The 72,089-nt window shown below is 45.9% G+C and overlaps 2 protein-coding genes across 2 annotated transcripts; one reads left to right on the top strand and one right to left on the bottom strand.

The window, feature by feature from the left end:
- Window positions 1-20,486: 20,486 nt before the first annotated feature.
- On the bottom strand, window positions 20,487-40,545 carry MED29 (mediator complex subunit 29). Its single transcript, XM_088477019.1, has 4 exons — window positions 40,273-40,545; window positions 31,745-31,803; window positions 24,379-24,463; window positions 20,487-23,698 (listed from the first exon to the last, which is right to left on the bottom strand). The coding sequence occupies exons 1-4, from the start codon at window positions 40,453-40,455 to the stop codon at window positions 23,468-23,470; spliced, it is 558 nt and encodes a 185-aa protein (XP_088333145.1). The 5' UTR covers window positions 40,456-40,545; the 3' UTR covers window positions 20,487-23,467.
- A 95-nt stretch (window positions 40,546-40,640) lies between these two features.
- PAF1 (PAF1 component of Paf1/RNA polymerase II complex) lies at window positions 40,641-52,447 on the top strand. Its single transcript, XM_088477018.1, has 14 exons — window positions 40,641-40,809; window positions 42,997-43,026; window positions 43,109-43,201; window positions 43,287-43,408; window positions 43,881-43,947; window positions 44,085-44,186; window positions 47,036-47,141; window positions 47,226-47,294; window positions 47,449-47,552; window positions 47,686-47,802; window positions 47,931-48,059; window positions 49,401-49,506; window positions 49,758-49,842; window positions 51,963-52,447. Exons 1-14 carry the CDS (start codon window positions 40,763-40,765, stop codon window positions 52,358-52,360), a joined length of 1,575 nt encoding a protein of 524 aa, XP_088333144.1. The 5' UTR covers window positions 40,641-40,762; the 3' UTR covers window positions 52,361-52,447.
- Window positions 52,448-72,089: the final 19,642 nt, after the last annotated feature.

Below are 72,089 nucleotides of genomic sequence, written 5' to 3' on the forward strand. Positions count from 1 at the left end.
GGGAGTGTTAGATTAGGGGCTCCCAGGGGGGACTTCGGGTTAGGTACCCCCCTGGGAGGTTAGGGTTAGGCTAGGGGAAGGGGGGTTAGGGTTAGGCAGCCCCCAGGAGACTTTAGGGTTAGGCTGCGGGGAAGGGGGGGGGGGTGTAAATCATACTGATTCCGCACAGGGATAATCCACAAAACGAATCACTGATCATTCTACTAGAGCTCACTGTCGCATGCTTAGAAGTTGAGCAGTTTTGAATGTATTATTAATTGAAGCCCATTTGTTGGGTGCCCATTATATACATGTTTCTAGCACGGTAATGGGCAGTAATATTGTTCTAGCATATGCTAGAAACAAATTGGGTGCCTATGGCTGTAAATACAAAGATTTTATTGCCATATAGCAGTGTTTTTCAAACTCTGTCCTCAGGACCCCACACAGTTAATGTTTTCCATGTCACTTAGCAGATGTACAGGTGTATTTATTACTTACTGACACATTTTAAAAGATCTACAGGTGGAGTTAATTATTTGTTTTGCAATTTTGTGAGATCTGGAAACATGAACTATTTGTGTTCCTGAGGACAGAGTTTGAGAACCACTGCCCTATAGTATGTTATAAGAGATATATTGATGATATTTTCTTGATATAGACAAGCACAAGGGAAGCTTTTTATTATTTGGTAAATATTCATGTAGCACTAACCTCTCTAAATAGTGTCAGCATGGAACCTATTAAATCGGTGACTAATTTCCTTGAAGTAATAACTCTAACCCACTGGCTGCATGGATTATTCCAAGCCTCGTTTGTCTAGAGCACGCCAAATAAATGACAGCCAATCCACATGGCCCATGCAATGTTCACGTGATCCACAGTTGCCACTGATCCCATGTGATTCTTTACCAGTGAAGCTCCAAATTGATTCAGGCGCTTGGGTAAACAAATTCCTGTTGAATACATTATTAGCTTCACCATTATTTTTGTGATTTATATAGAAATTTTTATTACAGGATGGCTGATTATCCACTGTTCGACCCGTGTTCACTACGGAGTAAACAGTTTCCTATTAGAATGTTGGACACAAGCAGTCTCCCTAATGTGTTAATTATAAGACCACAGACCATGTATAATTTACTTGTGCCAGCAGTTAATGGGATGAACCTTGAATTATTATCTATATGGATATATACACCCAGTGTCAGATTAAGGCATGTAGATTGCATAATGGGTGTGGCCAGCCACCAGAGGGTTTTTTTGCCAGCTGCTAGAGGGTGGGCCATTGCAGAGGACAAAGCCTGCAGACAACATGGCTACTACTGTGCATGGTCTGGACCTCTTTATAAATATATATAGTAAATACTGATAGTTCATACAGTATTATCTACCAGATTATGCACTCTAGTGAACACACCATAGTTGTGGGAATGCCGTATAATGTAACATATGTATGATAATTAAGCACATGATGGCGATCCAGTTTATATATACACACACCACATTAAAGCACTGTAACATATTATTGGGGAACCCTGTACACAACACTGTCTAAAACTCAATGGTGCCAATTCAATTAAAGGCAAAATCAATAGCGCCGGAAGCGAACTCCCGGAGATATTCAATTCAGTGCGCTGTTTGGGCGACCAAAGTGCCGTGAGGAGAAACCCGACCAAAGTGCCGCACGCCTATCACTTTGGTCAGAGAATGCTGGTTAATGCACCTTAACACCCTTGTTAAGGCGCGATAACCCTCATTCTCCGACCATACAGCACACAGAATTGAATAGCTCCGGGAGTTCGCTCCTGGTGCTATTCAATTCGTGTTGAATGGAATCGCCCCCAATGAGAAATGCATGAGGTCTAGTAAAAGGCCAAATACATGCCCATTGTAAAAAACAAAAAGGTTCAGTTATCCAAGTTATTACTACTGTGAAAATTTAAATGCCAGCTACTTTTTTAAAAACTTTCTTTTACAAGTCCTGTACATTCTTAGTTTGCACTGCACTATATTTTAAACATTACTTTCGCACAAGAAAGCATTAGATCTGTTTACCCAACCGCTAATTTTGATTGGCAGGAGGGCAAATCTTGGCGTAATTTCTATAGAAACAAATCACGTTCCTGCTCTACCAGGTAACGGTCCCTGTGATAGAGTAGCAATGTATCATTTGAGTGTACGATCTGAAACCTGAAAAATCGAGAATGTAATCACAAAAGGATGATTTAGAGAACAATTGATTTATAATTTTGATGGATAATAACAAGTTATAAATAGAATTATGCCTTCAAAATGATCGAAGTCACTTTAGTTAATAGACAGTAACTGTACATGTCAGCATCACACGAGATTTGCAGTACAATAAGTTGGAAAAGCCAACTATAAGAATCAATAGATTTCCATGAACAGTATTTAACCAGAACACAAAAACGAGAACACTGTTACTGTAACAGAGCTGTGTCACTCGAGATTTCTCCTCTGCGAATGCTACATACGCCAATCGCTGACCCTACTGCCACAGATTTAGTGTGCAGACACTTTTCTGTTCCCTTAAATGAAGTCACAGAAATGTGCGGAGTCACTGTACAGTTACAGTAACAAATGCTACTAATTCCGCACACTCATCTATGGGGGAACGGTACATCTTTATCGTCAAGTCAGTGTTTCTGCTGAGAACTGTCATTTCCACTGCAGAAAGGTAGGTGTTCAACAGCAGTGTCATCCCGGCCTCCCGTGCATGAGAAGTGACTCACAGGCCAAAGCGAAAATAGGCTCATGGCAGCTGGTTATCGAAAGAGAGAGATGGACAGAAGCTGGTTACAGGAAAGGCAAGAAGGAAAAAAGCTGAAGGAAAGAGGAAATGGCTCCAATGCAAAAAAAAAAAAAAGGGAGGAGAGATGGAGACCGTCGCTGATAAAGGGTTCAAAGCCCATTAATAGGAAAGAAAAAGAGAAGCTCTTTACTAGGGGAAAAAAGCAGAAGAAAGCGTCACATCCTTCATTAGAAGAGTCGAAAAGAAAAACTTTGTTGACTAGAAGGAAGAGGTAGAATGTTCTGTAGAAGGAGGAAAAGAATATTACTAGAAAGAAGACGGAACATAAAAAAAAAAAAAAACACTTACTAGAAGAGGGAAAAGGTTATCCGCCAGAAGAAAGAAAAGGAATAACATTATGTTTTTTTATTATTATTATCATTATTAATAGAATGGTACAATGAGCCGAATTCAGAGTTGTACGTTATTGTGCAAACAGACGCCTCCTGCCGGCTTCCGTGATCTGCTGATGCACCTGAGGACGCAGCCATCGGATCACTTGCATGAACATTGCCCATTTGAGAAACCGACAAATCTCAGGTGCACAACTCCAAATTACTGCTAATATATAAATGCAATACAATTTTGCAATCAATAGAGGTTTTTAGCATAATCATGGCCAAAGTTATGGGCCTGCCCACCATATCCAGGTAACCTCTTTAGGGTAGGTCCCTAACATACTAGGGTTCAAATCCGCAGCGCAAGACAACCCCAACTTTGGCCATGATTATGCTAAAAACCTCTATTGATTGCAAATTTTTATTGCATTTATATATTATCAGTAATTTGGAGTTGTGCATCTGAGATTTGTCTGTTTCTGTGCCTGCAATTAGTCTCATCAGGTAGCACCTCCCATTATATATATATTCAGGGTGTGCAGTCCAGGAATCTTTCCTATATACTCCATTTGAGAAACCCTCGGGTTACTCAGGGTGAAATTCACCGGGGCTGCCGGGGCCAGAGTAGCTGCAGCGGAAGATGCAGACACTGGCTTCAGCGCGCTTCGAAACACACCCCCTCGCCGCCCCCAAACGGCCGCAGGGTGTCATTTATGCTGCAGCTTAGGGGAGGCGCTGCAACCATCGTCGCAGATACCAATCGGCACATGTGCCAGTCAGAAACCATGGGAGGATAGTACATAAACCTTTGGGGATTGCACGCAGCTCTGAATCAGTCCTAGTGTTCTTTACTGGAAGACGGAAAATGGAAAAAACATTCTTTTCTGGTAGATGGAAAAAAAAATTTTACTCTGAAAAAGGAGGAAACAGTAGAACATTCCTTACTAGAAAGGTAGAACGTTCTTTACTGGAAGCCGGGATAAAAAGAACATTGTCCATTGGAGAAAGTAAAAGGATAGAACCCGTTTTACTTAAAGAGGGAAAAGCTAGAATGTTTTATACGAATAGATGGGGAAAAAACAACAGTTGTTTACTAGACGATATAACGGATAGAACACTCTCAACTAGAAGAAAGAGGCTAAAAAGAGGTTTAATACATGAATGAAATGGGTAGGAAGTTAGGAGAATTGCGGCTTGGACACACACTGCACGGATATTTTTGGTGTCACAAAAACTCCCAGGGCATTCAAGGCCATTTTATATCTATTGATGGTTTGGAAACACACTATGTATGTATTATGTATATTATTCATAGAGAATGACAAAATAATGAAAAAAAATGTAAAAATAAATAAATAAAAAAGAGGGACTTAAGATAAGAATTATTAACTACAAGCATCTTCTGCCCTCTTTTTATTTAATCAGCTATGAGAAACTCTTTGACCTTGGTCTCATTTATTTTTTCAGACAGGTTACAGCAGTACAACAAATTGTTTTGCAAGTCATTATTATGTCACCAATCCTGAACCACAAACAGATAAGTCTTCTGCTGGCTGGGAAAGCTTCCTCAAACCTCTGCCTGTATATGACAGCTCATACAGTGGTGGCCTGATCTGGGGAATTACAAGGATTGTGTCTGTTGTCCTGGCATCGTATTGACAGGAACAGAAGAGCTCTTTTGGGAACTTGCCAACTAGCAATGCCACACATGCTTATTCATCATTTATTACAAGAGGATTCTCGAATGACACTACTGTGACTAAGGCTTAGTTGCAGGTAGGGCGGGGTGCTTGTGAATAAATCTAGAATCTGTTATCAGGCAGTTTCCCCTCCAAAAAAACAAACAAAACAATTGCAATAACTCCTTGTCCTATTTTCCTAGAAACTGCTCTATAACTTCACACAAAAGACTAAATCAATCGCTGACTGTCTTCTACAGCCATGGCCAAAAGTTTTGAGAATGACACAAGGATTGGTTTTCCCAAAGTTTGCGGCTTCAGTGTTTTTAGACCTTTTTGGCAGATGTTACTAAGGTATACTGAAGTGATATTACAAGTATTTCATAAGCGACAAATGCTTTTATTGACCATTACATTAAGTTTATGCAAAGAGTCAATATCTGCTGTGTTGACCCTTCTTTTTCAAGACCTCTGCAATTCGCCCTGGCATGCTGTCAATCAACTTCTGGGCCACATACTGACTGATGGCCGCCCAGCCTTGCCTAATCAATGCTTGGAGTTTGTCAGAATATGTGGGTTTTTGTTTGTCCACCTGCCCCCTGAGGATTGACCACAAGTTCTCAATGGGATTAAGGTCTGGGGAGTTTCCTGGCCATGGACCCAAATTTTCGATGTTTTGTTCCCCGAGCCACTTAGTTATCACTTTTGCCTTATGACAAGGCGCTCCATCATGCTGGAAAAGGCATTGTTCATCAGCAAACTGTTCTTCGATGGTTGGGAGAAGTTGCTCTTGGAGGATGTTTTGCAATTCAAAATGCCTGGTAGAAAGCAGAGTCTTTCACAAGTGCTGATCACCACCTTCTCTTTTTTACTGCTCATGCAGTTTGATAACTACATACCCTCTCCCGAAATTATCTTTGTGAAGGAGTGTCCATGCACAGGAGTTGTTTTGGGTTTACCTATGGCTGGATAGAGTGCGGAGAAGACATCAACAATCAATCACAGACACAGATTTGGGGAGCGCTTTTGGTTCACACTACGAAATCAAAATCACTGGAAATATAATTAAGAATGCGTTCACCACTGTTTAGTTCCATTTGCATCCTGTATGATTGCAAATATTGCCCTCCGATAGGACTCCAAAATGTCCCAATATTCCCCAAATAGTTTTGGTGTATTTGCATGAGAAAAGGTCCTTGCAGTTTCTATAATTAAGGTTTCTATAATTAAGGTGTCTATGTACTAAGCCTTGGAGTGAGATAACGTGGACGGAGATAAAGTACCAGCCAATCAGCTCCTATCATTTTTTCAAACACAGCCTATAAAGTGACAGGAGCCGATTGGTTGGTACTTTATCTCCCATCCACTTTCTCTCTCCCCAAGGCTTAGTACATAGACCTGTAAAGTATCCTATTGTCCCTAAATTAAGATATCAAATAAGGAGAAGATCTCATAACCACTTCAATTATTTTTGGCAATCATAAGGGATTAGGATTTTATGACAAACTAAATGAACAGTAGGTCAGTCAGGCTCCCCGCTTTCATTTCAAAATTATGAGAGCCCAAACCTACGCCAGTATTTACTGCTCAGTAAAACCAACAATTCCGATCAGCAAAAACTTCTTCACGCCAACACCCTTTGCTTGTTTCAGATTTGCGCAATAGAGGGAGTGATATGTCCCACAGTTGGTTGCATTCGGTGGAAGGCCAATCTCTAACAGCGATGTGGTCACTAAACCCTTCTCCCTGGACGCTCTCTTTCACTGGGTCACCACTTAAGATTTTACTGCAGATCCAGTGGTTTAAAAGGCGACTTGTCAAACCCCTCAAATTGAAAAGGTTTTACATTTATTGCACAAAACTTACAGGGGTTGATTCCTGATTGCTGTTTTTGGACGCAAATGGCGATTTTGTGGTTACTGCGCGCGCAAATTTACGCATGTTTGCGTATGTCTTTCCGTAAAATCGGGTGTTTTAGGGCGGTGACAGAGCGATCACACGTAATAATCTTGACATAGGGCCATATCCAATTAGCCCCGAACACTGTTCGGGCACTAATTGATCCCCGCGATCGTCGAAAAACGGGGATTTGTCGCCGATAATCCCTGTTTTTCGCCGATATTTTTTTTCTCCCTATCCTATTAATTTGGGCAAATTAATAGGATAGTTCGCCCGTTAACAAATAGGAGCCGCGATAAGCTTGCGGCCCTATGTGTTCTTGCCTTTTTTGGGGGGCGAAAAAACTGCATTTATCGTGGATTATTTTTCGGGAGACATCAGGTCCCGCAAAAAAAAAAACCCAATAAGTGCAGTCGTCAGGCCAACTACGTGGCTATTTAGATCGAGCGAGCCCCGGGCGAGCTAATTAGCTGCGGTAATTTACCGCTGATAATTGGATATGGCCCTTGGTGTGTATTAATAGCTCAGCTAGATTCCGAGCCATGTGTACTGAGGGGAAGGAGAGCCTGTTTCTCACGAATCACTTGCACCTAGTATGGGGCTGGTGCAAGTGATGATACTGATAACAGTTATGTTAACAGTGGCGGAAAAGAACTGTCCGGCACGGGTTTCTGTTTGCAGACGCAGAAACACATAAGGCTCACGTTGAGGCTACGAGACTACAGTCACTTTACGCTCCACTTACAATCAGTTTCTAAAAGTGGGAGATGTATGAAGCCTTGGAAAGAGCTAAAGTACCAACCAATCAGCACCTGTTAGTCTACAGGCAGCGTTTGAAAAATTAGGAGCTGATTGGTTGGTACTTTCTCTCTCTCTCCAAGGTTTAGTACATCTACCCCAATGTGTATGTGTGTGTTTCACAGCAGTGATTAAAAAAATATGAGATATGGTAAGAACTTACCTTAGTTATCTCTATTTCTACGAAGTCCATAGGGTTCCACAGGATACCTTGGGGTATAGGTGATGACGTCAGGCATCGGGCACCATAGAGTTAAAGTTTTCAGCCTCCCAGGATGCACTAGGGTCCCCCTCCTATACCCCGCCCCCGAGCCAAGGCATCTCAGTTACATACCAAGCCATAGGCCTGAGGAGGAGAAGGAAGAGAGAGAAAGAAGATCTGGACACACACAAGAATCACATTCTCACCAGAGGGAGACGGAAAAACCGTGACCAGAGCAAAGCCCATCTGCAGCACAGGTGCGACAGGGCGGGAGTCCTGTGGAACCCTATGGACTTCGAAGAAATAGAGATAACAAAGGTAATTTCTTACCATATCTCATATTTTCTACATCAGGGTCCATAGGGTATCCACAGGATACCTTGGGGATGTCCCAAAGCAGTATCCTTTAAGGGTGGGGACGCTCCTGTGCTGAAAGGAGAATCTGCCGCCCGAAGGAAGCATCCTGAGAGGCAAAGGTGTCAAACGCGTAATACCTCACAAAGATATGGACCGAGGACCAAGTGGCAGCCTTGCAGATCTGGACTGCAGAGGCACCACGTCGAGCAGCCCACGAAGGACCCACAGACCTAGTGGAATGAGCCCTGACAGAGGAAGGAACCGGAAGGCCTTCATGAAGATAAGCTTCTGAAATGGCCATACGAATCCAGCCTGCCAAAGCCTGCTTTGAAGCAGGCCAACCCTTTTTACGAAAGCCATAGAGGACAAACAAGGCGTCCGACTTCCTAAACGAAGAAGTGCGGTCAACATAAATCCTTAAGGCCCGCACAACATCCAAAGTGGCCTCACCCACTGAAAGATCAGGTGAGTTAAAAGCCGGCACAACGATTTCCTCGTTGATGTGAAAACTGGAAACAACTTTAGGAAGGAAACCAGGAGGAGTGCGCAGCACCGCCCTGTTCCTATGAAAAATCAGAAAAGGGGGTCTACAGGAGAGAGCCCCTAAGCCAGAAACACGTCTGGCCGAAGCAATGGCCAAAAGGAAAATAGTTTTAGCTGTCAGCCATTTGAGGTCCACTGAGCCCAGTGGTTCAAACGGCGGTCCCTGGAGAGCCCTCAGGACCACAACTAAATCCCAAGGCGCCACCGGTGGAACAAAAGGTGGCTGAATTCTGAGAACACCTTGCATAAAGGTGCGCACATCAGGGATTGCAGCAATCCTACGATGGAACCAGACGGACAGGGCAGACACCTGCACCTTCAGAGACGCAAGGCGAAGCCCATGGTCCAGTCCCGCCTGTAGGAAAGCTAATACTCTAGACAGAAGGAAATCCCGAGGAGCATAACCTCTCGGCCGACACCACTGGAAGAACGTATGCCACACACGATGGTATATCCTTGCAGAGGATGGTTTCCGAGCCCTTAGCATGGTTTGCACTACAGACCTTAACATGGCCGTCTCAACAGCCACGCCGTCAAGGACAGCAGAGTCAGGTCCGGGTGAAGACAAGGACCCTGTGACAGGAGGTCCGGACGTAACGGCAACCGCTTAGGGGCCGGACGTCTGGTACTCCAGGCCTGCTTCCTGGGCTTGGCCGATTTTTGGGGGCCAGCCTGTCGGGGAAAGGACTGTGCTTTAGGCCTACCCTGGGCCCTATAAGGAAGGAACTGCAGCAGACGAGGAGACATGCAGATTTGGCTGCCGCCAGCGTGGCTACAATTTTGTCCAGGTCCAGACCAAATAGAACCTCTCCATTAAAAGGCAAAGCTTCCAAACCCTTTTTGGAATCAGCGTTCGCCTTCCAAGATCGCAACCATAAGGTGCGACGAGCAGCTACAGCTGCCGAAGAAATCCGAGACGCCAGGGTACTGATATCCAAGGCCGCTTCATTGATATAAGTGGCCGAGTCCCGGAGATTGCCTATCAACTCGGTCTGCTCAGCCGAACAGTCAGAATCGAAAGACGCCTCCAAAGTATCAGCCCAGCGCTCATAGCTCTGGCTACCCAACAAATGGCCATAGCCGGCCTTTGCTGCCCCCCCCCCCCCCGCAAGAGAATAAACAGACTTTAGGCAGATCTCCACCTTACGGTCTGTAGCATCCTTCAGGGAAGACATGGAAGGCATGGGCAACTTGGCACTACGGACTAGGAGTGTCACATGAGAATCCACCTGTGGAGGGGATTGCCACTTAGAAAAATAATTATCCGCAAACGGATAAGCCACCGCCAAACGTCTCTGCGGCTGATACTGTTTGCCAGGCTGTTTCCACGCTTCCTCTAAATGGTCCACTAACTGACCCGAAAGAGGAAACACTGTGGCGTCACCCTTAATATCCTTAAAAAAGGCATATTTAGATTTGGACACCGGAGGATCTTCGTCCTCAATCACTAAAGATGTGCGGACTGCCCGAAAAAGTCCAGGAATATATACCTTGGACCTAGCGTCCGACTCTTTAGTACGGAGAGGTTCCTGGTCCGAAAGATCCAGAATCTCCCTATCATCAGACGTCACGTCGTCATCCTCATAAGGAGCAGACAGACGCCACCGGCCGCTTATGTGGCCGCAACACAGGCTCCCCTTGTAACACGTCCGACAAGTGCTGTACAGAACTTGTCAGTGAATTAACCCACGCAGGCTCCTGAGAGACCTGAGGAGGGGAAATAGGGAGACTGTGGGGTACCATCAATTGCCTCGGGAAACCCTGCATGGGTTGCGACACCACTGACTGCTGGGACAATCCCAACTGTGAGAACGCAGGCTGCGGAGCTAACTGGCCCACCAGGGTTGTAAGCGCTTTGGCGACAGAAGGCCGGGGCGGCTCCTGTACCGGTGCCGTGACAGTAATTGGCCGCGTCAATAAATAACACTGCCGACATAGCCCCTCCGCGCTACCCTCCCTCTCCGCTATTGGTACCTTACACGTAGTACACAGAAGCTGGAGAGGAAAGTCACTCTCAGACATGAAGGTAAGTATGTGACCCCTCTCACAGATACTTGTTAGTATAGTGTGAGACCACCCTGCAAGCACTGCACCGCAAGGGATTTAGCAGAAAGATCAGGGACAGTGAAATAGCTGACAGAAGAAATTGAAAGTACAGGCAGCAGCGTTAGCAGAAGTCACATAGAATGCAAAGAAAATCAATTCCTGCACTATCAGCGCTGATACTCAACTACTCAGACACGGAGCCTGGTAGGACACAGCGCTGCATACACTGACCTGACCAAGCGGAGGAGAGGTGTGCAGGGGGACCCAGACCGCGATGCCACCGCTCCCAAGCTTCCAGCAGTGTTCACCATGCGTCTTGTAAAGATGGCCACCGAGGAGCAGAGAGGAGGCCGGCCTGGGGGAGGAGCGCTGCCACAGGGCCAGTCAGCACAGTGCAGAGAGGGCTGTGTGCAGCGGGGGAGGCGCCGGCTGTGTACAGGGAAGGTGCGCTCCCCTGGCATGAAATTAACCCCTGGGGCGACGCAGCACTACCGCTCAGCCGCGGTCCGCTGTCCCAAGGGGGTAGTGGAAGCGCAGGTTAGGTACCTGGCTCCACGCTGCAGCCAGCCCCCAGGGAGCCCCCTGCCAGGGGGCTCTGGACCATGTTCAGCAGGGTCCCACCGCGGGACCCCGCTGCTTACCTTGTTGTCCCCCTTAGATCCGGCCATGGTCCTTAACATCTGGGGTCACTGCTAGCTGTGACCCCAGATGCTTACCAGCATCCCTGGATCGGTACCGGCGTTCTGGTACCGGTGGGGTTGTAGGGAAAACAGCATGGACGTCAGTACTGACTGTCCATGCTGTACTTCCAGATGTGCAGCCACAGCTGCATTGTAGAAAACTTCAGGGGCTCTTCTTAGCCCCTCTCTAACAGGTGCATCCGACTCCAGCCGGGCACCAAACGAAACTGAGATGCCTTGGCTCGGGGGCAGGGTATAGGAGGGGGGTGCATCCTGGGAGGCTGAAAACTTTAACTCTATGGTGCCCGATGCCTGACGTCATCACCTATACCCCAAGGTATCCTGTGGATACCCTATGGACCCTGATGTAGAAACCAAACTTGAAGGAATTATTAGCATTGAAAGGTATACAGTGCTCGTTAAACGAACACACGCATTAGTGAGTGCACAGACAATAACAATCATAACGGGGATGGGATACAAAGGGATTTAAAACATCAATAAGAATAAAAACTGCAAAACACACATGGCTTTGCATTTCGAACTACTGCTGGTTTAAATCCACTCAGGCATTAGTCATGATTGTCCCAATTTCAACCAAAGACACAATTTTTTCTATTTTAAGCAAAGCAAGAAGCCTCCAGACCCCTACCAAGAAATCCGTAGAGCAGGCTATGAGGCTTCCCTCACACTGCCAGTCTCATCAATCACTTTACTCCAGGTTACCTTCATTAACCTGTTATCATGACGACGGTTCGTTACTAGATGACAATTCCGAAAAAAAAAAAACCCACAAGCTGAGGCCCTGATCATACTCGTTTGAGAAAACACACAGATCTTTTAGTAGATTACCTAAATATACCCAGTCACGCGATACTGAAGATACGTGCGATTTGTGGGATAGCCCCATAATTAGGTGGGAAAATCCCTTTATACATCCACAGCCTGTGCACCCGTCCCTTCCTGCTCACACAGGCAGCTAATAAACTAGCAATGTGAGTGTCCTCTGTGCCTACAGCTAGCACTCCGCCCTCTCCCCACATCCATCCGGGAAATCTCCTTATAGCAGGAAGTGCCTGGGACTTCCCTCTGGCACTCCACCCTCCCACCTTCCACAAATTATAGGCATTAACACAATTATACAAGCTGCTGCAATGTGGGAACATTACAAGACTGCTCTACATACATAAATCATATGGTCTCCAGTTCATTTCAGTGTATGGGTACATAGTTTGGAAGTGAACAGATAAAAGCCGATTGATGAAACTTGTAGCATTTTTTGGGTGACGGGTTCTCTACTGACCAACATAGCGACAGAAACCTGCAACAGGTCTTGGGGGGTTTATTGCACGTTGATCTGCAGACCACTGGTAACGGAAGGGTTAAAGGATTGCAGTAGAGAAACCAAAAAGACCTCATACACTCCTGTTAAGAGTCATTATAAAGGTCCTTTGTGTTAACTTTTCTATTTCCAGACTGCAGCGTATATTGATGCAAGTGTTGTCTAACGAGTTTTGAGGTGAAAGTGTTATTCGGGTGTTTTCGTGGTTTTGGAACCAAATGTGGCGACAGCCCAGTGACATTTTGTTTCCTTTCTACCGCCCACTGAAGCAAGTGTTCAACTTCTGACGACATAGGCGTGCAAGAACGCAGCTGCGACATTTTTACCTCGTGTAGAGAAAGATCACCGCTCAAAAAAAAAAAAAAAAGTTGCACATTATTTTATAGAGAACCTGTGCGCACAGGGTCTGCACTGGCATTAATTCAGGTCATTCACAGAATGGTGGGTGCTCAATCAATTTAGATTTGCTGGCCCATTTTCTTGTCATTAGATTATGTCAGGAAGATTGCTCTGACCTGTGGCTGGCTGCTGCTCATTTTCCAGTCATGCCCGTTACTTCACTAGGATGACAAAGAGATAGGAATCGCAAGTACACTAGACTGAGCACCTGCTTCTGACAAGTAGGACTTACCCACGCTGTGCTCCGCCGTCTCAGAGGGGAATGCGCATTCGCAATGTGACTTTGGTCCCTATTTCCATGGGATGTAAAAGATGTCTAGACCTAGCACTCAGAGCTAGGTGATTGTCTAATCGGAGTTTAGTCTAACTACTAATCACTATACTGTTTGCCTGCACTGTTTATCAGACCCTTGTAACTGTTTCAGACTAAACTCCTACCTAAACCTTATTTTATTCTCAGTTACTTCTATATTATGTTGTGCTTTACAATTGGAAATAAAAAATGATAGCATAAAGCTGGCCACACATCTACAGATTATCTGTCCAACCAGCCAACTTGTTGATTGGTTGGAATGAAAATCTGGTAAGGAATAAAAGCAAATTACAATCAGCAATTTGCTTCCAAACGCCGGAAAATGGACAAAAACTGTCTGAACAAATTGTTTAGATCAAACATTTAACAAACTTGTCTGACGACCATTTTCATCTGTTTTCTGGCATTTAGGAGCAAATTGCTGATCATCAGTTACTCCCCATACGTTACCAGATTTTCATTCCAACCAATCAACTAGTTGGCTGGTTGGATGCAAGTTGGTCTAGTGTGTGGCCAGCTTTAGACTGGGTAATAACAGACAGACAGAGGTAAGAGGACCCTGCTCGCAAGCTAACATTCTATGGCAAGATAGGCATTGATACACGCCGCTTTGTCAAATCCCAGAAACACCTACATGATCTTCATAAGCTATACTACCCAATTACATCCCCTATATACAGTCCACACATAATTTTACATGCGTTCTCTCCCTTCACTTTCTCATCCTCCTAATCCTAGGCCAACATTCCTGTGTGTGCCACAGCGCTCGTCATACTCCCTCTGCAGCGGCACACAATAGGCCCTTCAAAAATTTCAGCTCCAGGCCCACATGGACCTTAATCTCCCAATTTACGTCTGGTAGATTAAAGTGTCCCATGATTAATAGCTCTCCTTTTAAAGTCAATTTAGTGATGTCTTGCAAAAGGTTCCTGTCCAGTTCCTCCCCCTGGCCTGGTGGTCTGTAAATCACCCCAGTGCAAATAATGTCCTTCTCCCTTGTTTCTATGGTCATCCAAAGGGCCTCAGGCCCCGATTCAGAGCGCTCGCTCTGAATCAGGGCCGTCCCTGCTCCTTTTTGGAGCGGCCTCCTGGCCGCTCGCATAGCTGTAGGTGACCACCCACAGCTATAGCGAGCGGCCAAAATGATGGACGCGATGTCAAGACCATCCCGACCATCGGGCTTGCGACGAGACCCTGCGGTAGGGTCTCGCTGCCTCAAGCCCTGGAGTGCTTTGGCTCCATCAGAGCCAAAAGCACTCCCACTGACATCACTAGTGATGTCAGTGGGGCCGGACCCAGACGGTAGGCGTTCCCATGGGAACGCCTCCGTCTGGGCAGCCACGCCCCTGCACGCCCACCAAAGGGGGCGTGCTGTCAATCACCATCGACAGCACGCCCCCTTTGGTGCGAGACCCTTAACGACGGCTTGGCCGTCGGTATTCGGGTCTCGCGCATGCGCACGACGGAGGCGCCTCCGTCGTGCGCATGCGCACTTGGGCACCATCGACCCGCTTGCGAGCAGGTCGGAATCAGGCCCTCAGTTTTTTCTCCAATATTTTGTATTGAAGTAGTCTTTATGTTGTTTTTCACAAACATTGCTACCCCTCCTCCAATTTTTCCCATTCTGTCTTTTCTAAATAAAATATATCCCGGTATAGCTATGTCCCAGTCATGTTTTTCATTGCACCATGACTCTGTAATAGCTACAATATCCAGATCATCCCTAGTCACTATTGCTATTAGCTCTGAGATTTTACCTCTCAAGCTCCTAGCATTTGCACACATAGCTCTAAGGTGCATACACACGTAAAGATTTTCTGTGCAACCATCCAACTAGTTGATTGGTTGGAATGAAAATCTGGTAAGGGATGAAAGCAAATGACAATCAGCAATTTGCTCCCAAACGCCGGAAAATGGACAAAAACTGTTGTTTGAACAAATTGTTTAGATCAAACATTTAACAAACTTGTCCGACGACCATTTTCATCTGTTGTCTGGCATTTAGGAGCAAATTGCTGATCATCAGTTACTCCCATACGTTGCCAGATTTTCATTCCAACCAATCAACTAGTAGGATGGTTGGACAGATAATCTTTACGTGTGTATGCAGCCTGAAGCTGGCCACACACTAGACCAACTTACATCCAACCAGCCAACTTGTTGATCGGTTGGAATGAAAATCTGGTAAGGAATGGGAGTAAATGATGATCAGCAATTTGCTCCTAAATGCCAGAAAACAGATGAAAATGGTCGTCGGACAAGTTTGTTAAATGTTTGATCTAAACAATTTGTTCAGTTTTTGGTCATTTTCCGGCATTTGGGAGCAAATTGCTGATTGTCATTTGCTTTCATACCTTACCAGATTTTCATTCCAACCAATCAACAAGTTGGCTGGTTGGATGTAAGTTGGTCTAGTGTGTGGCCAGCTTAAGGGTTTTGTTTGTGCCTCTTAGTTCTAGGCATATTAAGACAGTACATCTGTAATATTATGGCCGTTTTCATTTTACCTGGTTGTAGATGTTTTTTAATGGTTTCATAAAATACACTTCGTGTTATAACACATTTAAGGTAAGTCTGATTAAGACATTTTAGCACAAATACTCCACTAATCAAAAGAGAAATTTACCACTAGTAAACACATGCAGTATTCTACAATAAACTAGGCTTCACTAAACAACATCCACCACCCAGGTAATAACAATTACAATGAAGTCATTACATCACAATCTTTGCGAACGTAGATAAATTCCATGAGGCAGAAATGTAGGTAACAATTTGTAGCTTGTAGATGGAAATGGAGAACATACTTTTAAAAATACACAGCTGATCTGAGTGAGACTGAATTGCAAAGCAATAGTGAAAATGTGCAGCTTGAGAATGGATCACATACTTTTAAAAAACACAGCTAACCAACTAAAAAGGGATAAAAATACATATAGAAGCCAGCTAATACTCACTAAAATGGCTATTATGGATAACTAAATACTCAAAAGGTTGAACAAATGTGCCCTATACCAATAAATCTAGGACCACACAAATGCTGAGGATATTATAATGGAGCCACTAACCTGGGGGAAGGTCGTTTGGTGATGCATGCCGCTTTCTCCTCAGGGCTGGTGACAGCTGCCAGCTCCCTCCAATGCAAGCCAGCTCAGCCTCCGCCCTCCACCCAAAGGGCTGACTACTCATAGTTTCTGTGCCCAGGCCCAGCTATCAACTCAGTTGCCAAAAAGGCCCGAGGGCGGAGCTTAGAACGTCCTGTGTGTGAGTGGGGAGTGAATGGTCCGGCTCTGGGTCCTTTGTTGTCGGATTCAATACAGTACAGACTGTGTTCGCAGGGATTTTTTATTTTTTTTCCCCTGTCAACACCGTGGATGTTGTGGGACGATTTTCATGGTGGGCTTGGAGCAGCAGCTCCACCGGCCCCATTATTAATCCGACCCTGGGAAGACCAGTAAGGAGACTATTGCAATATTCAATGTGGGACATGGGTGCATGAATGAGAGTTTTTGCAGTGTTTTGTGTAACATAGGGTCGTATTTTTTTTTAGAGGTATGTTACATGATTTGGAAACAGATTGGGTGTGGGGAACAAAGGACTGTTCAGAGTCAAGGATGACACCAAGGCAGCGAGATTGTAGGGTTGAGTAATCAACAGTGAGCGATATCAGGTTGGTAAATACTGTTGGCTGGTGGAAATATTATTAATTCTGTTTTCGAACCACTAAGTTTGAAGTGGCGAGATGACATCCAACATGAGATGGCAGAAATACAATCAGTAACCCTGGACCAACACAGGTTGAGACAACCCTGGGGAGGAGGCTGGGTAGATTTCAGTATTGAGTGAGGAGAGAGGTCCCTCAAGCAGCTTGGAGGGGGCAAGAGAGCAGAGAGATGGAGCAGTAATTTGAGAGTGCGTGTTAGGGTGCATACACACCAGGACGATAGCAACACGATTTGGTGTATATCGCCTAGTGTGCATGCACAATCGCGCGCTCCCGCTGGTGGCATGCGTTATCGCGTGATTAGCTGTGCTGCACAGTTAATCACACGATAATGCATGCGGCGCCATACATTTTAATGAAGGACGGAACAAGTAATCGTTCCGTCGTTCATTAAATTGTGTAGTGTGTACTGGCAATCATGCGATGTACAGGGTGAAGGCATTGCCGGTCGTTTAGCTGTGTACCCAGCCTTAGGATCAGGATTTTTTTTTTTTTTTGCAGAATAGGAGTAATCACTGCATGCTTGAATACTGATGGAAAAATACCAGCGGAGAGAGAGAGATTACAGATTTTAGTTAAAGTTGGGATGAGCACAGGAGACAACGCCCTACTGATCTGTGATGGTATAGGATCAATGTAGGTAGAGTAAGAGGATGAGAAGAGCGTAGATACTTCATCTTCATTTGTGAGAACAAACCAAGAGAAGGTGCCAGAGGGTTCAGAGAAGGAATTGAGCAGGTCACTGGCTGAGGATGACCATACCATTTAATTTCAGATCTTATCATGTGGAGTGTGATGGGCAGCTGGAGATAATTCATTGAAGGCTTTTTATGGAGTTTGGTTTAGGTGTGATACATCAGTCTCCGAGGAATGAATGCAGAAACTGATGAGCGTAGTTGTTGCAGAGAGGTGGACAGTTGTTGAAAAATTAATAGCTTTAATATTTCTGTGGGTTAGAGGAGGCTTGGAAGACTTCATTAATCCCGGAGCTTGAAGTAATGGAGGTGAGCCTGCAGGTGAGAAGGTTGTGATCTGAGAGAGGGGGAGGAGTGTCAGCAGACTCAGCAGTTTGGTGAATACAAGATCCAGGCAGTGGCCACCCTGATGAGTAGAAGAGTTTGTCCCTGCTACGGAATCTACTAACGGCATCAAGAACCCGCAGTAGAATTAAACTACACAGATTGTTTAATCGGCAACTTCACCCTGCTTGCCCGAACACTTCTACGTTAATCATTTGTATTTACAGTAAATGCATTAAATTATTGATTTGTCACATCTATCTGGACAGCTTCTGTCACTGGGGCTCTCCATATCTACCATACCCACGTGACACGTCATCACATAGCAACTGGCACTCTACGATTGTGTGCGCGCCACTGGGGCCCCTTTCTGCCACAATGGCTCAAATTGGGTAAAAAAAAAATTAAAAAAAATTAGGAGCTGCATTTTTCTTTATGCACTTCCCCCGGTCTGGGATTCTGTATACATCTCATCATGGGAGCGGTGCCATATGAAAAAGCCTTGCTAGAAAAGAACACAATGCAAAACATAGCTGTGCTTGTAACACAAGTGAGCCGTTTTACAGCCGCAAAGGGGGCCACAGTAGAACATAATTTTGTATACATACATACATGGGTGTCCTTATTCGTCTTTCCTGCAGTCGCGTCAGTCAGCCACTATTGGCGTGCAGGGTCCCGTGAGACTCTGATAGCACCGGGGATCATTTGCGCCTTTTTGTCAAAAATGCGTCCAAGTCGCAATCCGATGTGACTAGGACGCATCAGGAGACGCAGCCGAGTAATTTTATATGTGACACTTGTATATCTGTGTGTGACTTAGTCTTCCAGCATGTCAAAGCTCTTTTTCCACACCAAGTTCCGTTTACAGTCCCAGACGCACGCACAGATATACAAGTGTCTCATATCAAATGAATCAGCACTGTCTCCCGATGTATCGTAGTCTCATCGCATCGCAACTTTAGACTCCGTTTCGGCAAAATAAGAATCCCAATGCTAGCAGAATTGCACATGAACCAGTGACGAGCACAACAAGTATAGTGGGCTGATATCTGCATTTGTGCAATTCATTAATATGGTCACAAAGAAAAATAATGGAAATATATCACAAAAACTACTCAAAAACAAAGTACATGTTTGTAATGTTCTCTAAACGGAGGCTTACGCTTGTTCTACATGAGATTATTACCCTGCATAGGAAAAACGCCAGGAACGGAACTCACCTATGTATAATCTACCAGTAATATGGACCCAACGTGTGCTTGGTCACCACGTCCCCAATATACTTACAATGCGCCGGGCATGGTCTCCTTCACTGCGGTAGGTGCTCCCACTGCCAGGACAATTCCCGTCTATTATATAGATCACTCGTCTATTATACATTTTCTTTATTCACTTTAGCAGTAGGGCACTGTAGCCCACGCCAGAATTACTAATTACCGTCTTTACAAAAAGCAGGCTATTAATGTCACAATATACCCACCAGTTCACAGGGAGTGGGGCATGTTCGAGACATTATACTAGTTTATTCTAAATCTTATAAAATGCCCTAAAAACCATTAAAAAACATTTACTTGTAGAAAAACAAAATTGAAATGCCACTATTCCACTGTGGATCGATACTGTCCAGTCATATATTGACAAATGTTATTTGGTTTAAAAAAAAAAAAAGAAAGACCTATTTTTGCAAAACACCTTAGTTACAATTATTTATTGGACACTGGCATCAAATTTATCACCGCATCTGTAAACCAGTGATGGGCAACAAGCAACCCCCCACCTGTGTCCCCAACCTCCTTCCTGCTGTGCAGTAAGATTAATTTGCCGTAGCTTGTAACACACATTTAATATACCTAATGAAAAGTTGCCATAGACACAGAACAGCACAACATGTTCGCCTTCTTGAGACAACAAAGTATTGGTGTGGGTCGTACAATTAAATAGATATATAATTTTTTTTTATTTTGTTAAAAGGAACACAGTATTTAGCAACCCTGATCTGCTGTACTTCCTTCCTTCCTCTTCTCACATTGTGGTTTGTTGTATTAGGAACTGGCTGTTCTAGAACTGAATCACTGCAGCTGGAACAGAGAAGTGCGAGATACAAACCTGACCGTGGAAAATCCCCAGGACCCTGGCCCTGGAGGAGCAGTCAATAGATTGCTATGGGCAGATCTTGTTCCGTCTCACACTATGGACCATAGTGACCGCTGACCCTTACTCACAAAAGGGGTTTAGCAAGAGGAATATTGTCCTCAAGTGACAGTGTCTTGTTCAGGTCTATGGATTAATCATTTACACAAGTTAGCCTACTAAAAATAAAAACAGTGAACAGCAGATAACATTCAAACACGTCTTAAACGATGACTTATGCCTGTTTATTTAGTAAGAGTTTCTTATATAATGCGCACACATTACAGAGAATATTAGTCGTTTACTTCAGTCCCTGTTCAGTCTATATTCCCTACCATGGACACACATACACACTAGGGTTAATTTCAGAAGCCAATTTACCTACCAGTATGCCTACGGAGTGTGGGAGTAAAAATCACAAACACTGGTGAAAACATACAAACTCCACACATAGGGATTTACTTACGAAGCCTGGCGGGGTTGGACATGAAATTTTAAAACGGCACTTGCAGTCAGTGTAAAGCCCGGCGTGCTATACACTAACCGCGAGAGGAGTTTTAAATTTTCACCTGCAACCCACCGGGAAGCTTCCTATATAAAGCCCCTAGTGAGGGAAGAACTTGGTGCGGTGAGGCAGTAATGCAAGTCACTATGCGGCCCCACTAATAATATTCTAGTATATAATATTCCTGCAGTTTCTAGTATAGTATGTATCCGGAATGGTATCGAAATACCGGCTATAGCCGCCAGTTCAAAACCCGAACACGGCAGCCCGACAGGAGGAGATCCCGACAAGGGAAGGTAAGTACTCTCACCCTGCCCTCTCTCCCTGATAACCCTCCCTTTGTGCAGCCTAACCCTAACCTCCCCAGGCAGGGGTGCCTGACCCTAATGCCCCTCAGCGGTGCCCTAAACCTAAACCTCCCGTGGGGGGGGGGGGGGGTGCCTAACCCTAATCCCCCCTCTCCGCAGCTAGCCCTAACACTCCCGGGGGGTGCCTAAACCTAATTTTGCCCCCGGGGGTGCCTAAACCCCACCGGCAAGATCACTACACCCCCATGTATCCATAGAAATACCAGTACTGCCTATATAGAAGAAAAATGTACACAGACAGACCTAGCCCAAGCAAACCATACACCAATATTCCAGCTGAAAGGATGGACAAAGGTTTAATGTACAGCTTTTCTACGTGGCCCACGTTCTACCACGTACACGTCCAACTCTCATCTCCTGGTAGGGATCGTCGGTCCCTATGGCTGTTGATTCTAAGCCCTGTCGCAGGCAGTAATCCCTGCTTTTTCGAATTAAACACCAAGGTTATGCAGTTAATTGAGCACAACACTTCCGAGTACATAAACCCGGCCTAATCCTTTCCTACTGCAGTCATTTTTCCAATTTCCACTTCAGTCAATGAATAACGCTGGCAGCTACTCAAATTGGCTCAAAGCGAATTATTTAAGTTTATGTAAAAGGCAATTCACCCATTTCTATAACAAAAGCCCATTCCAGGTTTGTCAATAGCAGCGTTATAGTCGCTAGCGAAATCAATGGGAAGCGTTGTCACACTAGATGCGAAGAACCTGCTTAATGTCCGAGCGCGGGAATTGGCATGTTATGGCGCTTGCCCACACTGTGATATTTTTGGAACTGCTTCGGTTCGCTGGTAGCAAGCAGATGTAAAGGAGTGGGCTGTTAGAGGACAAATGCCCTATTCTTCACTACAAAAAATATATTTTATATATAAATATATTTATTTAAAAACAGAACCGGTAACGTGCATCATGGAACAGGGGATTTTTGTTGAAGGTTGAATAACTTTCTTTTTTTTTTTTTTTACTCCCAGTTCTCCTTTTATTTTACAGCCAAGTTGCACAAGTCTTCCATCGTCAGAGGCGCAATATAAACAGAGACAATTTAAAAAAAAAGAAACAAAAAACTTTGGTACAAACATTTGTCCGTAGGGGGGTATAGTGGGTGTGTGTGTGTATTTTTTTATTGCCCGTAAATTACACTTGGCATTGTTGAATTTGTAATGGGGGCTCCCTAAAAATAATATTTAAAAAAAAAAAAAAGGACCCTGAAACTATTAATTTGTAATAATTAAAGATGAGCAGTTCAGTTCATCCAAATTAGCGCAAGTTCGGATCTATCTTATTGGCTACCCAAAACGTGTGACAGCCAGATAGCCAATAAGATGCCATTTTTGAGATCTAGACATAGATTTAAATTTACTAAAGTGAGTTTTTAAAAGTGGAGATGATGCCCATAGCAACCAATCAGATTCTAGCTATTATCTTCTAGAAGGTGGTAGTTAAATGTTAAGTAGAATCTGATTGGTTGCTATGGCCAACATCTCCACTTCTAAAAAAAAAAATCTCACTTTGTTAAATATAACCCATAGAGTAAAACCGAACCGCTCATCTCTAGTAATAATATTCAACATATGGAGGAATAGTATTGTAGCTTCTCAGGGAGACTCTGCTACTCCAGCTCACAAGTAGATAGGTTAATAGGGGGGTGGGGAATATTTTATTTTTAAATATACAGCAAAGAGTGATGTTTTTTTCTAAAGTGGAAATTTAATGTCATTTTACAGAAGTATATGGATATATTCTCTAAAGGACACTATGGACATTGCAATTAGAGGGTTCAAACCATGGGATGTACAGTCACGCACACACGGTTGTACAGTACACAGATCACAAGGATGCAGCACATGGAGGAGAGAGACAATAGAAGGATAGATATAACTGATCATTAAACACAGGTGGTCAGGTAAAAGGACTGCCAGGTAGAACACAACCCGGGCACGGATTTCACCTTACGTCACACACATGGAGAGAATGAAACAGTTTCTTTGTTGATCGTCCCAGACCAGAAACTAAGCTGGCAAATGTACAGAGGGAGGTGATGCATAGTTGTGCCTAAGATGGGTATATGCCCATAAAGGAGGAGAGAGGATGTCACGCTGACCTCTGCTCGCAGATAATGCTCAGTGGCCTATTCACTAAACAATAAAGTCAATGCGCTGGAAGACACACAGCAGTGCAGAGGGGCCACGTGGGAAAAGGTGGCCAGTTGTGTCACCGGTTACACCTTGATGATGAACCATTGCCAAATGTCACCGTTGGTAGCGCCGGAATCACAGTCTTCTGCCTGCAATGGTTTTTAAATAAGTGTTTTTTGCCGAGAATATGGGGGGGGTCATAAGACGCCCTGTGTGGTTGGAGTTTTACCCATGATCTTTTTGGAACACTCCAGCAGGGCGTTGTGTATGTCCTTCGCACAAGAGATCTGGGACTTGATCATGCTGAGATACTGGGTGTAAGGCAGGCTCTCTGTCTGGACGGCATCTGGTTTGGTAGCTGTAGGCACAAGAGTGGGGGAGTGCTTTGCACTGTCGTAGCTCTGAGATAGACACTCGTAGGCGAGTCGCTAGGGGAGGGGATAAGGGAGAGGGTCAGCACACAGCACGTACCCATTGTCCTCAGCCAAGCCCCTGTGATTCCATTCCAATACTGCCTACCCCACCTCTGACTTCCTGCAGTCACAGCCCCCTCACATTACTCCCCTGCAGCCTCCGCACTTCAATTCCCTCCTTCTGTAAGCAAAGAATCCCAAGTATGTCCCACATATCCGCCTGAGCCTGGTACATTATATTAACTACAGCTGTACAAGACTTTACTGGAATAGGACTTATGGGGGTTTTTTTTAAATCAAAGATAGTGAAATCACTGGCTCCTAATTCATACACTTACATTCCTAACATTCACTGCTAGCACAGCTTCCAGTTTGGCTGAACAAAATATATACAGCCAGCACAGAGGCAAACTGGATTCAGAAGAGTGTGATGAAAGCTTTGTTTGGGGAAAGAGTGAGCCTGTAACTACCAATAAAGATTTTACATTGACGTATAGCCATTTCCTTTATGTGGTACGCTCATTTGTAAATATCACGTCGTGAGGTAACTCTTGTGGCATCCACTACCTGGCCTGTGCTATAGCCCTCTATATATTAATAAACGCAGTAAAGACCTATATAAAACAGGGGCTTCCATAGTAATAAAGTGGTTATGATATTCTGCACAAATGAACGAGCAGCGAGACATTACTCACCAAGCAGAGCTCCAGCTGGTCACACAGGGCATAGAATTCCTCCAAGCTCTTATCAAACCTCTGAACTGGGAGATCAGCAATCTTCCTGTAAGAGAGAGAGAGAGAGAGAGAGAGAGAGAGAGAGAGAGAGAGAGAGAGAGAGAGAGAGAGAGAGAGAGAGAGAGAGAGAGAGGAGATGGGTCATGAGCGTTGTGCATGGAGCATTCTTCCTGCATGAGAAAGAAGATACAAGAAACAACTTCTGACCCATGCAGCTCTCTCAGTGTGTGAGGAAGGGAATGGACAAGAGGTGCGACGTACCCCACACAGTTCTCTCCGTGTGTGAGGAAGGGAATGGACAAGAGGTGCGATGTAGCCCACACAGCTCTCTCCGTGTGCGAGGAAGGGAATGGACAAGAGGTGCAACGTACCCCACACAGTTCTCTCAGTGTGTGAGGAAGGGATTGGACAAGAGGTGCGACGTAGCCCACACAGCTCTCTCCGTGTGTGAGGAAGGGAATGGACAAGAGGTGCAACGTACCCCACACAGTTCTCTCAGTGTGTGAGGAAGGGATTGGACAAGAGGTGCGACGTAGCCCACACAGCTCTCTCCGTGTGTGAGGAAGGGAATGGACAAGAGGTGCGACGTAGCCCACACAGCTCTCTCCGTGTGTGAGGAAGGGAATGGACAAGAGGTGTGACGTAGCCCACACAGTTCTCTCCGTGTGTGAGGAAGGGAATGGACAAGAGGTGTGACGTACCCCACACAGTTCTCTCCGTGTGTGAGGAAGGGAATGGACAAGAGGTGCGACGTAGCCCACACAGTTCTCTCCGTGTGTGAGGAAGGGAATGGACAAGAGGTCAGCCATGCCCCACGCAGCTCTCTCCCTGGGGCAGATGTACGACCGAAGCTCTGAACAGTGATAAATTGCAGAGTCATAAAATACCAACCAATCAGCTCCTGTCATTTTTTAAACACAGCCCGTAACATGGCAGTTAGGAGCTGATTGGCTGGTAGTTTATCACTTTTAATTGTATCACTTACCAGAGCTTAGTATATCTCCCCCACAGTGTGAGGAAGGGAATGGACAGGAAGCGAACTGTGACCCATATAGTTCTTTCTCTGTGTAGGGAAGGGCATGGAAAAGACATGAGCCTTAACCCACACAGCTCATTCCCTGTATGAGGAAGGGAATGGACAATAGATGAGCTGTGTCCTATGTAGCTCTCTCCCTGTGTATAGAAGGGAATGGACAATAGATGAGCTGTGGCCTATATAGCTCTCTCCCTGTGTGTAGAAGGGAATGGACAATAGATGAGCTGTGGCCTATGTAGCTCTCTCCCTGTGTGTAGAAGGGAATGGACAATAGATGAGCTGTGGCCTATGTAGCTCTCTCCCTGTGTGTAGAAGGGAATGGACAATAGATGAGCTGTGGCCTATGTAGCTCTCTCCCTGTATGAGGAAGGGAATGGACAATAGATGAGCTGTGGCCTATGTAGCTCTCTCCCTGTGTGTAGAAGGGAATGGACAATAGATGAGCTGTGGCCTATGTAGCTCTCTCCCTTGTATAGAAGGGAATGGACAATAGATGAGCTGTGGCCTATGTAGTTCTCTCCCTTGTATAGAAGGGAATGGACAATAGAAGAGCTGTGGCCTATGTAGCTCTCTCCCTGTGTGTAGAAGGGAATGGACAATAGATGAGCTGTGGCCTATGTAGCTCTCTCCCTGTGTGTAGAAGGGAATGGACAAAACATGAGCAGTACTTATAAAAGAATGGACAAGATGTGATCCATAACCAATGCAACTATCTCCCTGTAAGAGGAAGGGAATGGACAGGAGATGAGCTGAGGCCTATGTAGCTCTCGCCCTGTAACAAGAAGGGAATGGACAAGAGGTGACCCACACAGCTGTCCCTGGATGGGGGAGGGTGCGGTTGGTAGCACTAGGAACACTTGGCCGAATTCCGCAGGCGAAACATGCAAAATGGCGTTACCTTTGGTGGAAAGCGGCAAATATTTCATAGAGCGGTTTACATTTTTCCGAACTATAAACTACGAAGCACCTCTATATCCAGAACAGATTAGTGGACTTCCCAAACATGGGGCTATTCGAAACCCTCAATCTCTCAACATCTGCTGGCATTAAGGGAACTACATTGCCACATAAAGATGCAGCAACACTGCTCAATTTCTGTATTTGCGTTCACTAGCGAGAAGTGAAAATGAAGAAAACAGGGACAATACAGCCGATGATTCAGCTTGTGCTTCTCCTGTACAGAGACACCGGAGACAATACCCCTTTTCCAATATACTCCTCCACAGGTCTCAGCCTTGTCACATTCAGGGCAACCAATAGCAAGTGCAGACACTTTAGAGTATGCAGGGGCAACATGTGTTTAAGATTATAACACAGAACAGGGAAAGCATGGAATTAAGTTGGTCAGTCTGGCTGTGGCGTAGAGGCACCAGTTACTCGGACTGAAACAAACAGCCTGGTCTGATGCAAACAAATATCCTATTGCACAATCGGCCAAGATACAAAGGTTCATCAGTTCATCAGAAAACTGGCTATTAAGTCAGTGTAACCAGTAATCTATTCATCCAGGAAGCACACGCTAATCAGTAACTGGTAATCAGACGAGATATTTCCACCTGACAGACTATGTGCTATGGCTCATCCAGAGAACCTGGGTGCTGACAAATGACAGTGTAGTACAGGGGGTTCCCAACCACGGTCCTCAAGGCACACCAACAGTCCAGGTTTTAGGGATAGCCATACTTGAGCACAGGTGAATTAATTAGTGCCTCAGTTATTTTGATTAAACCATCTGTGCACAATCACTAAAACCAGGACTGTTAGTGTTCCTTGAGGACCGAGGTTGGGAATCACTGGTGTAGTAGGACCAACATAAAATGCTTTGAGACTCAGAGTACAGGGAAAAAACTGCGGAGGCTTAAGGCAGTTACACACTATACAATACACCAGTGTTAGCTAACCTTGACACTCCAGCTGTTGTGGAACTATATATCCCAGCATGCCCTGCCACAGTTTTAGCATGCCCTAATAGCAAAACTGTAGCAGTGCATGCTGGGTTATGTAGTTCCATAACAGCTGGAGTGTCAAGGTTAGCCAACACTGCAATACACTGTGCAATCCCGGGACTATCGACCAAGCTGCACGACCATTGTATAGTGTGTACACCCAATCTATTGTTCACACACGTCGTTCATCGCATCGTCCCATCGGATGCCCTACACGTCAGATGGGACGATACCACGGACGACGCGGGGTTGTTACATTAGGCATGTATCGATATATTGAGTCGTACGGTGGATCGTGTATTGTGTAAGACGATGGGATATCGTTGAAGCACTGCGTTGCACCATCATTCAGCTTTCGGCAAGTTATGGGTATCAGTTATTATAATGTTTAGAATTCCTTGTAAAACGAACACCTAACTGCAAATAGGTGCATAAAAATAAAATAAATGAATGAGTACTGATCCGCACTGAGCCTAAAGGGGGCCATAAACGGGACGATTGTTAACACTATTTTGGCAGTTTCTACAGGTTGGACAGACCAATCGTTTGCAAATCGTTGTATTTTGAGTCTTCTGTGACCCCGATGCGCGTCCCTGCCGTCGTCTAGTTGGATCGCAGATCAGATGGTTTTGCAGAGTGATCTCAACTGATCGTGTACGATGTGACACACTTCTATGCATCTTATCCTATGATCTTACTGAACAATCGTACACCATTTGACCACATCTTATGAAGAATTTCAAGGGAAATCGTACAACTGATCTTACCAATTTTGAATCTCACCGTGTATGGGGGCCTTTAGCATAATACAGTAATAACTATGGTGGTATATAATAATTAACAGTTACCTATATAGCACAGCATCTTCTGTTACGCTTTATAATTGGGAAAAAAACAACAGTAATAAAACAAGACTGGGTAATGACAGAGAGGAAAGAGGGCCCTGCTCAAAAACTTACAATCTATGGGAATATAGAATAGATATAATTGTTTTAATGAATTGACAGTACAGAAGGACAATATCACATTACACTATAGAGCCATTAATGAAATATGTCCCTTCACAGAGCTACGTAGTGGTGTGGAAGCCTGTGGTGCCCTTTTCTAAGGGGTTCCGCCAGGCAGTCTGCTATCCTTCTCAGACAATCTGCCACCATAATACAGGTTTATACATAATGGCCCCAGAAACACATCACAACAGACGATATTCCACCCAGAGTTGTGACTGTAAGACAAAGGTTTCCTTTGGACAGCAGACAATCCCACCGATGGATGCCGTCTATTTTGCAATAAGCGACGTAGCCGATGTAAATAAAATGCCAATCGCCTGAAGGTCTGAAGGTAAAATGATCTTTTAAAGATTTATGAATGTTATCAGCATTTATTGCTGCATTTTATGACGAGCAGGGCTTTATTGGACTAAATGGCATGACAATAAAGGAAGCTATGCCAGTTTTAAAACAGGAACTCAGAGCTGCTGTAAATACGCAAAGGGATATGGGACAGAGAATATTGTGACTTCTTCAGAGTTACTGACGCGCATTTGCTAAATGGTCACTTAAGCAACAACTGGGTAGAGTTCCTTAAACTTCTAGAAAAAAAAAAAAAAAAAAAGGAGAAGTGATGGTGTTGCCTATAGCAACCAGATTCTAGCTATCATTTATTGGTGTGGTGCTGGTATGTTCTCCCCGTGTCCAAAAACATAGCAGTAGGTTAATTGTTTTTTGACAAAACAGAGCCTAGTGTGTGTGTGTGTATACATCATGTGGTAATGTACATAATATAGTGTTCCCGCTAGGCCATTTACGCAGGCACTGCGCCCTGCTGGATTTGTAAGCACTGTAATGAACTATGCCCTTAAGGCGGTAGCCCACTAAAACAGCCGTCCCCACCTGCGAGCTGCAGTGTCCTGCGGGGGGGAGTGAGTGAATAGATGCCGTGCGCATATTCACACTGCATGGAGAACTTGGGGACAGCAAGCATCTCCTACAGTGATGAAAAGGGGGTGCAACTCAAGGGCACGCCCTTTTCTGAGTGACCACGCCCCCTGCATGCCCTAGCATGAAGACTAACATAGATTTTAAACTCCACTGGGGCAGGGACTGATGTGAATGACCAAATATTCTCTGTGAAGCACTAAGGAATATCTGTGCAGTATATAAATAACTTAATAAATACATTGGTTACAGTCTATAAAACGATAGCCAGAGTGATTGGCTGCTATGAGCAACATCTCCACTTCTCCTTTCTAGAAGTTTTAGTACATCTATCCCTTTAACTTTAGAATGTGGATGAGCTGCTGGGACAACCCTAAACCACTGACCTAGTTATATATCACAGCGTTTATGCTGCTAAAAGCAGATTTAAATACTTCAATCTGGCTACGGTTTGCCGGCTGACTGCTCTGATGCAAAACAAGGTGCGCTGTTCACTTCCTTTCTATTGGGTTCATTAGTCTGTGGCGCCACCTTATGGAGGGATCAGAGCACGCAGCTCCACCGCAAGAAGCGTAATAATAATGTACAATAATTGCCCCACCAACCCAGAGCGGCCAGTAAAAATAAACAATAATTGCAACTGAACTGTTTTAATTATTATAATGAGCCTCCTTCTTGAGAAACCAGATTAGTGTTCTACATTGCATGTATACTATTTTTTTTTAATTAAAATGACTACTTATATGAGGGCTTCTCGTCTGCTATAAAAATTGAGGGACAGGTATGAAAGTGTCGCCAACAGGTAAATGCAGAAAAGTGCTGTATCAGAGATTCTAGCTGTCATTTTCTTATATATTTACTTAAAGTAAAGGGACCGGGAGTCAAAGATTATATGTACATGCACTGATCCCTTTACTAGGTACACCTGCTCTTTAATGCAAATACCTAATCAGTCAATCATATGGCAGCAACTCAACGCCTAAAAACACGCAGCTACGGTCTGGCTGTGCAATTGTTCAGAACATACAGCAGAATGGAGAAGAAATATGATCTAAGTGACATAGACCATGAAATGATTGTTGCTGGTGGTATAAGTATCTCAGGAGCTGCTAATCTCCTGAGATTTCCATGGAGAAGGGTATCTCTGAAGCATGTGGTACCTTGTGCCTACAGCTATTGTCTATCCCAACTCTCCCCTCTTAAATCTATCGTCAAAGTTGCTGCTAGTCTCATCCTGTCGCGCAACTCAAGCTCTCCCTCACAGTCCTAATTCATGCACTCTTGCCTCATCTCTTCCTAGTTCACCTCTCACAGGCAGGGCCCTTCACTGACCACGTCTCCAGTGCTCCTCCATTCAAATCAGCAACTCTGAATCCTATCTGCCCTCCCCAGGGAACTAAGCCACTGTCTCCTATGGTTATGATCTGTCACTCAGTAGCATAGATATCTCAATGTGTGATTTATTTTTATTTTTTTCCCCCTGTACTCTCTGCTGGAATATATTGTATTATTTGCATGCTCTTTTGTATTTTGCCTGTATGGTGCCACAGACACCTTGCGGTGCCATAAGTCATTATTAATATAGTAGCAACGGGTGCCACTGTAATTCTGGTATTTGGCAAGGAAAACCACTCAAATGCAGAAGAACATAAAAACACAACATAGAAAGCTTTTACACGTGTTTAACTTTTAAAAAGAGTCATTCAAAACCGATCTCTGCTTATTGGCACATACCCAGTGGAATTCCTATTTGAGATTTTAGATTTGTGGATTAGTGAAGAAAAATCCACCTGAGGAGATGGACAGCTCTATGACACAAGCAAGCGGAGACCTTGGCAAAAAGAGAATTTCCTGCTCAGGCGAGGGCACCATCTAGAACAGAGGGGCACAACCTGTGGATTGAGAACCCAGAGGTCTCAGAATCCTTCCTTGAACCCCCATTTATCAGACATACAACACGTATGTTTTTGAGGACCATAAGAGGCTGCTGATACCTGCTAGTCCCATAAAATACATCTTACAAAAGGCACACATCTCGCCATATTTGCCCAAGAACTAGAAATATAGTAATAAGAGAATTTCCGTTTCTGAAAACTATACGATCCTAGAATCTCGGGTAATATGAAGAGTAGGCAAAGTGCAGGGGCAAGCTATGCTCCCCCTGAGTTTTGCAACCCAGATAGGAAACACTGAAAAAGTCTCTCTAATGAGGGGCCAAGCCTGGAACACCGCATTCATAATCTCAGGTTTACTCCTAGACAGTTAGAGATTTCAGGTCGCTCAGTCTAGTGAACAGCGGTGTCCAGTATAAACATATATGCCTTTAGTGTAGGAAGTCTAAAGCTTCATGACAGACTGGTGACACTGCAATGCATCCCTTTGTGTAGGTAACACATCCAAATACTTACTGCCCATTGTCAATATTGGTGTTTTGGGCCAGGTTCAGGGCTGCAATTTTCATCAGATTCTGTGAAGGAAAAAAAAAACCCTGTAATAAATCAGACTTGTCGGGGTATAAAAGGTATAATACAGATAGCACAGTACCAATAATACAATGCTGATAGGGCCCAGATCTTGTAAAAGGAATAAGGAAAGTGGTCACATGATTGAAATAAAATGCAATGATTAGATATTATATAATTATACAGGTATCACAAAGTACACACTATACAGCCTATCCCCGCGTGGTGCCACCTCCCCCAGCCAATCCCCGCACGGCCCAGCTGCTATCCTGAACCAGCACTGCCCATAACCCCCTCCTTGCCCCCCCCCCCCCAGTACTGCCCTAGCTGCTATCTACCCTGGCCCCCTCTATACACCCAGCACTACCTGCCCCTAACCTCCTCCTTGCCCGCAGTACTGCCCCAGCTGCTATCTACCCTCACCTCCTCCCTACCCCAAGTACTGCTTGCCGCTAAGCCCCACCGTGCCCCCAAGTACTGCGGCAGCTGCTAAAACAAGAGATATGGTAAGAACTTACCTTTGTTATCTCTGTTTCTACGAAGTCCATAGGGTCCACAGGGTTGACCTTGGGGTATAGGTTGGGAACCAAATCCGGGCACCACGCAGTTAAAGCTTTTAGCTCCCAAAGGCCGGAGGAGGAGAAAAAAAGAGAGAAAACTGGAACACTCGATAACCATACTCACAGAAATGGGAGACGGAAAACCGGTGACCAGTCACACAGCCCATTTGAAGCCAGGTGCGTCAGGGCGGGCGCCCTGTGGACCCTATGGACTTCGTAGAAACAGAGATAACAAAGGTAAGTTCTTACCATATCTCTTGTTTTCTACTTCAGGGTCCATAGGGGGTCCACAGGGTTGACCTTGGGGATGTCCCAAAGCAGTTCAACCAAGGGAGGGGACGCTCCTGTGCTGAGAGGAGAATCCGCCGCCAAAAAGGAAGCATCCTGAGAGGCAAAGGAAAACAATGCCTAGAACCTTAAAAAGGTGTGGACAGAAGACCACGTGGCCACCTAGCAAGGCAAAACAGCCAAGGCGCCACAGCGAGCCACCCACGAGGGTTACATGGCCCGAGAAAAAACAAGCAGCAACAACAGAAAGGCCTACCCGTCCAGCCAACATATGGCCATAGGTCGGCCATCCTTTCCTGTTAAAACCAGAAATCTCAGACCACCAATAAGGAGTCCGATTTCCGTCAGGAACTTGAATGGATCACATAAATCCACAGAGGCCGGACCACAGTCAATGAGGCCACACCAGCCGAGAGGACTGGGGACTGAATGGCCGCACCATAAGTTCCAGAATAATATGGAACCTGAAAATCACTAAGAAGAAACACAGGGTGAGAGCAACTCACACCCTGACAAGATGCCCTCCAGAAGAGGGAGCCACATGAGAACGCTCCCAATTCCGACACTCACCTGGTTGATATAAACTCCCTGATAGAAAGAGAGAAAGCCAAAGCAATAGACCATGTAATGGCTATCACAACCAGCGGTTCCATTAACTTTCCCCGGAGTTAACGAAGAACCACTCCTAACTCCCAAGGAGTCCCTAGGGAGGACAAATGGAGGCATAATCCAGAAAACACTCCAAAGGATGAACTGGATATCAGAGCGGAGCAATTCCATAACCTAATCATACTGACAGTGTAGAGATCTGCACTGTCAGGAAGGCCAGGCCGAGGGTGAAACCCAAGCCAGCCGGAAGGAATGCCAGAATATCTGGAAATCCTGGACACCAGAGGATCGCATCGATAGGTATAATACCATAAGAATGATGGCTGCCACAGTTTGTGGTAGGTCCCAGCAAAAGCTGATCCATGTGCTCCAATCATTCCAACGATGACAAAGCCATGGAAGCCGTAAGACCACTGTAGGGACGTAGTCAAAGACAAACAACCCAGGTCCAAGGCAAACCCCAGGACTCTGAGACAACAGGTCTGGGTAGTGAAGCATCAGGAATGGAGTATCGATGGAGAGACTCCGAAAAACCAAGTACCCCTGACATCTGGGGCAATCAGGAGCCACCAGCAGGAAAGCATCTCTGTCTCGATTGAAACACTTCCCTCGAGGAAGAATGGAGACTGGAGAACACAGGTACGCAAATTGGAAGAACCCCTTCACCGACAAAGAGTCACTGAAGGTTGCTTCAGAATCCCCAGAGTTGGACTGTAACACCATAGTGTGATAGAGTCAGAAGGCCATGAGTGTCACCTCAGGAGGGCTCCCCCCCCCCTGCTCACCAGGAGATGAAACCTCTCTTGGGGAAGAGACTAGTCCCCGGGATGCACGTCGTAACGGCTGAGGACTCCCGCTTCCCAATGGAGAGCACCTGAAATGAACACTGTTGAGATGGTCGGGAGGAGACCCTCAGACAATGTCCGAATGTATGACATACCTGACATTGCCACCCAACGAACAGTATTGCTAAAAAGGAAGCTACTGTTCTGACCCTGTCGGACTGAACTTTTTCAGGTTCACCGGGAAACAAGGGCTATGCCAGAGTGAAGGCCCCAAGACAGGCTAAAGTTCCAACAAGTTAATTGACAGGGTGGAATCGACAGACATCCAATTGCACTGAAATGGATGCGAACCAGACACTGTCCTTAGCAAAGAATACCCTGGACGAGATGGTCATAGTCACCCGAAAAGGGACAGACTTGCCTCCGGGGAGAGCAGCATCATTTGAACAGTGATCAGACAGAAAAAAACTTGTTCCATCTGGAGATAAGCCAATTATGGAAAGGCCTGGAATGGAACTAAGCCCATTCCACCCTTCCAAAGGCAGACACTGAATAGTGGACCATGCATCCCAGAGTGCAAAGACATATGTCGACTGCGCAGACATCCATGTACTCCTAATGGAAGAGTGGAGATGCCGTCTTACGCCAGAAGAATTCTCAGATTCTGAGAATCCAGCAAGGCTCCTAGGTGAAGAATACCCAGAGAGGGATGCAGGGAGGACTTTTTCCCCATTGATTAAACTTCTGCACCCTGAAGAAGCCACAGTCAACCTGACCCGGCTGTAAAGTACCCCGGTGATCCTGCTAAGAGCAGGAGGCCATCCAGGTACAGGAGCATTGGGATATACTGAACAGAAGAACTGTCAGAAAATCCAAAACGCTGGTAAACCCCTGTGGGGCTGAGAACAGTCCCAACAGGCAGAGCCCGAAAACCGTAAGTGCTGTGATACAGCAAACCTCAGTCCATGCTGAGGCAAGGTCTCTGTAAGTGCCCGTAGGCACGCGTCCTGTATATCCAGTGATACCATAAAGTCCCCAGGTTCCAAACATAGTATGATGGAGCATAGGGATTGCCTCCTGAGCCCAGGTAGCTTTAGGAACTGGTTCAGGGAATTGAGACAGAGAATAGGCCAAAGAGGACCATTCAGCCACCGCACCAGAAAGAAAGCAGAACAACCAGTCCCTCGCTGAGAAACTGGGGATGGCCCAATTAGCTCCGCTTAGCCCAACAACTGTATAGCTTTCTGGATTCGTAAGGCCCTGTTCGGGTCCGAATAAGGGCCTGCGTACCATCACATGGAAATAGGCCGCCTGAGCAAAGAGAGGGTGTACCCTCCCTCCTACCCACGTAGCCGCGGCAACTAGACACTAGTACCGGGCGAACTGAGAAAATCGCCATCTCCCAGTGGTAGGCCTGTCTCGTCATGCTGACGATATATCCGTAGGTTCAGAAGCAGGATCGGCTGGCAGTCCAGGCCTGCTCGGTTGAAGAAACAGACCTCTAGGCTGACCCAGAGGACAAAAAGACTTAATAGACTTAGTCTGAGGCCCTGTAGTGGGCATAGCTGAAGGCGGGAAATTTGTACTGCCACTGTCAAGGTCAGGACCCAACAAGATCTACCCTATAGATGGTATCTGCACCTCTGCATTCCCAGAGCGCAGCCATAGGGTATTACGGAGGATACCGTCGCAGCCGGAACTCTGAAAGTTAGGAGACTGGTATCCAATATAGGCATGTCCACCTATGACAACTGCATATATTACATGAGCGACCAAATACATTTGAACCCCAGACGTGTTGGTGGGGAAAAAACATTACAAATGCATCAGCTCAGTATGCAATAGTATTAACCAACCATGCTATAGCCATGGTAGGATGGGTAACAACCCCTGAAAGCGAGTATACTGATTTCAGGCAGAGTTACCACCTACGGATAAGAAGAATCCGACCACGCAGGAATGGGAGGCGTAGTAACGTCTGTAATCAGACGAGTAACACGCCCATCCACCCCAGGAGGGGCTCGTGATGACCCTCAGGGAATTTGGGACAGGAGGCCAAACACTGTTGTAACACCTCCTATCTGGCAACAGCCAGAGTCCCGCCATGCGATCCCCCCGCTAGTCAGCAACAGGGAACCAGAAGGCACGCAATACTGAGGGTGTATGATACAGGTGCAGGTCAACATTCACTCTAACCAGAATGGACCTGCCACCAGCCCAAAGCAGGGATAATAATACTTGAAATAGGCTTCCCCCCGTGTAAGAGGGAAAGAGCCCAAAACAGTATCCAGTTCACGCAGAGCCAAATGGGAAGTAACCACAGGGCGTCAACCACGCCAATTTGCGTTTCGTAGAAAACGACATCCACCTAGGGTGGCCGTGGGAATCCCTGCAAGGGGAATGACAGACTATGATGGCACCAGGGGGATTTCATATACTGCGAAAACCCCCTGCAGGGAGCGGTAGTCTGTGTCACAGGGGAAGAGTGCAAGAAACTGCGAGATACCCTGAGATGAAAAGGGCATTATGGTGAAGTAACCCCCAGGTGAGGTACAACAATGGGGCCCACCCGGCGATCCGCAATTGAGAGGATCCCGAGAAAACAAACCTACCAAGGGGGTCGTGAAAGGGGCCGGCACCAGATGACGCCACACACAGAACCCTTTATGAAACAAATCCTCCGCACTAACACCTGCAGCACATGACTTGCAGAATAGCAAAAATGGGTGCAGTATAACGCTCTATCTCCTGGTCAAACATAGCTGACCAATCTTGGCGGAAATATCAAGCAGTGCTATACTGGTCCTGACTGATGCTAAAATTAGCCGCAGGGACCCATTTTCAGCGTATGCAACACACAGTTCCAACGAAAATGTGGCAACGTGCAGCACGCAACAGTATGTGACAAACCTCACAAATAGTGTTCCCTCTAGCTCCGGCGGCAGGCAGGGCGCCGGAGCTTGAGAGGGCAATGTTGTGCGCGCGCGTCCGAAAAGGGGGGGTGGTTACGAAAAGGGGCGTGTCTATAAGACGCGTCCCCCTTTTCGTCATACTTGGGGGCGTGCCCGGCGCTTACGGACATGCCGGGCAGCCCCCAAGCGCTGCAGAAAGGGAGAATAGACGCCGGGCGCATGCGCCCGGCGTCTATTCCCTGGCGGTGACCGGGTCACCGCATGTTTGTCCACCCGCGGGACACTGCGTCCCGCGGGTGAGAACGGCTCCCGCAGGCTGTTAGGGCAGGGCGCTTTTTGCCCTCCTCCTGGAGGGCAGGGTGCTTTTTGCCCTCCAGAAGGAGGGCAGGGCGCCGCGCCCCGCTAAAACAGCCTAGCGGGAACACTACACAAATATCAACGAGTATATAAATGTGAGGTCTCAGAACCACCCTAAGTACAGCTGTATTAGGGCAGATAAGGAAAAGGGATAGATATACACTGACAGGTGAGAGAATTAAATACAGACAGTCAGCACTAGCATAAGTCACATACCATGCAGATATATACATATATACATAAACATGTCATATAATATACTGCACTATTACACTGCATTCAACTTACCCAGATTCAGTGTCTGGGAAGGCTACAGCGCTGTGTACACTGACCGGATGGTGAGGTACGCAGGGGGACTGGACTCACTGCCATCTCCGGAGCTCTGCTGCTGCACCACAAGAAAATGGCCGCTGGAGACCTCAGAAGAAGCGTGGCCCGCGGAGGAAGCAGCTCAGCGACGCCAGACTATACATACTGAAAGGCGCGCTGAGCTGAGGGGAGGAGCCGCTGTAACAGGGAAAGCTTCCTCCCCTGGCCGGCTATTAACCTCCCGGGACGCCGGCTCCCAGCGCCGATCAGTAAGTCCCTGGTGGTCTAGTGGACACACGGGGTATGGGGGGCCCGCCGCCACTGCCGGCGCCTCCGGTCTGTCCCCGGAGACCGGAGGCACAGGACTGCAAGCGGTGATCCGCGACCTTACCTGCTCCCCGTGGATCCGGCAGCAGTCCTGGGCGCCCGCAGAGTCCGGCTAGTACAGACTCTGGGGTCCCGCTGAGATCCCCAGATCTGTACTGGCGTCTCAGCGCCGGCGGGGTGACGGAGCGGCAGCTTAGACGTCCTATGGACAGTCCGACGCTGCCGCTCTGAAAGTCCAAAGTAAAAATAAAAAAAAACTCTGTACTTAGAAAAAATAAAGCTTAGGGGCTGCTAATCAGCTCCCCACTGCACTAAACGGTGACCCGACTCCGGCCGGGCACAACTTAAACTGAGGTGCCTCTGGCTGGGGGTGGGGTTATAGGGAGAGTGGACCCAAGTGCATCCTGGGAGCTAAAAGCTTTAACTGCGTGGTGCCCGGATTTGGTTCCCAGCCTATACCCCAAGGTCAACCCTGTGGACCCTATGGACCCTGAAATAGAAATACCATTGCCCATCCCTACCCCCGGCACTGCCTGCCCCTAGCCCCCTCCTTGCCCCCCAGCACTGTTGCAACAACTGTCTGCACTTACCCAGCCCTGCCTGCCTTTACTCCCCTATAGCTGCAGCTCTACCCCAACTTCTTCCTGCCTTTACCCCCAACAATATACCCCCCCACCCCCAGCACTGTCCCAACTGGTGCCTGCCCTCAACTCCCATAAGTGACAGGACCCAGAAAAAGTGGTGTAGGACCCCAATTTTTTTAAAGTGAGGGGGTCACCCACAATTTTTTTTGCTCAGCGCGATCACTGATAAGTAATGAAGTCCAGCCAGACAGGCAGAAGTGACGAAACGCGTTGAGGACGTGGAGACCCCCGCTACCTGACTTCACTACTCTCTCAGATAAGCCTATTGAACTTTTATCGAATGTAATTACCCATTTTTATGTGTGTTTTGTATGTTCATATGCAATAAATTATTTTAAAGTTACTATACTATGAGAGTGTGTTCTCTCTCCCCCTGCCAATAACAGTACCTGAAGCAAGGTGCCACCTGAACAGGCTGTCTGCTCTGAGTGGATCAAAAGACCATGCACTATATGCCTATTGCATAGGTTGATACGGTATGCAATTTTTATTTGTGCAGCGTGCTGTGGGTTTATTAACTTTATTACACTATATGGCGCTTGTTCTCACCTTTTTCATTACATAAACATTTAGACTGTACAGCAAAGGTCCGTCTGGAGAACATTGAGCTGCAACCTCTGAGAAAGACACCTGGACAGAATTCCGCTGAGGTTTAGCACTGATACCAGTATCTTTGTATTAATAATAATAAATATATAAGCATACATGCCCAATACCCGGCAGCACTCCTTCAGTCATCACTATGAATGCTCTGGACAGATAACAGTTGGCCACTCACATTAGTCCCTGCCCCAGTGGAGCTACAATCTAAGGGCCTGATTCAAACCCGGTCGCAAGCGCTGAGTGGTCGCAACCAGGTCGATGGTGGCCCAGAGAGCATGTGCGAGACCCGTTGGTGAGTGACAGCACGCCCTCTTTGGTGGGAGGGCCGGGGGGGTGGCTGCCCAGACAGAGGTGTTCCCATGAGAACGCCTACCATTTGGGGGCGGCCCCACTGACATCACAAGGCTCTGGGGCTTGCGGCCACGAGACCCTACCACAAGGGTCTCGTCACAAGCGCGATGGTCTTGACCATCATCCTGGCTGCTTGCATTAGCTGTGGGTGGCAACCCACAGCAATGCGAGTGGCCAGGAGGCCGCTCCATAACAAAAAAAAAAAAAAAAAGACGCCCTGACTCAGAGCGAGCGCTCTGTCGGAGCGTCCGGCTCTGAATCAGGGCCTAAGTTCCCTACCGCATGCTCACATACACACACTAGGGTTAATTTTTGTTGGGAGCCAATTAACCTGCACCAATATATTTTTGGAGTATGGGAGGAAACTGGAGTAAACCCACACAAGCACAGGGAGAATATACAAACTCCACACAGTTAGGGCCGTAGTGGGAATCGAACCCATGACCTCAGTACTGTGAGGCATATAAAATAGACAGATATAGATAGCTAGATATAGATACTCAGCTCCAAAAAACTTAAAATAAGTCCTCAACTTTAGATAAAAGTAAATAATGCTGGCACTGGACCAACAGGTTTACATGAAATAGTAATTTGCCAGATACACCACCACACCACTAGAAGGATATATAATAGATTCCAACACAGAGTTAATATCCCGTACGCATACCATAGACCCCAGTGGAGTGTCCTCCTGCCCTCACTGTGGCCCCTCACACCTCCTATACCTACCTGCAGACTCTCCTTCAGTTGGGGGATGAGCATCCTATATCTCTGCACCGGGTCGAAGTCCTGCTGTTGCTGCGGGAGACCGAGCTGCTGCTGTCCTCCCCCGGGGCCGAGTTGGGGTCCTGGGGCCACACCGCCCGCGGTGGGCTGAGGAGGACCCACAGCCTGGTTCATGGGCGCCGCCATTGTGTGACCACCTCCGTTCCGTACAGCTGAGTGAGAAGGAGGAGACCACGTGACCCGGCGTTCCGTACAGCTGAGTGAGGAGGAGGAGACCACGTGACCCGGTGGGAGGCGCAGGCAGGGATCCAGATGTCACTCAGAGAAGCTGCTGCTGCTGCCCTCAGTGGGGCGGGGCCAGCGTCACGGAAGTGGAAGGAACTGGGCAGCCCCGATCCGTGTGCTCCGGGGACAGTATAGCTGTGGGGACCCGACTTCCGGCAGTGAGTGGTGTCGGACTCGGAGCTGAGAAGGCTCCGTGCTGTTGTAACCCATGGCGCCCACCATCCAGACGCAGGCCCAGCGGGAGGAAGGGCACCGGTCAGTGATCTATATTGTATTATAGTATATGCAGTAGAGGTATTGATATATTTGCAGTTACCAGATTATATATGTGTATATTCTACCTCTGCATACACACAGACCTCTGTAACCTACATATTGTATGTTATGCATGTATGGGTCTGTGCCACAACACTGTGTCAGATCTATAATATAGAACAAATGGTTACTCCCCAAAAAGCATTGACAATCAAGGTGCCAGGAAAGTCCTATACAGTGCCTTGCAAAAGTATTCACCCCCTTTGCATTTTTCATGTTTTGTTGCCTCACAACCTGGAATTAAAATTGATTATGTGAAGGTGTGCATCATTTCATTCACAGAACATGCCTACAACTGACTTTTTATATTGTGAATCAATTTAGGACAACATAACAGAAACTTCAGCGTGCATAACTATTCACCCCCCTAAAGTCGGTACATTGTCGAGCCACCTTTTGCTGCAATTACAGCTGCAAGTCGCTTGGAATAAGTCTCTATGAGCTTGCCACATCTTGCCCCTGGGATTTTTGCCCATTCCGCAAGGCAAAACTGCTCCAGCTCCTTCATGTTGGATGGTTTCCGCTTGTGAACAACAATCTTAATGTCTGACCACAGATTCTCAATTGGATTGAGATCTGGGCTTTGACTAGGCCATTCCAACACATTCAAATGTGTCCCCTTAAACCACTCGAGTGTTGCTTTGGCAGTATGCTTCGTGTCATTGTCCTGTTGTCCTCCGTCCCAGTCTCTAGTCACAGGCAGACTGAAACAGGTTTTGCCCAAGAATATCCCTGTATTTAGCACCATCCATCTTTCCCTCAACTCAAATCAGTTTCCCAGTCCCTGCTGCTGAAAAACATCCCCACAGCATGATGCTGCCACCACCATGTTTCACTGTGGGGATGGTGATCTTAGGGTGATGGAATGTGTTGAGTTTGCGACAGACCAGAGCACTTTCTTCCATACAGTTGGGGAGTCGTCCACATGCCTTTTGGTAAACTCAAATTGTGGCTTCTTCTTTTTATCACTAAGTAATGGCTTTTTTTCTGGCCACTCTTCCATAAAGCCCAGATCTATGGAGTGTACGGCTTATTGTGGTCACATGCACAGATACACCAGTCTCTGCTGTGGAACTCTGCAGCTCCTTCAGGGTTACCTTTGGTCTCTGTGCTACCTCTGATTAATGCCTTCCTTGCCCAGTCTGAGTTTTGGTGGGTGGCCCTCTCTAGGCAGGTTTGTTGTGGTACCATAGTCTTTCCATTTGATGATGATGGATTTGATGGTGCTCTGGGGGATCATCAAAGATTTGGATATTTTTTTTATTTTTTTTTATAACCCAACCCAGAATTGTACTTCTCCACAACTTTGTCCCTGACTTGTTTGGAGAGCTCCTTGGTCTTCATGGTGTGATGCCTCTTGCTTAGTGGTGTTGCAGCCTCTGGGGCCTTTCAGAAAAGATGTGTTTATACTGACACATCATATGACACTTAGATTTCATACAGGTGGACTCATTTCACTAATTATGTGACTTCTGAAGGTAATTGGTTGCACCAGAACTTTTGAGGGGCTTCATAGCAAAGGGGATGATTACATCTGCACATGCCAATTATATTTATAAAGATTCTTTATATATATATATATATATATATATATATATATATATATAAATATTTTATTTTTTTTTCTCATTTCACTTCACCAAATTAGACTATTGTGTGCAGATCCATCACATATAATTCAGATTAAAAAAAATTACACGTTGTAATGTAACAAAAAAGGGAAAAAACTAAGTGGGGGGGTGAATACTTTTGCAAGGCACTGTAGATCATGGGAAGAGACGGCACTCTGATATTATTGCAAAAAGGCCAGATGTTTATTATTGCAAGCAGTGATCATTTCAGATGCGCTATGATCCCTTATTGAAGCTGTATAGGTTCCAAAATGGATCAGAAACGTTGCTGCTTGCATTAATAAACATCTGGGCGTATTGCAAAATACCTGGGTGCTGTCTCCTCCATAGACTATAGAAAGAGAGACAATCTAGAATCAAGTTGGTTGTCATGGTCGCTGCTTCTGCTTTTTAGAAGTTTGAGCAATCCCCCCCCCCCCACCCCCCCTCCAATTTTAAATTGAACCTGCAGCAATGTTTCAAGGCATGTCTGATCTTTTCCCCTTATATATTTCAGGTCCAATTCCCACCGGACGGTTCCAGAGCGGTGAGTCATCGTTGAAGACTGGGTGGAGGCGGTGGTATATTTCTTCTTTGGATTTTCTTACTCTACTCTTGTCTTCCTCTAGGTCTGGCGTTGTATGTCGAGTCAAATATTGCAACAGTCTCCCAGATATCCCATTCGATCCCAAGTTCATCACCTATCCTTTTGACCAAAACAGGTCAGTGTGGGGGGACACACTGAACTGCGAAGTTCCAGTATACGTTGCCCCATATCTCCTAACCTGGTCCTCTGTCTTCTGGCAGATTTGTGCAGTACAAAGCCACTTCTCTTGAAAAGCAGCACAAGCATGATCTTCTCACCGAGCCAGACCTGGGGGTCATCATTGACCTGATCAATCCTGATACCTATCGTATTGACACAAACGGTGAGAGAGAACACAGAACTCTGCATGATAGTGTTCCCGCTAGGCTCTTTTAGTGGGGCGCCACGCCCTGCACGATTTTTGCAGTGCCCTGCTAAAACAGCCTACCCCATCTGCCTTTCCCTCACGCGGGCCGCCGTGTCCCAGAGATGGGAAAAGCTGCGGTGACCGATCACTGCCGGGTGAATAGATGCCATGCGCACAGCATATTTTCACTATGACGGAGAGCTTGGGGGAAGCTCAGCACCTCCGTAAATGTGCTGGGCACGCCCCCAAGTGTGACAAATTGGAGATGTCATAAGGGAACGCCCCCTCATCCGCTCAGCCACGCCCCCTTCTGCAGCGTGCGTGCCTTCGCTGCGTGCAGATACTACGTCCCCTGACCCTCTGCGCCCTGCCTGCTGGCTAGCGGGAAAACTACATGAGATAAATGAGCGTTCATTTTGCTACATCTAATACCGCCCTTTATTTGTAGTTCTCCTGGATATAGCTGATGAGAAACTTCTCGAGGAAGAAATTCAAGCTCCCAGCAGCTCCAAGAGGTACTTTCTATAGTCTTCTGTGTAATCTATCCTGTATCTATTTACACTTCACAGTAAAATCCTTTTTCCATCCCACCTGGAGACAGACTTATTGTGCTTATTAGTGATGGGTTCTTGACCTCGTAATGTTCCTGCAGGTCCCAGCAACATGCCAAAGTGGTTCCTTGGATGAGGAGAACTGAGTATATCTCCACAGAGTTCAACAGATATGGTGTCTCCAATGAGAAGCCTGAAGTCAAGTAAGTAATATGTTTGATCAGACTTGCTCCTGACTGCGAAGTTAGTGATTTACTACATTTAGTTGCCCTTTAAAAATTCTGTGGGCACTTGCAGATATCCCCTCTAGGGTGAGAGGAGTATTATACATTATTCATAGCAGTTTTACACTGCTTGGAGGTTGGCGCATAGGAGGTAACTTCACTCTATGGTAGATGAGGATAGGAGCAGTGTTGTGGTGTCATGTCTCAAATGGTTATGGGTTGGTTTCAATAGGGGAAAAAACAAATAAAAGCACTTTTCTAGAGCTGTCTGCTCAGTGTGCAAATCCTGAATGCAGTAATTCCTGGCAGTTATTGTGTCATCAAATTCAGAAGAGATTTAAGACATAATAAGTTAGTGCTGAGGAACGCAGTCAGTGGTTTGCCCCTGTGAGGACAGTATCTGATCACATAGAAGCCCTGACGCATAAAATATCAGTCTTAAGTACATGAGTTGTATGGACACTGTTTAATAAACCATGTATGATTAGAGGTGGGCTGGAATGAAAGTTCTTCTTAAGCCATGACCTTCAATTTGAATTCTACTTCTGAAAAATCCATATCTCTTTGGGTTAAACTACCTTTTCTGTCACTAGATGGAGGTAAAGTAGCAGTGAATAAGATAGGAGCTTAAATATTTATATATATATATATATATATATATATATATATATATACACAATATACCCTAAAAATAGCAATTGTTATGGTGTTCTGTAGCGATGGCCATCGAAGGCTGTACCGTCGACGTCCAATGGTTTAGCTATCAATGGTTGAGTTTTGTTCAGACCGGTGTGCTTCCCTTACATTGCGGGCTACCATTTCTGCTCGCCATCGGTCATAGAACATCAATGGTTTATACACCATAAAGAATTTGGTGCCAGACCCTAGTATACCATCCGTAATCTCAGGCCCCATATTGATAGTTTTGACCGCTATGGGATTGCTATAACGATTAATACTTTTTTACCAATATTTGATCAGGACACACTTGGGGGTCCGAGGTTTTGCTGTATTTATATGTCCTTGACACAGCTTGCCGATCACGGTGTCCAGCAATGATTGGGACACACTGGGGGTGGAGCCGTGGGTGCAGGGGGGCCAGGAGGTCCCCATGAGGTTGGCGGCTGCTGGAAAAATATCTTCATGCAGCCGCCCAGTGAGAATTTCTGACTGGTCGCGTCCTTTGTGACATGGGGCCGTATTCATTTAGCGGCGAAAACTGAGGTTTTTTTCGCCATAGGTGAAAACAGCAGTTTTTCGGCAAAAAAAGGTGATATTTTTTGCCAAAAAACAGGAGAAATTGCAAATAAGTTTTCTCCAGACCAGGCGAAAAAAAATGCAAAATCCCTATTTTGGGCTAAAAATGTGGGGATTCCTTTCAAAACCATTTGGACACCCCGACTAATGATAAATGACCCCGAAAAATTTTGTAGGTTGCGCACTTTGACGAAAAATGACCGGGGAAAATTTTGGGTAATAAAACCCTGTTGAAAACAGTTTTAATGTATTGGGTCTTATTTTTTGGGGGACGGTATGGATGTGTGAAGCATTTTAAAAATCGCATGTGGTCGCAGCAGGCGTTTTTTTACGGTTTTTAAAATTGCGTTTGTACGACACAAAAATATACTTGCACCCATTTTATCGTACCCCAAATTTACATGGAACAGTAATTTCCTGGAAAAAAAAAAATTGGTTCCTATCATTTTCAGCGTTTTTTTTTTCCCCCACCCAAAATTGTGCGGTCGTTTTTCGCCCAACTTTACAATTTTTTGGGGGGGGTAATTTATCATTAAGGGGAGGTGTCCAAAGGGTTCTGAAAGAAATCCCCACATTTTTAGCCTAAAATAGGGATTTTGCATTTTTTTCACCTGGTCTAGGATGGAAAACTTATCTCCAGTTTGTTTGTTTTTTGCCAATTGCGTTTTCGCCTGTTTTTTGGCAAAAATATCGCTGTTTTTTGCCGAAAAACGTCCATCTTCGAATATGGCAGAAAAAACGCCCGTTTTCGCCGCTAATTGAATACGGCCCCATGTCAGGAAAAGCCCAGCCCGGCGCGGTAAACAATGTGACCATGCCAGGCAAGTGGTAAGGAAATGCATACACAAGCATGCATTGCTACATAGTGGCATGTATGGCTGTAGATACAGGTCATTGATGGAATAACCACATTCCTATATAACATACAGAAGACAGTACTGACTGGTCACTACTGATGTCACACTTCACTCTGCACCATCAACTTTTGAGCTCCAATATGGGCCAATAGATGGCCTTCAGGGTACTTCCCAGGACATAACTTGCTCCCCAAGAAATACGGAAATAGGCAAGTCGGTGTTATAAGTGTGGTGCGTACTTAGGGGGAGGGCATGTGGTGAGGCTCTCCCCACAGCCAGTCGGGTGCTTCTCTATCAGTTGCCCTAATCATGACTAATTTATTTTATCTTTTTGGAATAGATTGCTTTCCTTCATGATACATATTTGACGCCTGGTTGTCGCTTATTTAGTTGCAGACTAGGCACTCTTTGTTAGTCTACACACACACACACACACACACACACACACACACACACACACACACACACACACACACACACACACACACACACACACACACACACACACACACACACACACACACACACACACACACACACACACACACACACACTGTTTTATGACCAGTGCCATTTACAAGTTGTCATACAGCACTATATGCAGCAACACAAGGGACCGTATGACGCCTCATTAATGATGCTGTATTTGGTTTTTAAAATGTGACTGTTCTTTTTGGCCCTTGATATAAATGAATGATGATTATGTGACCACAGGATTGGAGTATCTGTCAAGCAGCAATTCACCGATGAAGACATCTACAAGGACAGAGACAGCCAGATCGCTGCCATTGAGAAGACATTTGAAGATGCACAGAAACCAGTAAGTGAAACGCGTGATGCGCTGAGTAATTTGAGATTTTTGTTGCTGGATGCCTATAATTACCTGTTATTTCCCCCTCTTCAGATTACGCAGCATTACAGCAAGCCGCGTGTCACCCCAGTGGAAGTCATGCCGGCCTTCCCTGACTTTAAGGTATCATTTTAAGAAAATAGGGTTTTGTCTGTAAATCTCTCTCCCAAGTGTAGAGTTCAGAGTCGCTCTCCTGCTACTGACGGCTTTGGGATAGTCTGTTGTCTTTTTTTTCTTTTGGTGTGTTGGATTTTATTTTCCACCTTTCCTCTTCCAGATGTGGATCAATCCCTGCGCTCAGGTCATCTTTGATTCCGATCCTGCTCCAAAGGAAGCGTCCGGCTCTGCGGCGCTGGATATGATGTCACAAGCCATGATCAGGTGACGGCTCCTCACAGAGTTCTGAGTATAGGGCGGCGCTACGTGACGTACGATAGTGACCGGTGATGAAGAACTTGGGTAACTACTTAGATTAAATTAAATAAATGCCTCCTTTGTGTGTGTGTTTTAACAGGGGTATGATGGATGAGGAAGGAAACCAGTTTGTGGCGTACTTTCTGCCTGGTGAGGACACCATGCGGAAACGTAAGCGAGATCAGGAAGAGGGTCTGGACTACATGGCAGAGGACATGTGAGTGAAAACCGAGTCTATCTAAAGTTTTTTTGTCTGACACCAATCTGCTGTTTGTACTTGTTTCTTTAGGGGTAGTGGTCAACGCTTCTCATGCACCAGTAAAACTTAGTACGTTTATTTTACAGATATGACTACAAGATCGCTAGAGAGTATAACTGGAACGTTAAGAACAAGGCCAGCAAGGGTTACGAAGAGAACTACTTCTTCATCTTCCGAGAGGGTGACGGCGTTTACTACAATGAGCTGGAGACCAGGTGATTGTCCGTTTATTACCACACTGGGCGGTGAAACACTGTGCTTCCCGGCGCTATTGATACATGTTGATGATAATCAATACCTGCTGCAAGTATTTTGAGGTCTAGTTAAGACCCTAAGGATATATATCCCAAACAAACAGAAAAAAATGAGTTGATTACTGCGCCTGGTATTGATATTACGTAATCAATATAAAATCAATAATCTGTTTGCTCTCCATTAATAAACAGGAGGCGTAGTTTAGAAAATACAATTTAATGGTTAAGTAACACATACAAATAATAAAATATGATCTAGAAACAAGTAATACATATATACATAGCAGCATATAGAAGTTTCATATTCGGGTTCCGGACTATAGATAGACAATAATTAGTTAGACAATGTCTAGATAGACACCAGATGTTAGACAGTTAATAGTTAGACAAGGATAAAAGTTCGACACAGACAAAAGTCAGAGACCCTAAAGTTAGACATGTAAAAAGTTCGACATGACAATGATTGAAACAAAAATGGTCGACACATTTTTTAAACTTTATTTTTTAGGGTTAGGTTTGGGTTTGGGGTTAGGCACCAGGAGGGAGGATTAGGGTTAGGCACCATGGGGAGGATTAGGGGGAAGATTAGGGCTAAAAAAACTAAAATTGTAGACACATTTTTTTTCTTTTTTAAGGTTAGGGTTAGGCACTTACTGGACGGTTAGGGTTAGGCACTTACCCCCACGGTTAGGGTTAGGCACCAGGAGGGAGGGTTAGGGTTAGGCACCAAGGGGAGGGTTAAGGTGAAGATTAGGGAAAAAAAATAAAAAAATTGACGACCATTTTTGTGTCGACCATTTCCATGTCGAACTTTTGACCCTGTCGACCTTTTGTACCCGTCGAACTTTTTACATGTCTAACTTTAGTGTGTCTGACTTTTGTCTGTGTCGAACTTTTATCCTTGTCTAACTATTAACTGTAACATCTGGTGTCTATCTAGACATTGTCTAACTAATTACTGTCTATCTCTTATACCACACCCTCATATTCATACACACTAGAATCATAGTAGCTTTAAAATTGGATATAAAGTGTCTAATTATTCGAACGGAGATTCTAGGCTGCATGAAACAGTTAATTAGTTTCTTTGTTTCCTTCTACAGTTATAATATGTCCGTTCAATGAAACAAATCCTTTCAATATCCTTGTTTTATAATACAGGCATGTTTGTCTGTTTATTGTTGCAGTCAAAGCTCAGTATTAATGTTTGTGTGAATGGGTTTGTTGGTTATGTGTTGAGGCCTGGAATTACAGTGAGCAGGAGGTTGTGGTGTAAACGGGATTCTTTGCTCATCTGTGCAGAGTGCGTCTCAGCAAGAGGAGGGTGAAGGCCGGCGTGCAGTCTGGAACCAATGCTGTCCTGGTGGTGAAACACAGAGACATGAATGAGAAGGAGCTGGAGGCTCAGGTACGGTTGTGGACATGTGGGAGAAGGAACTGTGAGAAGGCAACAGGGTCTTTTAGGGGAAAAAAAAACACGAATAGGTCCCGGAGACTGAGGTCGTGTTTGGGGAAGTTACGGTAGAAAAAGAATTGAGTTTTTAAATGGGGGAACTTTGTGGAGATCTGATTAGTTGTATTTATAGACCTAAAGCGAAATATAAGATGTTGCATGTATGTGACCATGATTGTGTCTGACCGTCTCCCTTGGACTTGTAGGAAGCGCGGAGAGCTCAGCTGGAGAATCATGAGCCTGAGGAGGAAGAGGAGGAGATGGAAGTGGATCGTGACACTCAGGGATCAGGTACCTGAAGATCAAATACAAACCCATGTGTTCTTGGTACTACCAAGGGACAGACTGGCCCACAGGGGTACAGGGGAAATCCCCAGTGGGCAAAACCCCCTCCTTTTAGGGGTCAGGTTCCAGACAGTACACTTGCATTATTACTCTATTGAAGGGTCAGTTACCTGGTGGAGCAGGACCACTGATGAACATGGGTGCTTGGTTCAGCTCTATAGAAACGTTATCAAGATTCACCCTCCTACCAATCAAAGTGGACGGTCATTAAACAACCCTGTCCCCTCCTCTTGTTGGCTATAGGCTTTAGAATAATGACCTTCCAGTGATTAGCATGATGTTCTAGCTCTATATTCATTCACTAACCTACAATTAAGTCATCACAGTGGTAAGAGCTTAGATATTTTATTTTATTTTTTTACAATTGCATTTATTTTTCCTTCATCCACTAGGGGAAACTGGCGTATAGACGGGTGATGAGTGGAGTCTGGTACTTTAAATATTCTTAAGGATAGAAGTTGGCTCCTCCCCCTCTATACCCCACTGGTGTGGTATAGAGAGAGGATCACCATCATGTGCTTAATTATTATACATATGTTACCTTATATTCCCAAACTCGGTCCTCCAGACACCATAACAGTCCAGGTTATAAGGATATCCATGCTTGACCTCAGTCAATTTGATTTAACCACCTGTGCTCAACCATGGTTATCTCTAAAACTTGAGCTGTTGGGGTGCCTTGAGGACCGTGTTTGGGAACCTCTTCATTATACTGTTTTCCTAGGACTATGGAGTATTCACTACTACAGTGCTTTGCTGTTATCAGTCTGGTACATTATCATGCATGCACTATACCAGTATTTACTAGATATATTTATAAAGGGGCACAGACCTTGCACTCTCTAATGGCTAGTCTTTGAGGTTCCTGGCCACACCCCCTAAGCATGGGCCCCAACCAGTGCATTCCCCTGGTGTGCCCTTCATGCCCCAGTCCGACACTGGTACTGCCCTCTCCCTTATAACACCTCTATCACATTATATCACATTTCATTCTAACTGAGTTTAAATTATCTTTTCACATAATTATTACATTTATTATTATTATATTTTGCTTATATTGCTCACTAAGGTGTCTGCTGTGCCTTACAGGTATTAACAATAGAATTGTACAGCAATACGTAGGATAGAACCAAGCACGGTGGAATAAATGGGGGGTACAGGGAAATGGTATAGCATCTCACTATTGCTAATTATGATCATTTATCAGGGGGAAGAGGTAGGAAGTAAGTCACCATTCATTGATATTGTATCTAACAAGTGGGTGGACACACAGGATCAGTCGCTGGTGGGGGATGGGATCGGGGATCAGATGGTCCGGTCCATTTGCATTGTAAGAGGGAGGGGTGTAACCAGGAGGATGGACTTGTAAAGAGAGTAGTGGGAGAAGCTGAATTGTACTATGAGGATGACTGGGATACCAGTCAAGTGGTTGGCAAAGAGGGGAGGCCAGCACAGAGCTGCAGGAGAGGTAAATTAGAGGGGGAAGCAGCATTAAGTATAGGTTGAAGGAGTGCGTGCCAGTAGAGAGGATGACCAGAAAGGAGGAGATTGTAGTAGTTCAGGCGGGAAATTACAAATGCATGTCTGATTCTATAGCTAATGCAAATGTGGAAACCGCATGATTGTGAGAGGGACTGGATGTGGGCAATCAAGGATTACCTCTATGCAGCGGACTGAGGTGGGGGCAGAGGTGAAGATGGTTTTGTCAACAGGAGGGGAAATGAGAGAGTCCTGGATGAGGGAAGTACAATGAGTTCGGATTTGAACATGTTTAGGACATCCTGAGGCATTGCTAATTTATGGCGCTTCTTGCATGTTTTGTGATTAGGTGCAAGGGCAAAATAAATTCTGCCTAGATGATATAAAAGCTTTAGTGAAAAACACAGAAGGAAGTTAGAAAGAAAATGGCAATGTCAGTGTTAAGTGATGCAAGAAGGGCATATGTACAAACAGTCATCCAAAACACAATTGTCCTTTTCCTGGAAAGATGCCAGCAGAATTGTACTTTAATCTTCTCTGAAGTGCTCTGTGATCTGGTTCTTAACCTCTCCATTATTTTCATCTAGATGCCGAAGACGGAGAGAAGGGCAGCGAGAGTGAGAAGGAAGGGAGTGGCGGAGAGCCCTCCGGCAGTGAAAGCGAGCGGGAGGATGGGCAGGAGGAGAAAGAGGAAGAAGAGGAGAAGGAAAGCAGCGAGGACGACAGGGCGGCCCGAGACAAGGAGGAGATCTTCGGTAGTGACGACGACGACGACAGCAGCGACGATGATGATGATGACGGGCAAAATGAGAGCGGTGGTGAAGCAGGAGACAGCGGCAGCGAGGAGGAGGAGAAAAGCAGGGGGCGCAGGAGCCGCAGCGCCAGCAGCAGTCCTTTCGGGAGCGACCATTCCCAGCAGGACAATGAAGAGCAGAGCGGCAGTGAGCAAGGGTCTGCGTCTAGCGATGGCAGCGACAGTGACTGACCTCCCTCACTACTCCCAACTCCTATGCAGAGTTTTGTATATAGTTCTTGTATTATACTTTTACTTGAATAAAAATCTTTCAGTTACCGTTTGAGCCTCGTTTTCACAGCCTTTACTGCTCGTACTCTTCTTGAAGCTGGTGATGAAACTATCCCTACTGCATAAGTTCCGCCGAGGCTCTTCCCCCTCCCCCCCAATAAAAGAAAAGGGTCTGATGCACAGTTGAACGCAAGTCAGTTTTGTGAATAGATCTTGCGTGTTTTCGCACTGTGCATGCTCCGTTGCAGAGCGCTCGCATAGACGGGTGATGCACAGTTAGCCCATCTCAGTCGCGTCTCTGCTGGTGGTAACGGGGCGCTCGCATGTAGGCAAAGTCTAGTGAGGATGGGTCTAGAAAATTGCGGCCCATAAATGATGTCACCTGTTTCCAGACGGGTCCCTCACATCGAGGAATAGGCCGGTGCCAGTGGGCATTGATCATGATCGCTATGAAACTAAGCATAGGGTCGGTGAGTTTGCAGAGGGGCGCATAGCTTTACATATGGTTGAATATATACGTATTTTTCCGTGTGCACAATGCGATTGTCCTCACCGCCAATTTGTGGTCAACTCAGCCCCTTAGAGTTTTATTCAGTGTTCACTGGGAAAAATGTGGTCCTATAAACAGTAACTCTCCCCTATTGTAAGTTATTAGGCATATTATACAGTGTTCTCTGCAGGATGTTTTTTGCGGGTGCACCACCCGGCACTTTTAGAAGCCTGCAAGTGGGGACAGTATCTGGGAGCTGTGTAAAAAGGACCAGATCCTACAGAATTTGCAGTTTTCTCACTGGGCCTCTAAAAAGAAGAAGAGAATTAATATATAAATTATTTCAAATAATTATAAGGTTAGGGGTTAAAACATTTTATTATTGCGAAGGCCCCCACCCGGCTACTTCTTGATTCCACCTGGCTGGAAAAACATTCTGGGGAGAACACTGTTATAATACACCTTGGCGATCTGTGACCTGTATAATAGACCATAAACAGTATAGCTGCCAAATTCTTCTTTGACTTCTAATGTCCCTATTGTTCTATATAGCCCTGAGCATTGTCCCCTTCCGATTGTACAGATTGCCATTAATGACACGTTGCTGAGTGGTGGCAACTACAGTAATCGGAAGTCAGTCATTGTTGCTGTCCATATACCCAGAAATAACCAGCATAGGTGATCAGCTACACTGTTCCATATTCCTGCTTTTCCAGATGACACACACTATAGCAGATCCTCCGCTCCCAGCTTCTCAAAGAAATCCTCATCTGAACACACAAAAAAAATTTGGATCAGAGTCACCCACCACCTTGATGGCTGCAACCGTAACCCTCTTAAAAGGACAGCTACAAGAGACCCTGCACTGACCATGATATTGCTTGAGACCCAGTCAGGTCATCATATGCCAACAAAGGAGTCTGTTTGGAGTTCCCAGTGGGAGCAATGTTGCTTCCTTAGAGTACCATGACTCCTCCATCTGGCCCAGGCAGGCTCTGCCATTGCAGGGGGCATACAAGTGAGAGCAGCTTCTGATAACACTGTACAACAAATTAATACTTTTTATTTGTTTCATTTCTAAAAATAGTCATACATTACTAATTTGAGGTCAAGAAAAACTAAATGATTTCAGAATGTTTTTGCTAGCTCTATTTTTGGAGCTACACTACTTGCACTATACTGTATGTACATTAGTAATATAGTCATAGTGAAAAGCTATTTTAAAATAATCTGATATTTTGTTGATTGAATTAAAACAACTGTTATTTGTTTTCTATCAATCACAAATAAGAACATAAAATGAAACAAACATACAGCATAGGAAAGTGCTATCTAAAATAGTGGCCTATTCATGGGGGTGCCTTCTCTTTGCTTGTGGCTTGTATTCCTCTTCTGGGGCATCTCTTGTCACTGTCCAACAGTAGTGATCACCTACCCTGATATCTTTGTTCCATTGCTGAAATGTCTTGGTGGAATCGCTCACTATGCTTGTCACTCAGTGCACAACAGTTATCTTGTGTGGGTAATCCCGTGAATCGCATATATTTGAATAGGGGAGGGGACAAATAACTGATTCATTTAATTGGGTCATTAGGCCCCGCCCCCTCTGCGCGGAACGCAGATTGCTGGTAAGATTCTATCCATTCTGCCCACTTCACTAGGAATACCCCTACATCGTCATAAATGGGCTATATCTCGGAACTCAGAGCTGAGAGTTTTAAATGTCATATTCTTTGCATGCTGAAATCAATTAGAAGTAACTATTTTCACATCGGAAACATTTTCATTGTTGCGCAGTATAATCTGCCTCCCATGTGTCCTCCATTGACCTCTTTAGCAGTCAAAAATCTTTGCCACTGTCCACCAGGCTGTGGCCTGGATGTACTCCCCTTCCCAGGGGAAAAAAAACAGCGCCCCCAATAAACCTCATCACTACAGCCCTGAAGATGAGAGGCCAGAGGAAGAAGAGAAGGACTGTTGGCTGTTACCTGAAAATGGCAGCTCTGCCTAGTCTGGTGGGCTTGCCAAATGGTAAGCCACAATGGGGAGGAAGTACCAAAAGGATGGTACCTCTCAAGTGGCTCAGCATAGCAGGATGTAAGCTGTCCAAAAGGTCGGCCCACTTAGCCTCCTAAAGGGAAAAAACACAGCGGCTTGAAAACCGCTCTGCTCCCAGAGAAGTGTAGAGTCACCCTTGTTGCTACACCGCTGGTGCGAGTTTCAGCGCCAGTCTCAGTCTGGTGCCTGGAAGCACTGCTTCGTGTTGGCTTGTCCCCTTCCCAGAGGCAATCCAGTGACAGAAGCAGGCTGCCAGCAGATGGAGGTGTCACTGGTGTCACCTACGCAGCCCGCTTCAGGCTTCACAGCTTGAGTTCCAGGAAGAAAAAAAAAAACACTATAAGAAAACAATCTGCTAATAGCCTAACACACCTGGCTCCTGGCAGCAGAGATGGCCATCAACCATCGATGGTTAGACACTGATGTTCAATGGTGTTGCTGCTTAGCTGTAGCCCCCCTCTTTCCTGATTAGCCTGCCGCCAAATCTCACAAGCAGGGATTTTCATCGATGGTGTAAACCATCAATGGTTTCTCACCAATGTAAATCAATGGCTCCATCAATGGTGCAGTCTGCAACCCTACTTGGCGGTCACTTAACTGTGATTCTCAGGTAGTGACCATAGAGGTGGAGGCGTCTGACCTTCACTGATTTCAAAGTGCCCAGGTTCCCTGCTCCACTCACTTATTCCCCTTTAGTATCCTGTGTCAATGGCTGTCTAGGAAAACAAGAAATACCATTGAGCTTGGTTTATATTTCCTGATGTCCATATATTATTCCGATCACCCAATCAATTCAGCCATTGACGGGAACAGTTCTAAAGAATTGAATAAGGAGGGGAATGCTAGGGGAAAATGGGTAATATTTTAGAATTTTGGAATTTAAACTCATTCCATATAATAGATCCCATTCTTGTAATTGCAAAAGAAAATAACCAATAGCTGCCAGGTCACTTGTCCCAGTAATGAACATGCTGCCCTCTTAGCTGTTTAAAATAATCATCCTAGACCTGCAGTTCCTCCATCTAAATGACCACAGTAGACGCCTGACTCGCCAGCACTTTAGAAGCAAGATGGAGCTGCCTAGAGGAGGTTAGGGAGGAGCAACAGGAGTAATTGCCCAGATCTTTTTTTTTTTTCATCTAGCTTTATTCACATTTTCAGTAAAACATACAATACAATCAAGAGAAAAAGGTAGAGTCAGATCAAACATTGTATGCTCAAACCGTGGGAAAAAGTTGTCAGCGGAAAAACATTTAGCATATACTAAATAAAATTCCAAATTAGAATTGGCCCAGATCTTACATACAGAAAACAGGGATCTCTCACCTGGGTTTTTTGTTTTTGCTTTTTCCCTCAGTTTGCCTTTATAGGCCCATAAAATAAGCAAATCTGAAATGGAAGGATGAGAATTAATGTGCCACTTTGATGCGAGATGAAGAAGCAGCCCATTGTGTGACGCCAGGTAAGGAAGTGAGGGAGATAATTCCTGTGGTTGCAGAGAGTCATCAATACACATTTGTATTTATGACGGGATGCAGGCAGGTGAGTCACGGCAGAAGATCTGGCTAGCCTTTCCTCATAACTAGCTGGCAAGGATTGGGAGCTGCAGCAGGAGGAGGCTGGAGAGCCGAGGTAAATGTCTCTGGAAAGGTGGGAAGATGTGTAAAACTTTTAAAACAAATTTGGGGGAAAGCGCAAAGCATCGATATTCTTTATCCATATATGTGCTTGGAAGTGTGGGTTGAAGGAGTGTCTACACGGGGAGGCCTGGGGGTGGAGATCATAGATGATGTTGTCTAATGTGAGACGGTGTTCGTCCATGGCGCACCATAATTGGTGGTAGGGGTGGTGCTGTGCCTGACTATGGCCCTCATTCAGAGCCGTTCGCTATTTGCGGTCGTTCGTTTAAAAACAAGGGGTGGCTATTCAAATGATCCGTACGCACATTGCAGTCTGTTCACACCTCTAAGTCTGAACGAACGAGCAAAACATACGCTCGTTTATTTGTTAAAAACGCCCCCTGGCCGCTCGCACCATACGTCATGTCCGCTATTTATTAGATTAATCGAGTACATCGACCAGCGTATGAACTGCTCGCTATTCTTGTGGTTGGTGTTTGCTACCACAAATTTGCGAGCAGTTCTGGCTATAAAATAACCCAGTGACGTGGTCAATGACGCTGCTGTTTTAAATATACACACCCATAAAACGCCCGTTTTGACCTTTAAGCACGCCTGCGTTCGGATCTCCACTCCCCATTTTCAAGCACCTTCCCCTGTTACCACCCACATACGCCTCATTCTGTCACTCAAAATAGCAGGCACTCGCTATATAGCGTACAAACGATTTTCGGCCGCACTGACTGGTTCGCGCATGCGTACTAAAAACCGTACGCATGCGCAGATGTGCAAACATCGCTCGGAACGAGCGTACTGCCGCTAACGAGCGGCTCTGAATGAGGGCCTATGTTCTCTAAGCTTGTTTTTTCTTCACTCCATCTATGCACCAATAGGAAATAATTCATTAGCTGCTCACTGAACTTTTCTATATTTCTGTTTGTGGCGGAAAAGAATATGATAGCTAGTAAGAACCTCTTGGCCCATCTAGTCTGCCCCGTTAACCTTATGGTAACGTCAAACCTTATTTGATCCTTTGTGCTTTGAAAAGATATTCTTATGCCTATCCCAAGCATGTTTAAATTGCTCTACTGTCAAAGGGGGTCTATTTATTAAGCCTTGGATGGAGAATAATGTAAACCGAGATAAATTCCCAACCACTCAGCTCCTAACTGCCATGTCACAGACTGTGTTTGAAAAATGACAGGGGCTGATTGTTTGGGTCTTTTATCTCCGTTCACTTTATCCCCATCCAAGGCTTAGTAAATAAGACCCCTTAGCCTCTACCACCTCTGATGGGAGGCTATTCCACTTATCCACTACCCTTTCCGTGGAGTAATTTTTCCTCAAATTTCCCCTGAACCTCCCTCTAGTGTCAGCGCATGTCCTCGTGTTCTAGTACTTCTCTTCCTCTGAAGAATGTCTCCCTCCTGTACCTTGGTAAAACCCTTGATTTTATTTGAATGTTTCTATCATGTCCCCCCTTTCCCTTCTCTGCTCCAGACTATACATATTAATATATTTTAGTCTTTTTCTGTAAGTTTTAAGATGTAGGCCATGAACCATTTTAGTTCGTTCTTTGTACAGTCTCTAATGTATTTATATCCTTCTGGGGATGTGGTCTCTAGAACTGTACACAGTATTCTAGATGAGGCTGTACCAATGACCTATACAGGGGCACTATATTTATTTCTGCTATGGATTGCTCTCCCTATGCATCTGACTTGCCTTTCTCATTGCTTTGTTACATTGCTAACCTGCCTTTAAGCCACCTGAAATAGTGACTAGTAGATCCCTTTCCTCCTCAGCGGTGTCCATTATAGTGCCGATAATACTATATTACGCCTTAGAGTTTTTGAGTCCCAAGTGCATGATTTTGCATTTGTTTAGCATTAAACTTCAGTTGCTATGTTCTTGACCATTTCTCTAGTCTACCCAGATCCTCAGTCATTTGTTTTACCCCTTATGATGTGTCTACCCTGTTGTCTATCTTTGTGTGATCTGCAAAAAGGCATACTTTCCCTTCTATACCATTTGCAATGTCACTAATAAAGATATTAAAAATGGTCCAAGTACAGATCCCTGGGGTACTCCGCAGATTAGAGGCGTCTTAAGAGAGGAGGGGGCCAGTGTGTAATCCCCGTCCGAGGCTCCCTCTTCTCTCCCTGGCAGCCGACTGACGTGGCTGGCCGGCCACCGCAGCATCCGTAGACTCTGGGCACTAGACTGTGCCCTAAGTCTACAGCGCAGGCGGACATCGCCGGGGGAAATGGCACGGCCACCATTTTCCTGGGCGATTTCCTAACCGTATGCACAAAACGCCGGGAAAAAAACTGCCACGGCGGCCATTTTCCTGCTCAAGAGAGACCCAACTCGGGTCCTCGGAGAGAAATTTTGGATAATATGGGTGCAGGGTGTGTGGTGCGGGCCCCTCCTGGACACCGCACACCCTGCACCCATCATAGATACGCCCCTGCCGCTGGTAACCTTTCGCTCCTGTGAATGCACTCCATTTACTAGGACTATATTTATCCTGCAACCAAGATCTTATCCATTCAATTACTCCTGTCGCTAGTGACTGGTTGAATGATTCTGTTAATGGTGTTACCAGCATCTCTTTAATCTCTTTCAGTGTCCTTGGATGTATCCAATCTGGACCCATTGATTTATTCACTGTTTTGATAGTTCTGTTAGGACTTTCGACTCTGTAAATGTCCTTGTATCTACCTCATTATTATGTTTTGTCCTTGCAACGTAACTGTGGTCCCTTCCCCTCTCCTTCTGTAGTGAATACTGAGCAAAAATAAGATGATCTGCTATGGCAGTGGTGCCCAAACTGTGCACCGTGGCACCCTGGGGTGCCTCTGGACACTTGCAGGGGTGCCTCAGGTTGGTGGTCCAGCACCAAATCAAATTATTTATGGTCAATGTAATGTAAATATGTGGACAAACAAAAGCTCAAACCTGTCGCCCACCACATAACTGAGCCTAAGGATAACAGGTCAGCACAATTTACTTCACCTGACTTAATTTTTTTTTTCTGAATAACAAACTTTGGCTTAGGGGAGCCGTGAAAACAATTCTGATACACTAGGGCGCCGTGATTCAAAAAAGTTTGGGAACCACTGTGCCATGGCCTTGTCTCTCCACCAGACTCACTCGCTGTCCTTAGTAACCTGGGTCCTTTTCGGACCAACCCGGGTAGCTAGCTGGGTTGGATTCCCGAGTCACTGGGAAACACAGGTTTTTTGCAGCTGTGTAAAAGGGGTATTAGGGCCTGATTCAGAGCCGCTCGCTATTTGCGGTCGTTTGTTTAAAAAAAAGGGGGTGGCTATTCAAATGAACCGTTCGCACTTTGCGGTCTGTTCACGCCTCTAAGTCTGAACGAGCGAGCAAAACTTGCGGTCAAAATTTTGAAAAATACGCCCCCTGGCCGCTCGCATCATACGTCATGTCCGCTATTTATTAGATTAATCGAGTACATCGAACAGCGTATGAACTGCTCGCTATTCTTGTGGTTGGTTTTTTCAACCGTTATTTTGCGAGTAGTTCTGACTAAAAAAAAAACAAGTGACGTGGTCGCTGACGCTGCTGTATTAATTATGCACACCCATTAAACGCCCGTTTTGACCTTTAAGCACGCCTGCGTTCTGAATTCCACTCCCCGTTTTCAAGCACCTTCCCCCATTACCTCCCACATACGCCTCATTCTGTTACTCAAAATAGCAGGCATTCGCTATTTTGCGAACATACGATTTTCGGCCGCACTGACTGGTTCGCGCACGCGTATTACAATCCGTACGCATGCGCAGATGAGCGAACATCGGTCCGAACGAACGAGCGGCCGCTTACGAGCGGCTCTGAATCAGGCCCTTAGTCTCCTTCCGTCTGACAGTATACACCTCTTTATCTTCATTATTCTGAGTCTGCTCTTATTTCCTAAAGGCCTTTTCTTTCTTTTTTTCTTTTTTTGCTTTCACAATACTTTTCCAAACGACCTCGACTTCCTTTACCCTGTGTTTTTTCCCAACACTTATTGCACTTTTTAATTTTTCCCACCTGAATGTTCAACTAATAGGCTTTTTTAAACTGCATGATCACAGACATTGAAGGTGCGCAATGCCGATACGCACGCAGTCAGCTGATGTTGGAAGTACTGTGCGTATGTCCCAATGGTTACCGCACAGAGACGCAGTACTGGATTTACTGCCTTTTTAGATCTGATACAGCCCGTTGATCAGCATATAATATTTCTCCAGAATGTTAATGTTCAGCTCCTTTGTGGGTCAAAGGGCCACTTATTAGTCTCCTAATAATATATCAGGTTGCCCACCACAGCTCTTTTTTCATTTAGTAACTTAGGGGTTCCCAAACCCGGTCCTCTAAACACACTTAAGCAGTCCATACATCAGAACGATATCATCCCAACCAGCCAACTAGTTGGTTGGTTTGGATGATAATCTGGCAGTGTGTGGGAGCAAACGATAATCAGCCATTTGCTTCCACACGCTGAAAAACTGTAAAAAAACGTTGGTCCAGCTAGTTGGGAAAATAAATAAAAAAATCAAACTGAACGATAAGTAGGCGGAGACTGGCCGGCAGTGCCCGCCTACTTCTTCACCTTCTGGATCCCTTTCAGCAGCATTGGCTGATAGGGAGGAAAGGCTCAGTGCTGCTGCTGCTGCTGCTGCACGTCAGTCTCTCTCCAAGAGTTTCTGGGCCTGATTCAGAGCCGGACGCTATTTGCGGACGGTCATTCCAAAAAAGGGGCCGGCTATTTAAATTGAGCGCTCGCTGTTTGCGGTTTGTTGACGCCTCTATGTCTGAGCGAGCGAACGAAAAATGCGCTCGCTATTTTGTAAAGACGCCCCTTTGCCGTTCGCATCACACGTCATCTCCGGTATTTATTAGATTAATCGGGTACATCGAAAGGCATCTGAACTGCTCGCAGTGCTTGTGGTAGGTTTTTCTTACCGCTATCACTGCGAGCAGTTCAGGCTAAAAGACAACCAAGTGACGTGGTCGATGACGCTCCTTTAATAATTATGCACTCCCATTAAACGCCCTTTTTACCGTTAGGCACGCCTGCATTCGGATCTCCACTCCCCCGTTTTCAAGCACCTTCCCCTGTTACCACCCACAAACGGTTATTCTGTCAATTAGCAGCCCCTCGCTGTTTTGCGAGCGGACGATTTCCGATCGCAATGACTGGTTTGCGCATTACAACCCATAGGCATGCGCAGTTGTGCGAACATCGCTCAGAGCGAACGAGCGGCTCTGAATCAGGCCCTCTGCCTCAGTCACTCAACCCCTCCAGTCTCCCCTGCAGTAGCGCATGCAGGGGGGGTTTCTGAGTACCCAGAACCCCGCCCTGACAGACTGAAGTGCAGGAACCATGTTTTTAAACCCCAGCCCCTCGCGGCTAATTGCCGCGATTCGTGGGTCAATATGGAGGAGGCGGAGCCAAAATGACACGATTTCATTAGAATCTAGTCATTTGGCCCCGCCCCCTCAAGATTGACCAGCGGCTGTGGGGGGCGGGCAGGGCTTAAGAACATGCTGCCAGCCCGCTAGGTCCTGTCCTGGTCAGATCTGCTGCAAGGTAAGTGTGTTTGTGTATATGTGACATGTATGTGTGTGTATATATGTGTGCATGGCTGTATATATAAATAAAATATGGAACCCCCCCCCCTTAAAAATCCTGCATTTGCTTCTGCCCTGGCCAACACCATGAGTGCTACCCCAAGCAGCACTTCAAGTGTCCCCTGCCTGCACTTCACTGCCCACCTGCAATGAAAGCGCCACCTGCAGCGGCACCATCAGTGTCCCTTGCACCGAGCACGGGGTGTCTCGACAAACGTCTTGTTAATAATGTAATGTGACAACAATCTGCCTGTTCTGATTATGTACGAAGGACAGTTTTCATTTAGCTTTACGGCAATAGTGCATAAAAATATCTAAAAGCCTGTCCGTGTATAAAAATGTTTTACAAAGGTGTTATTGGAAGCTATAGGAGAAAGTTTAATACTTGTGTTTGAGGCACTCTCGGGTATCCCCTGTGTAGTGCAATACAAACCAAATTTAGGAAGAAATCATAAAGCAACTGTTGTAACCACAAGAAAACCCAGCAGAATGTCAGTTGGAAGTTACAGTGAGAGAATAATGATATCCTTGGAACCTTCTCCAGCATTTAATACATTGGAGGGTTACTTGTAGAAAACACCTGTGATACAGTGTCACAAACCACTGAATATGCTACATTGAAAACTGAGGTGCTTCAATAAAAGTGTATTACATTGCAAGGTTTTATTTGGGTTAGGTTAGAGAACACCCGGGGAGGAGGTTAGGGTTAGGCACCACTAAAGGAGGGTTATGGGGGGGGAGAGGGTACTTACCAGCCCCAGTCGGGATCCTGACGGATCGGGCTTCCAGTGTCAGTATTTAGTCCGCCAGCATTACATACTGATTGCCTTTTTCTTCTTCAGAGTCCATATGGTCCACAGGAACTACCTTGGGGGGTATGTGGTTGGAGAGATCCAGGCATCAAACAGTCAAAGCTTTAGCTCCCAGAATGCACTGGTCCTCCTCCATATACACCCTGCCCCCAGCCACAGGCATTCAGTTTTTTGTTTGGTGCTCAGCAGGAGTTCAGAAGCAGCTTTTGAACAGGGAACTGCTCTGGCAGTCCCAAGCTTTAAGTTTATGATTTCTTTTAGTTTACTATTTTACTGGGTTAGCACTGCTGAGCATCCTAATAAGACGCATGCACTGCGACTCCTACCTCCGCCGATGCTGCAACACCAGTAACGTATCTAGTGATTTTGGCGGGTCACAGCGGAGTTTGGCTAGCAGCGACGCGGGGGGCCTGGACTGCAATCGGATGCACGGAGATGTCAGGTAAGACGATTCCTAGTTTACAGGGAATCGCGCGTGTCAATCCTTGCTTCTGGTGCTGGAGACGCACCAGAAGCCGCTGCAGTGAAGGCCCAGCCGCTCTCCACGCATCCTCACTTGACCACCAGGGCCTTATCGTCTGATGCGGGGGATCGGCAGTAAAGGCATCTACTGCCATGAGGCCAGCGTTACCGGCAGGTTGATGCAGCTTAGGGGAGGTAGGCTCTCACCTGGCCGCTCCTCCCCCAACCCAGACGCAGACCCTACAAAAGTATTCCCGTGTCTGGGTTGCCCCTCCTACCCGCCTCGTGTATATGAGATGCTCACAGTCCACCATCGGTGCTCTGCTGAAGCTGTTTTTTCTCAGAAGGTTTGGGTTTGTCTCCCTTTATACCTCTCCCCTGGGTCAGGTATATAGTGCTCTATATCCTACCAAGCCTTGGGTGTTGGTCAGTTGATTCAGAGCTCATTGCGATGTAATTGCATATTCATTGTATGTGACTGCCTTTTATTTCTGACTGTCAGTTATAACTGTCACTGTTTTTCTCCTCATCCCTCTGTACAGGGTGTGTGGGGTTTTCTGTGTATTTCACAAATACTGATACTTGTGAAGACTGTCACATTGCATTGCATTTATACCTTGTACCTTTTATATATTAATATGTCTAAGGTTAAGGATAAACAGGAGGCTGAGGCTCCTGTGCTGGTGTCATGTAAATCCTATTTGGCGGGCCTGTCGCTCAGTATGTCATGCTAGATGGTTTGTGTGCTGCCTGTTGCAAACAGCCACCTCTCCAAATCCAGTACACCAGCTAAAAAAGTGCTTTTGTTATCTTTGTACTTATATATGCTAAGCATAAAGGGAAACAGGAGTTCATGCAGGTTTTATTTATGTCGGTTATAACTATCACTGCTATTGCTCCACTTAACCCTCAACTACCAGTTGTGTAGGGGTTAAATTGTACTTCACATTTACTTATGAAGACTGAGCTGCCCATCCCCCTCTCTCCTAATTAGGTGGAGAAACTCAGCTGCAATTGAGTGGTTGCTGAGGGGAGATTTGGGCTCTCTATCTGAGTATACCTTTCTCCTAGTGCCAAGGTATATAGCAGTGGAATCCTACCAACTTTTTTGCTTGTATAAGTTGATTCAGTGCCGATTTGTAAGTATATTTGTATGCATTGCACTTGTATCCTACCAATGTGACTGCAATTTAGTGCCCATTTGCAAATATATTTATATGCATGTAGATCCTACCAAAAACTTGTGTTTAGGTAGTTGATTGTAATGCCCTTTTGCAAATATATTATATGCATTTTATGTGATTTATGCTAAACTCTGCTGTTGAAAAAAAAAAAAAAAGTTTTTATTTTGTTTTTGTTTTTTTTCCCTAACCCCCAACCTCCTGGTGTATATGGGTTAGAGAGTACTTCACATTTATTTTTATCTGTGAAGGAGGTCACTTTGCATTGTTAACCCTACACTTGTTATAGATTATTTGCAAATATTTCCCATGTCTCAGGACAAAGGATGTTACAGGCGAATAAGGCATCAGCCGTCTAAGCATATACAGTAAATGGACTACACCATCCTCTCAGTCCACCCTGCTTTCAGATTCTGATAGATCAATTGAGGAGGCAGAGGATACACAGGTTTCTCCCTCTGGGCCTATCTCGGAGAGGAGGAGCGTCATTCATTAGTGGATGTTCCTCTCTAGCAGGGGCGGTTAATTCAATCCTCATTATAGAAGATGAAGTACTGCCTCCTAAAGCCTAATAAACCTTGTGTTCAGACACCTGAATGTGATTTAGGCTGGATTACCTCTATCTGAACAGTTTACTGAGTTTATGGGGGAAGCATGGAACACTCCAGATAAACTGTTCCAGATTCCAAAAAGACTAATGTCTTTTTACCCTCTTCCGCAGGGAGAGTGTATTAGGTGGGAAATCCCCCTCCCTCCTGGGGATTCTTACGTGACACCTCCCTAAAGGGTTACTCCCCAGAAGGTTGTTTGCACAACTCCCCCATCAGATTCTATCTAGGCTCTTGCCCTCTAGTAGACCATTCATGCTCTGCTAAATTCAGGGGGGATAATCCCGGTTCCTTTGGCTAACAAGGAAGGAGTTATTACTCAGATTTGTTTTTGATTCAGAAGCTAAATGGGTCTCATCGCTCTATTCTGAATCAGAAATCTTTCATCAGGCTCATCCATGTGCCCAAGTTCCGTATGGAGACCCTACGGTCAATTATGCTGGAAATAGAACCTTGGGATTTCATGGTTCCCTGGAAATACAGGATGCATATCTGTATGTACCTATTGCACTAGTCCACCAGGGGTTTCTGAGTTTTGCTGTTCATCAGCAACATTACCATTGCCCTTTGGTCTGTCCACAGCCCTCGGGTGTTTACCAAGATAATGGCAGTCATGACGGCTCATCTCAGACGACAAGGAGTCAGGATACTGCCATACTTGGATGATCTCTGATGTTGGTGCAGTCTCCAGAGATGTTACAATGTCATCTCCAGCGGACCATTGCCTGTCGACAAGAGCAGGTTGGACTAGGCAAATTGCTCCGCAATCGAAGAGGGTAAATTCACTCAGCAATGCAGGTCCTGGGGTCCATTGTATTCACCTTCGACATGGTGGCATATACCCAGTTCCATTCCAGGCCCCTACAGCAGTGGAATTTGTCTCAGTGCGCTGTTCTCACAGCAGGGTTTCACGGGCTACGCCCGTGTTAAACCCTGCTAGTTACCTGGGTTGGATTGCCGAGTCACTCGACCCGGCGATCCAACTCTCTCCCCTTTTACACCAGGGAGCTGCCCGGGTTAACCCTTCAAAAACCCGGGTTTTAGCTCCGGTGTAAAAAGGGTATAAGAGGTAAGAGGTCACAAGCTTGCAATCTGTAGGACGGTCACTGCTGATTTATGATGGGAAAAAAAGTTTCCACATGTTAGAACTTTAGCTGCTGTCTGTTGCTCTTACACTTTTTGTGTTCTGCAAACACAGTTGCCCACTTTTAAAATGTAGGCCCCAGAAGACTCCTGGGGGCTGGCCATCCGAAAGGAGGAGGGGCATGGCGCAGAGGTCATGGCATCGACAATCCAGTAACTGGGGTAAGTTACTGGAAGGTGGAGCCATGATGACACGATTCTGCGCAATTCGTGTAATCTAGCCCCTGAACCTCCCGCTTTGCTGGGGAAGTGGACAGGTTCAGAAGTGTCTGCTCTTCCAGAATGTGTTAGATCTCACAGAAATTCCTGAGTCTCTGAAAGAGTAGGTAAATATGCCTTAATCTCCCAATTGCAATTAGTTTTGCAATTCCCAGCCATCTTGAAATGAGGGGGCTGTCCTATTATCCTGCGGTCGGCACGCAGCAGAGGTGGGTGCCTGCACTACAGCGGTCTTCATTTGCAATAGGTAGGAGGTAAGAAGTACAAGGTTTTTTTAAATGATTGAGAGAGCATTGACCCCCCCCCCATTTTTTTAAATAGGGACATAAGATAGTGCACCTGAAAAAGGGCCATGGCCTCATGGGGAAGGGCCAGGGAAGAGATAAGGGAGGCCAGGAGATGCTGGGGATAAAGGAAGAATGAGATACAAGTGAGAATGATACAAGTGAGAATACAAGAAGATACAAGTGAGAATGATAATAAACAGGAAAACTGACAGGCCCAAACAGCGCCCCCTACCCTGCGGTGCCTGTGTCATGGCACAGGTCGCACCACCCTAGTTACGGCCCTGGATTGATTGCTGGCTGAGCTATACTGTCCCGCGATAGTGGTAAGAGTTACTCAACCAGTTCATATGGTCAGTTTCTGCGGATGTGATACTGCTTGTGGAGCAGATTTGGACTTCATTTACTGGAAATATTTAAAAATATTCCATTAAAAAAAAAAAAAAAAAAAAAAAAAATATATATATATATATATATATATATTTGAAATTGCTTCATTATAGGAATAATGCTGAGTTTTTTTTCTTACACTTTTGTTGTGTTATCAACATCCTGAGATGAAAACTGAAAAGGTAACATGGCAGTACAAGACCGCCAGCTTACCCACTTTCTGGGCAGGATGAAAACAAGCTGTCACTGATTAAAACTTCTGGTATATAAGATTCTTAGCCCTTGAAGTATACAGTTCTTTTGACAGTATCATGACTTGTGTCAACTACTGCTCTGAGGCCTGGCAAGTGTCTCTTCATCCCACAAGAGGGCAGCGTTCTACCTTCCCATAGTTACAGCGTGAACTATTCACGCAGCCCAAACATTAGGCTAATTTATAATTTATTTGTTATCAGCTAATTGTATAGCGCAGACATATTCTGCAGCGCTTTACAAAGAATATTTTGCAATTCACATCTAATTATAGACTCATAGGCATATTTAGAATGGGTGCAGAGTGTGCGATGCACACGGGCCCCTGGGTCCAGGGGGGCCCCGCACTGCACACTTGGCACCCAAAGTATACTTACCTTGCTCTGGCAAATGGGTCCCTCCTCCTCCGTGGCCCCATCTTCCCAGTGACAGCTTGCTGGAGCATGATGAGATTCAGGCCCCCTCGGGTCGTTAATGCGCTCCTGCATAGACTAAGGGGGGCTAGGTGGTGGGTGGGCGGGTACTAATTAATTACGCTGGCCCGGGCTTGTTTTTTTTTTCTGGGGGGGCGGGTACTAATTACGCTGGCCCGGGTTTTTGTTTTTCTAAGGGGGCGTGGTCACACCTCCCCCAAATAAGCCGCACACCCTTACCCCAGGCCGGCTCTCTACGGCCCTGCATAGGCTAACCTGCTGATCTGTGACTTCTTTGTGGACTCATGTGAAGACACAATGGTCCTGATTTAGAGTCGCACGCAATTCTGCCGCATCTACCGCCATGTTGCGCTGTCAGTGAGTCCCGATCTATGCTTGTATTCAGAGTTCCGCTTCTGAAAATAGCTGTCATCACTAACAACGCATGTGTACTAACCCTGTCCTCTGAGCACACTTTTCATACATGGGAACGCCCTATTGCCATCCGGTTACACCCACGCAGCGGCTGGCCGGTAGCCTTACACAGAGTGGAATTGCTTGCCACTCTGAATCAAGCCTAATGATTACACATCGATAAAATACAGAGAATGTAGAACTGGGGTAAGTTACTATATATTATCCATTTATCACTTTCAGAAAGTGGGAGTAGATTTTTCTGTTCTTTACGACTATACAGTTGTGGAACAGCAGGGGCGGGACAGTGCATCGTCAGGCCCCCATAGCAAAACTTGTGTAGGGTCCCGGAAATGCCGCTGTTGCCTCCAAAGCCTCCTGATCTGCTCTCAAAAGAGTAGCGAGGTACTGAGCATGTGTGGTCTGACTGATACACCAGGCAGAGGAGGGGCTGCAGGTGGGGAGTGGGCGCCTCAGATGGTGACCTGGCACATCCGGGTAGTAACCAAACCCTCTGCACCAACGATAGTTCTGCCACTTGGGCACAGAGACTGTTGACAGCAGCATAAAGGATTCAATTAAGCTATTCCTTACCACTCTTCCTGCGGTTTGCCAGATCTTTGCGTGTTTTCTGAGGTCTGGGGATGATTTCCTAGCTCCTGCGGAGGTTAATTTATTTTCCTGTAGATTACCTATTGTCTGTCAAAAACATTCTGATGCCCGGAGCCAGCTCCAGATTATTGGCAGATCAGGGCCATTTGGCAGAGGTTGTAAGATCAAATTCCACAGGTCATTTTGACATTTTGAGACAAGATGCATAAAAAGGCAAATATTCTGCGAAACAGTTTTGGAAAATTTTTCTCAATTAAAAAATGAGTCAGCACTAACGCATTAAACTGAGCCCCCCCCCCCCTTTTTTTTCTATTTTAACTGAAACTTGGACTTTTTGCTACTGTGCACATGCATCAAAAAGTCTTTAGCTATGCTGAGCAGGGGTATATCTAGGGATCCGAGTGCCCCTGGCAAGGTAATGGACTGGCGCCCCCCATAATTTCAGGAAGTCCCCCCTATGCAGTGCCCCCCTCTATGTAGTGCCCCCAGTAGTAGTCCACCCTATGCAGTGCACCCAGTAGTAGTCCCCTCTATGCAGTGGCCCTAGTAGTAGTCCACCCTCTGCAGTGCACCCCAGTAGTAGTCCCGTCTATGCAGTACCCCCAGTAGTAGTCCCCTCTATGCAGTGGCCCTAGCAGTAGTCCACCCTCTGCAGTGCCCCCCTGTAGTAGTCCCCTCTATGCAGTACCCCCAGTAGTAGTCCCCTCTATGCAGTACCCCCAGTAGTAGTCCCCTCTATGCAGTGGCCCTAGTAGTAGTCCACCCTCTGCAGTGCCCCCAGTAGTAGTCCCCTCTATGCAGTGCCCCCAGTAGTAGTTCCCTCTATGCAGTGCCCCCCAGTAGTAGTCCCGTCTATGCAGTGCCCCCAGTAGTAGTCCCCTCTATGCAGTGGCCCCAGTAGTAGTCCACCCTCTGCAGTGCCCCCAGTAGTAGTCCCCTCTATGCAGTGCCCCCCAGTAGTAGTTCCCTCTATGCAGTGCCCCCCAGTAGTAGTCCCCTCTATGCAGTGCCCCCCAGTAGTAGTCCCCTCTATGCAGTGGCCCCAGTAGTAGTCCCCTCTATGCAGTGGCCCTAGTAGTAGTCCACCCTCTGCAGTGCCCCCAGTAGTAGTCCCCTCTCTGCAGTGCCCCCCAGTAGTAGTTCCCTCTATGCAGTGCACCCCAGTAGTAGTCCCCCCTATGCAGTGCCCCCAGTAGTAGTCCACCCTATGCAGTGCCCCCAGTAGTAGTCCCCTCTATGCAGTGCCCCCCAGTAGTAGTCCCCTCTATGCGGTGCCCCCCAGTAGTAGTCCCCTCTATGCAGTGCCCCCAGTAGTAGTCCCCTCTATGCAGTGCCTCCAGTAGTAGTCCCCTCTATACAGTGGCCCCAGTAGTAGTCCCCTCTATGCAGTGGCCCCAGTAGTAGTCCCCCCTATGGAGTGGCCTCCAGTAGTGGTCCCCTCTATGCAGTGGCCCCAGTAGTAGTCCCCCTTATGCATTGCCCCTAGTAGTAGTCCCCTCTATGAAGTGTCCCAGTAGTAGTCCCCTGTATACAGTGCCCACAGTAGTGATCCCATAATGTGCCCCCAGTAGCGGCCATTCCCCCAAACGTGCCCCCAGTAGCGGCCCCCACAATACAGTGCCCCCCGTAGCGTCAATCCCCCCCATAACGTGCCCCCAGTAGCGGCCACTCCCTATACAGTGTCCCCTAGTAGCCATGCTCCTCCCCCCAGCAACTTACCTGAGCCCCGCTCCTGCTGACGACCGCCGCTGTCCACTCCACCGGGCCCACTCTCATACTGCACTATGGGATGGGAGAGGCGTCATGATGTCTCTCCCATCACCCGCTGTGGAGGGAGCCGGAAGATGGAGCTCATGAGTGAGCTCCAGCCAGCTCCCTCCGTGGACGACACAGCAGCCAATGAGAGTCTGTCTGACTCTCATTGGCTGGCTGCTATAACAAACAGAAGGCCGCCACTGGCGGCTGAGTGTTTGTAACTGTGTAGGGCAGCCCGCTCTCACTGCGGTCTGCCCTACACTTGGGGCCTGGGGGACTAGTTTAAGACCTTGGGGTAGTCCACCCATTGGCTGCTGGACGGCGCCTCTGGTGAGTGCCATCCTGGCCAATGGGTAGATACGCCCCTGATGCTGAGACGCATTTCATGCATGAGACCCCTTGCGTGAAGAGGGCGAGTAGACAGACACAAAATACAGTAAGGGTGGGATCACACCAAATGCATCCCATGCTGACCACAAAGCAGATACACATAAATTTGGAGGCGGATCACTTGTGGGTGCTTGACCGCTGGTGCAAAATATGAACTTATAATGATGACTACTGGCGGTTGATTCTGATTCGCTGAATGCATTTAAGTCTCTCCCATTTATGCTAATATTCTGGTAACATTGCTGCTGTGATCTATTTGCAGGATTCCAGTTATATGAGCCCGCATGCCCTCCATTTTCTGTAACGCTGCCTGTCGCCAACCCCCAAACGCCATCAGCGTGTCAATCACATTGCAGCCCCGGATCTGCACATGCGCAGTTTCGGCTTTCTGGACATGCACAGGTCCAAAAACATCGGAGATGTGCGTAAACCATCGGTTTTGCGTATATCTTTTGAATTAGGCCTTATATCAATAAATGTGATTAGCAGCAGAGCCCCCTGACCACCTAATGTAGTGGAGTGCAGCTGGAACCCTCACACATACCTGTTGCTCCCCTGGTGTTCATTTTAGGGTTGGTCCAATAGAACTTTCTTTGGGTATTAGGAGTGTCTCTCAAAGGGGAGATGTACTGTAAATAGGTAATGGCTGTACTATGAGGGTTCCTGTGTGTGAGGAAAGGGAGAAGATTGTACATTATTATTGTTATAAACGGAATGTAACTGGGTTACTATAGTATAACTCCTTGTGGTTTTGCCACAGAGCAGGTTTGTGACACAATCTTGTAAATCAGTTTTGCAGTGAGAGACATCTTTTATAGAACGAAGTGTGGATTGCCATGTTTATGACAAGTGTGTAACAACAAGTAGCTTTATCCCATGTCACTCAGGAATGAAGAATTTAACTTCACCCAAGGGATTACTGCAAGCTGGGTACACACTATACGATAT

Source organism: Taudactylus pleione, unplaced genomic scaffold (assembly GCF_031769625.1).
Source record: "Taudactylus pleione unplaced genomic scaffold, aTauple2 ptg000199l, whole genome shotgun sequence".
NCBI classification, from domain to species: domain Eukaryota; kingdom Metazoa; phylum Chordata; class Amphibia; order Anura; family Myobatrachidae; genus Taudactylus; species Taudactylus pleione.

What these genes read in the sequence shown, in the direction of transcription:
- MED29 (XM_088477019.1), bottom strand. Translation starts at nt 40,455, where the DNA reads ATGGCGGCGCCCATGAACCAGGCTGTGGGTCCTCCTCAGCCCACCGCG. An exon ending in ACCAATATTGACAATGGGCA is followed by an intron (nt 24,464 to 31,744) that starts GTAAGTATTTGG and finishes TCTCTCTTACAG; the next exon opens with GAAGATTGCTGATCTCCCAG. An exon ending in ACCAGCTGGAGCTCTGCTTG is followed by an intron (nt 23,699 to 24,378) that starts GTGAGTAATGTC and finishes CCCCTCCCCTAG; the next exon opens with CGACTCGCCTACGAGTGTCT.
- PAF1 (XM_088477018.1), top strand. Translation starts at nt 40,763, where the DNA reads ATGGCGCCCACCATCCAGACGCAGGCCCAGCGGGAGGAAGGGCACCG. An exon ending in GCTCCCAGCAGCTCCAAGAG is followed by an intron (nt 43,948 to 44,084) that starts GTACTTTCTATA and finishes ATGTTCCTGCAG; the next exon opens with GTCCCAGCAACATGCCAAAG. An exon ending in AATGAGAAGCCTGAAGTCAA is followed by an intron (nt 44,187 to 47,035) that starts GTAAGTAATATG and finishes ATGTGACCACAG; the next exon opens with GATTGGAGTATCTGTCAAGC.